This window comes from Macrobrachium rosenbergii, chromosome 16 (assembly GCF_040412425.1).
Source record: "Macrobrachium rosenbergii isolate ZJJX-2024 chromosome 16, ASM4041242v1, whole genome shotgun sequence".
Lineage (NCBI taxonomy): Eukaryota > Metazoa > Arthropoda > Malacostraca > Decapoda > Palaemonidae > Macrobrachium > Macrobrachium rosenbergii.
In genome coordinates this window covers 30,702,662-30,765,517 of record NC_089756.1, presented here as the reverse complement: position 1 = coordinate 30,765,517, position 62,856 = coordinate 30,702,662, and the positions used below count along the sequence as shown (strand labels likewise).

The 62,856-nt window shown below is 38.7% G+C and overlaps 2 protein-coding genes across 2 annotated transcripts in view; one reads left to right on the top strand and one right to left on the bottom strand.

Annotated features, from left to right (window-relative positions):
• LOC136847262 (uncharacterized) overlaps positions 1-455 on the bottom strand; it is a 227,874-nt gene extending 227,419 nt beyond the window's left edge. The window contains exon 1 of the mRNA XM_067118780.1: positions 1-455. This exon is cut by the window's left edge and continues 1,844 nt beyond it. The gene's annotated coding sequence lies outside the window, so the exon portion shown is untranslated.
• Positions 456-5,140: 4,685 nt separating this feature from the next.
• Positions 5,141-24,369, top strand: LOC136847260 (UPF0764 protein C16orf89 homolog). Its single transcript, XM_067118779.1, has 8 exons — positions 5,141-5,584; positions 10,345-10,446; positions 14,513-14,689; positions 16,201-16,355; positions 18,352-18,523; positions 20,286-20,432; positions 21,422-21,656; positions 23,133-24,369. The coding sequence occupies exons 1-8, from the start codon at positions 5,269-5,271 to the stop codon at positions 23,467-23,469; spliced, it is 1,641 nt and encodes a 546-aa protein (XP_066974880.1). The 5' UTR covers positions 5,141-5,268; the 3' UTR covers positions 23,470-24,369.
• Positions 24,370-62,856: the final 38,487 nt, after the last annotated feature.

Sequence of the window (62,856 nt, the reverse complement as noted above, 5' to 3'; positions counted from 1 at the left end):
GTAAGACGCGCTAGGAAAGTGAGGACCAGGACTCGATCGTATGTTGTAGGCAAAATAGACCTCCGAGGGGAAGAAGAGCAGCCGCCGCGGTTATTTTTCTCCCTGACGGAGGGGAGGGGAGACAGACAGCGTGGCAGCGGCGACGGCTCCGGAAGCGAGCTGTTGCACTGGCGACGGCGGGCAACGCTGTGATGTCCGCGGTGAGGTGCGCTCCTGCCTCTACCTCTCTCTCTCTCTCTCTCTCTCTCTCTCTCTCTCTCTCTCTCACCTGGACGACACCCCCAGCGAGCTTCCCTCCCTTACCACCAACCCCCCCACTCCCGCCCCCACTCCTCATTCTCTCCCGTCAAAGACCCTTTCGCCTCTCCGTCCTCCCTCGACAGAAAGCTGGACCTCCTTATCCCCATCCTTTAAGCGTCCTTCCTTCCTCCTCCTCCTCCTCCCTGTTGCTCGCCCTCCAATCTCCTGAGTGATCTCCAATCTTCAGAGTGGTCATCCATCTTAACAAGTTTCCAATCGTCAGCAAACAGCGACGGTCATTAGTACAAAATATTTTTTGCCGGTAGCTCCTCCAGACCCATGCCCCACCCCTCCCCACCCCACCCCTTCCCTCCTGTTTGCTCTTATTTGCTCTTATCTCTCTCTCTCTCTCTCTCTCTCTCTCTCTCTCTCTCTCTCTCTCTCTCTCTCTCTCTCTCTACAAATGCTTCTACTAAAGGTACTGTCATAATTGCTATTGTAGTACTCATAACCTACTCTTAATTACTTGACGTCAAAAGGCGAATATGATGAGTACTATGATATAAAAAAAAAGGAAAACAAAATAAATGATCCAGAATGTTACCTAAGCGACTATGAAGAATGTTTATGCATGGAGAGAGAGAGAGAGAGAGAGAGAGAGAGGTATTGAGATATTATTCAGTAAATCAATATGAAGTGGACAGAGTATAGAATGTGATCTGAAGGTAATAAAACAGCCTTAGCTCGATCAATATGTGATCAGTCAATTAATGTTACATCTGACTCACTCGCTGCACTGCCTTTTGTACCAAGCAGTTCAATTTTAGGCATTAAGATCAAGGTATTGCAATGCTCTACTGCAAGAAAATCTAGGGTTTTCACTTTCTTTTCCTCTCTGTTGTGGTCGAAGTTTTCTGCCTCTCCTTGCTAGTGTTTTATCGCACTTTTCCGTACCAAAACTAAAGAATATTTCATGCCGCCAGGCGTTGACCTTTCGGTTTGGTAGCTATAACTTTGCATACCACGTTGGATTACAGACCTATCCATTTCATTTTGGATACATTCTGTTCTTAGAGTTTTAGGCGATTGATGATTATGCTGCACTTCTGACCAAAGTCGAAATCAAAAACCTTGTCGCCGGCTCCTCCAAGCCTTGAGGCTTATCAGTCATCCCCCCGATTGACCGAAGTCTAATGAGGCTGAAGTGATTTCTAAATATGGTTTTTGTTTGTAAATATCACCAATCTGAATAACACTCAAAAACCTTCCTGCTACACAACATCCCTCCTTATCTCGTTCGTATCTCACCGCGTTCAGGATATGAATTGTTAACACTGTCTGTCAAGATTTATGAATGTGAGGGCGAAAGGAAGAGATGCTTCTCTACTCCCACAATCAGATTGCCTGTGATAGGCTAAAAACTGTCTCAGTTCGACAGAAGTGATTTCATTTCCACTAGATCCCCAAAGCCTCGCTGGAAATCCAGCGACATGGAAAAGGTTTCATTAACGATAGGCAGATATGACTTCATAATTGAGTTTAAGTTCTGATCGCCTAGTGTAACGGAGCGTCATTTCAAATTATGAATGGCTTAGAGACATTATCGATGACAACGTGGTTATACGCGTAGCAGGACATTAAGAAATATATATAATATAATAGTAGGCACTAATGTAATTATTACGACAAATTACCATCCTAAAATCATTCAGGTGAAATGGATTCTTTATATGGACAGCCTATGACATCATCACAAACTTCCGTTGCATGACTCTGTCAGCACCAGTTGTCCATGGAGAAACAGAGAAACATTACAATCAAAATGGAATTTTTTTTTTTACAACAAAATAAAAAGAACGAAATATCTGTTGACAGATAGACTATGAATAGCTGAGCAATAATAGAGTGATATAACGGACTAAACATGTGACCCGTTTTGTTTGCTTTGCACGGGCTCTCCCGATCTCTGTCATGCCCCAAGTGCGCCTGCGCATTGTTCTTTACCGAGCGCTGAAGATCATTTTCCCTCGAGCTACCTTCCAAAGGTTTTGGCTCTTTCCTGAAAGTTATGAGTTATTTCTTCTGTACTTTGTGGATTATTCTCGCTAATCTTCTAGCCTGTCTCGTCAGCAGGGAAGAAAGAGTAACTTAAGCTTCTACATGGTGCGGTCAGCATCTCTCTTCTGTAGAAACTCCTTAACCTTTTCATGGATGCGTTTCATATAGACAAGTCTTGATTTTATTTCTTTACTGCTGTTCCTCCTGTAAGCTTCCTTAGGAAAGTTTCTTGCTTTTATTTCTTTACTGCTGTTCCTCCTGTAAGCGTCCTTAGGAAAGTTTCTTTATTCTTTAAACATGACCCTAATGGCGGGAAACATGAGCCTATTCTATTTACGCCACACTGAGTGGCTCCGTTCCACAGTCCAATCTCACTGAATGGAGCAAATTTCGCGTGATCCTTTGCGTGTTCATTATCCTAATCACTATACATCTAACATTCTTGAACTTGGCTTAACTTCAGCCTTTCCAGGTACTTCAGTCAAATTTCTTCCCTTCTTGGTTCCCAGGATCGCCTGTCTTAGTCTTAGTCTTAGTCTTATTCCTGTTACGGAGGCAAATTCCTGAGAAGTATGCTAGAATTGCACCAGCCCGGTTTTTTTTTTTTTTTTTTTTTTTTTTTTTGCCATACCCCTTGGTTAGGTTAGGATAGATTAGATTAGTAATTGACTGGTAATGTGGGTACGGGAAACGTAGTGAGATTATGTTAAAAAAAATCCTATGGTAGGTTTTTAAGATATGGCGTCCCGCTTTTTTCAGGAAAGGTTTCCGTACTCGGTTAGATCTCGTAGGGTTAACGTATGACCCTTACCTTTCGATTTTTTTTTTTTTATGGCCTGACCTCGTGAACGTTAATTCCTCAGTTACCAGGGTCTGAGGCATGAGGTCGAGAGAGATGGCATATACAAAATTCAAAGCTTCTTTTTCTGCTGTTGCCCTTATGCTCTTACTAGAAATCCCAGCGCCATTGCCCTTCGATGGAAGGCGTTTCCTCGCGCCCGAGGAAATCTGCCGTCCCGATCTCATTCAGATTTCTGGTGATTTTCCAATAGATTTCTTAATGAGGTTTGTAAGTCAAACTCTCTTTATTTCTGTGCTGATGTATATATAGTTTGTTCTCTTATTGAAAAAATAAAATCCTTCACCTCGAGGGCTGTACTTTACTTATTGCATGTGGTGGTATATGTAAAATGTAAGGGTCTTTTCTTTGTTCCTTTTACGCAGGATCCTTCATATGCACGACTCTTTCTTCCTAGTTTTGCATTCGGCATGTCTGATATTAAAAGATCCTTCTTGTATAGGGCCGATTCCCGCTATTTTTGCATGTTCCACATATGATAAAGAAAGGTGCCTTCACTGATATTATTGGATGATGACTCAGGATTCTTTCCTTCTAGTTTGGCAGGAGCCATAGGGGTGGGAGGGTTAGTGCCGTTGGTGCACCCTACGTGGTGCACTGTAGGCATTACTTATGGGTACGTGTAGCGTGCCTTCGGTCCCTAGCTGCATTCACTTCTTAGCCTTTTGCCTGACCACCATTCCTGCTTTCTTCCTTTAGTCTTGCTGTCCAACCTCTCTATGACTTCGTGGTGCAACTGTGAGTTCTCTCCAGTTCCACCTTGACATCCTTGTTTTTCACTTCATTTATTTTCTGGATCTTTTTATCTTGCTGTCCCATACCCTAACTCAATCTTTTCACTGTCTTGGGCGCTGAATGGCCGAAAGCGCCCCAGTGCTTGGTTTGACAGCCTAAATTTCAGAAATCAAATCAATCATAGTTTGGCATGAGTCATGAATGACACAGGGGGGGCCCCTTTATTTATTTTCATTAGCAGAATTCTTCATGATTAAACCTTTACAATTAATTTTGTTCGTGGTACTCGTGATACTGATGAGTCCCCTAGTTTGATTTCTTCGTTAATAGCTTGGAAGTAATTAGAAATGAAGTCGAAACTGGTCTGAACCTACACCCAGCCTTATTTTTTCACCTGTGTTGATGTGTGACAAACAAATTACATGTAAATGTGATGATAATCATATATCTATCTATCTGTCTATCTATCTATCTATCTGTCTATCTATTTATCTATATAATATATATGGTGTGGTGTGCATAGGCATTGGCCAATTTCTGGAAAAATATACAGGATTTTCTGAAACCTCAATGATATATTGTTACATGTATTTTCCATTTTATGTTCATTGTTGTTTCCTATATGATAATCAATATTGATTCATCTTAAAATTTATCGAGCACTTCTCCAGAACCTTGCAATTAGGCCTTAGTACACATCAACCATGGCTATAATAGGTGTCCGCCCCCTCCCTCCCACCTAGAGAGAATTTCTGACAAGCCCTTGCCCTTTACCATTCCTTTGCATGGCATCAGTCTTGTATCATGCACCACAAAGGTATGGTAGCATTAATATTGAATCTTTACTATAATTTGTAGATTTCAGGTCATTTATTAAAGCAAAGTAATTAGAAGCATAATCAGTTACTCTAGAAGTAACTTTTACTCTTCAGAACGGTAGCCCCAATTCCCAGGTCCGCCCTTATCTCGAAAGACCGGTGTTGCAACAATGTACAAGAGAAACTTCTGACCTATAAAGAGATAGTAACCGTGGTGCTTCTTGGTACCGTTTCTTGTGACAGTGAAAAAATTGTGATGCGAACGCTGGTACATCTGCGCTCTGTGACTGAAAAATAGACATAAATAGTATATATTTTATGAATTATTTTAAATTTTTAATCCTTTTAATAATTAATAATACGATCATCTTTCAATTTTACCGTAACATTTCCCTTTTTTGTTCCGCTAAACGAGCCCGCGATGAGAAAGAAAAACCATTTTAAAACTTTGTAAACAAATAGAGTCGTAGTACATGTATTAATAGGCGTCTTAGTTTTAAGTTTGTCGGCAGTTTTAATCTTCACAGACCTTAGTGGTTAGAGGAAGCAACGTATATTATGTGTGTTAACAAGTGTATATTATATTATGTTATATTCTGGCGACTCACCTGGAATGAAATGTACTGTTTACAAAATTCGCAAATTCATCACGAAGTCCGGAAGAGAGAAGGAGGCGACAATCTGCGACGGAAAAAGGTAGTGACAGGAGATGAAAGCAACGTGCTGGAGGAGAGTTTGAGGCTTTACCACCAGTCCGCAGATCCCCAGTTAATTCTGAGAGTGATCGGCGCCATAGACAAGACGATCGGGTATTACGAGAGGAATTATGCCCTGTTAAACTTCGACGGCATATTTGGTGCCAAAGTTGTGGAAGGTTCGTTGGGGACTCGTCTCTTGTCAACTCATAAACAGTATTTCCCGTAGGAGGCTAGTGCCGTCAGTGCACCTCACGGGGTACACTGTAGGCATTATTTAAGGTTCTTTGCAGCGACCCCTTGCATTCCTTTTGCTGTACCTCCATTCATATTCTCTTTCTCCCATCTTGCTATCCACCCTCTCCTGACAATTGTTTCGTAGTGCAACTGCGAGGTTTTCCTCCTGTTGCACCTTTCAAACCTTTCTAGCCTACTCTCAATTCTCCTTTCAGCAATGAATTACCTCATAGGTCCCAGCGCTTGGCCTTTGGCTTAAATTTTATCATCTTTAATAGTCTTATCCCATAAACAATATTCTCAAGTGTTATTTTTTTTTAATCATAGACATTCCTGCTTGGTGTGATAGGCAAACCTATTGGTTCCATTTCCAGTGGATTGCTAACCCCCTAATTGTCATAAAGTCGCTTCAGATTTAGGGAGGGGGTAGTCTTGGTCTGCTATAGGCTATTTAGGCTAGCCTGCTGTAGCCCGAGCTTAGTCTAGTTTATTGTTTTCTTGAATAGCATAATTGCATTTAGGTTGCAACTTTTTTTAGTAGACATCTTTTTATTTTTTTGAAAGTTATTCCACCTATTAAGTTCTTGGGGTAGTTATCAGAACGACAGGAGCAGGCTCTAATATTCAGCATTACTTTGCCCTCCTAGCCAGGTCTAGGCTTGGTGCCCTAAGTCAGGTTAGGAAGGTAAGGTCTGTTTAGGTCAGGACACGACATTCTAGTAAAGATTAGATTTTTTTGTTGACAGAACTGTGTCCGTCGGTCTCAACTGGCTCCTCCAGGAGCTCTGTGGTTTGAAGTAATTTTCCCAAAATCATTGCTATAGCCTATCTTTTCTCCTTTAATTAGTCCTGTTTAGTATCCATTTTTTTATAAGTTGTTATCCTGCACTTGTAAATATTTCAGTTGCATAGCCATTTTTATATTCTGGTGTAGGGTAGGTAGAAATATTTTATACAGCATTTGGTTTGTGCTTTAGTGGGTAGCTGGTGAAACTGAATTACCCTACAATGGGTGAGAAATTGTCACACAGAGATTGGCGCTATGGTCTTGTAACTACTTCAGCCAACGCACTAATATTCAGTTGCTATTGCCTGATCCTGCAAGTAGTACATACTGTAGGTATGAACTCAGGTGTTTGATGTACAGAATCATGTTTAAATATTTCTGTAAGGAAGCTTTATTTCTTGAATAGCAATCTCCAATTTTTGCTTGATGCATTTAGGTTAGTTTCAGATCTGTTTTAATGTTCTTAAGTCTTGCGCTGTTTTTATTGCTTATACTTCTGTATCACGGCTTTGGTTTCTAACTTTTATGGTCTTTTTTTAACCCTATCAGTTTTGCTTATGCTTTCTGTTTTGTCTTCTGTTAGTTTGTCAGCTTTTCTATCTATCCAACTTTACATCCTTCATTATTTTGAAAATGGTATCTTCTACATTGTCTAATACTGTACCAAGTAGAACTTGTCATTTGTTCTTACTCAAATACAAACTTTCATTCTTTGCATAGGATTTAGCCTACAAGTGTGAGCTGGAACAGCTGTTTAACTTTCAGCCAAGGTTGTTAACTACCAGTGAGAAGGGGGGGTCGCTGGGGATGTCCCACCCATTCATTGTACAGCATTCCACTTTGCTCCCAGCCACCATTGAATGAAGACATCTCTAATGCTCTGCCCGACTTGCTGTTTGCTTTCTTACATGCTTTTTTTTTCTTGTTTTGAAATATAGGCTATGCTTGATTGTTTGTTTGGATATGCAATCCCCTCGATCATATGAGCTTTCTATATCCAAGAAGAAGCTGCAGGTAGGCTACTTAGGCACTGTCCAGGGGAGGAGAGGCCTTGTAAACGGTTCCTCTCCTCAGTTAAGGTAGACCCTCAAACATTATGTGCATCACGCTGTGCCAGCCGCACATAGAGAGGTATCACTAGTCTGTGAGAGGTCTGTCACTTTACGCCTGGACACTGTCCAGCATCTCTTGCAAGCGAGAGGCTTTTCTTGCCGCACAGCTGCAGAGGTGTCAGGATACCTTTGTAAATCCTCTGCGGCTGTGTACCAGGGGAAATGGGCCATCTTCTGTTGCTGGTGTCATCGACGGGGTATCTCTCCAGTCGGAGCTGCTCTTCAGAAGGTAGCGGGCTCCCTCATCTTTTTTTGTTGAGAGAAGCTTCTCTCCATGTCAGCTATTAGGGGCTACAGAGCTGCCCTTGGTCAAGTCGTATGCTTGAAGGGTATCGATCTCTCTTCTTCATGGGAGATCTCCATGCTGTTGGGAAGCTTTGAACAGTCTTGCCCTCTCAGGGAACGCAGGCCCCCTGAGTGGGACGTGACTCTCGTCTTATGGAGCCCGACTCGTGCACCCTATGAGCCTTTGCGAGAGTCGTCAGACAGGGATCTGCCCTTCAAGACTGAGTTCTTGCTTCCCTGGCTTCAGTGAAGAGATTTGGCAAGCTACATGGCCTTTCCTTTGATGTTAAACACTCGAGGGGATGGGTATCTGTCACTCTCTGGTTTGTTAGTACTGGCTTGACCAAGAAAGATGTGTCCAAGAACATGATTTCTTTCTGGCTTTGTGAGACAATCAAGCAAGTGTACTGTACATCTGATGAGGTAGATGGGAGTACGTTCCAAGTAAGCTCATAAGGTTAGGGGCATTGGTCCATCCCTTGCATTCCGGGAGAACCTGTCAGTTCTATAGATATTAAGGGCGGGAGTTTGGTCCCGACTAACCACATTCACAGCCTTCTACCTTCAGGACCTTGCCCATAGGTCTTGGACACTTTTTCCTTGGGTCCTGTGGCGGCTAGTAAGTGGTGTAGCTCACCCGGCTCCCCTAGAGGGACAGGTAGCATCTTGCCTAAGGTGTACGATAGTGAAAGAGAATGTGTGAGTGACTAGCCTTCTCCCTCTTCTCTTTTACGTTTCCTCTCTCGTAGGGCAGAGAGGCAGGTGGCGAGCCGTTGCATACTGGACTGGCGTGTCATGCAGGTGAGTACAGATAACTGAGTACCCTGTTTACAATCTAGAATAGTAGATTGTTAGATGCAAGTCCCCACCTCTCTCTAGCAAGGGAAGAGGTGGGTTGACAGTAAAACAAGCCTATTGGTTTTATTAGCTTTTTATTGTCTCTGGCACTATGGGTTCATCCAAGCCTTTTTCCTTGGAATAATGACACAAACTAATTAATTCAAAGCCCAGAAATCTGGCACAAACTAATTCATTCAAAGCCCAGAAGTCTGGCAGTTGAACATCCCATATGTTCAACGGGCCAGAGGCACGGAACTCCTTCCCCAGGTCTGCGAGACCAGGAAGAGTGTTCCCAGGTGGGTAGAACTTCCAGTTGATTCAGAGATTTACCCAGAATCCACCCTCCAAAGGGTAAATCTCCTGTGTAAAGACCAAAGGTTTGTATTTGTGTAGGAACAAATTGCAAATTTTAAAAGTAATTTGTATTTTTCCTAACATACAAACCTGCAGATCTTTACATTCACGGCCCACCTCAACCACCCCTCATTCTGGTACCTGGGTGCAAGGCAAAGTGGATTGCAGACCGACGAGTGGGCTGGGTTTCCCCCCTGCCATCAGTAGTTAACGACATTGTTTGAAAGTTAATGGCTGTTCCAGCTAGCGTTCGCAAGCAAAATCCCTGTGTAAAGGCCTTCAGTTTGTATGTTAGGAAATATACAAATTACACTAAGATTAGCAATTTTTAAATACTTACCACTCTTTTATGAAATTACTCTCCCAACCTCCCCACTGAGATGAACAGAAAAAACTGAAAACAATAGACGCTTGAACCAGTGGGTGGATGTACAGACAGTATAAAATGAGTGATCCTGTTAATTGATTAAGCGTTTATTCTGCTTCACACTCTGTCATCCTCCCACTGACACAGGAATTCAGGTATCATAGTGGAGTTAAGTATTAAAAAAATATATTTTATTTTTGAAATATACTGTATATTATTTGATAATTTTATCTTTATTGTTTCCTTCTTTGTATTTTACTGTACTTATCTCTGCTGTTTTTCTTTTTTACTTTATATTGACTTTTTATTCATTTTGGAAATACACTTAACAAGTTAGAAGCTTTTATGAATTTTTCCATTGAAGAGTGAGCTCATGTTGAATTATATCAGAAAAATTAGTGTGGTATAGTTTCTTTCCCCCATCTTTGTGAACTTGGGCATGATAGTTGGTTGACCACTCTCCTCTAGTCAATTCAGTTTCATCTCATTTCCTTCACCTCTCATCATTTTATTCACCAGAGAATACTCTGCATCACACTCTTTGGACTTCTCAGCGGACTGTCCTGACCTTGATACTTGCCCTCTTTCTCCTTAAAAAGCTAGACAAGTTTGAGAATAAAGTTTTAAACTAAATAGATGTGGGTGTCTTATTCCACTCAGAGAGAGATGTTTTCCTTAAGGAGTACAAGAATTTCTTTCTTCTTGGTAAATGTTTAACGTGTCATCCCCATTCATACCAAAAGCGACAAGCTCTGATTAGCCAGTGATCTGAACATTGTATTCAAAGAATAGAATTTGGTTGAAAGGATTATTTTTTTAGGATTAGTAAATTTTTTGCCTCTGACATCACAGTGTGTGTTGCTCCCATTTTTAATTTTTCTTAAATAACATTCGTGTCATTTGAATTCTTTTTAGTTTCATAATATGAATATGTGCTCATGATTTTTGTTATTGCAGGCCAGTTGAACTTGGTTGTTGCTGAATATAGCAAAGGATTTCTTAGTGATATAATGGATGACAGTATGAAGAATGATGTAGTTAAAATTGCAGCAAGAGCAGGTAATAAAATTTTTATGTACAGTAATTTACTGTGTTTACATTAAAATACATGTCCTTATTTTATAAGAGCCTCAGCTCCTGTTCAGGGAGATGGACAATTATCTAAGATTGGAAGTATTTAACATTGAAAGCCAAGGGGTAAGTCCCTCTCACTTGTATGGCAGCATTAGATTCATCTTCCCAACAGTATGGAGTTGGAATAACGTCTTGGCTATTGTTTTATTTCAGTTGAATTCCTTTCATGTATTTGGTGTTCCAGGAGCTTGGTTAATACATTGGATATTACTTCCAAATGATTATTATTTCAGTTGAACTTACTTGAGCTACTCTCCCACTTGCAGGTAGCTCAAGTGAGTTTCCAGTCCTCCAGCTATTCTTTACTTTGCCATCTGTGGTGAGAGGTTCCCTTCTCAGAGCAGTAATGGTTAAATGAATTTCACACTGAGGATTTGTGGTCTCTTTCTGAATTGTTGCTGATGGTCATGAGGCGGTTATCTGTAGAGTTCCATTACGATTTGTGGAACAGAGGATTGCTCAAATAGATTGGCTAAGTTGAAGTATGATGGCCACACCCACTGCAAGGACTTGTGACTTAGAAAATAAATACAAGGAGTGTAAAGGTTGGTTTGTGGTGAAAATTAATATTGTGCTTAAGCTTGGGAAGAGACTCAAGTTCTTTATTTAATAGCACAGTCAAAATGCCGGTATTAGTGTTACATACGACTGCAGATAAATAGTAAACCCTCAAAGATACTAGGGATACATAACTCTGAAAAGGTGGGCTGGGCTACGTCTGACTCCTATCCTATGCTAGTCTACCCCAAAATTTAGCCTAACCTTCCAGTATAGCACTGTAGTATACAGTCCATTAGACACATGCTTTTTTACTTGAAATACACTCATAAATACTGCACCCCAACAAGCAAAATGTCTCAGTCAGGACCAAAGTCATGATACCGTATTACTGAGCTGGTCCGTTATAATCAATTATTGTGAATATACTTGTTTACCATTTGACCTATGAGAATGAGAGATTAACATTATGGAAGGTATGATTGTTAAATAGAAAAGGAAATGAGCAAATAAAAAGGATAATTTGTGTACACATTCCACATTCAGTTATGTGTAAGGCTTTGGAAATAGTATTTGTACTAATTTCTACTTTTAAAGATAAGATTCAAAATTGTTCAGAAAATTTACATTTCTCCACTAGTTTTGCATTTCCTTATAATGTTTTCATGGCACTAGATGATTCAATACATGACTCAGCAAAAAAATCATGCCTGCATTCTTGGTAACCTTTAAACCTATTTGAAACTTCTAGAATTCTTTGGTTGTGTAGCAGGTACGCATACAAATTCAGGGTGGCCTATAATTTTCAGCTTTAGGCTGGGCAAAGTCAGCTACAGTAACTTGTTTAATATTGCTGAATTAGGGATCATATTCCTTAGAAATAAGTAAGTAGGTCAAGAAATTGGGTTTGGATATATAGTATACAGTATTTTGTATCTTGTCAGTATTAGTATAATTGTTTATCAGTGGAAGAGAGATCTTCTAAGCTATCCAGTTTTCTAATAGTAGCTCTGACCTTTAGACTATCCTCAGTCTTTCTTTGCTTACTTTCTGTTCTTTTGATCCAAATGAATGTTTTGCTGTTTTGTTTCATGAGACCTGTTTATTGATGGAATAAGGGATTATACCCCATACTTAATGTTCAAAATTCTGTTCTTGCCACTTTTCATTGGACTCTCCAGCAGCTCCTGAGAGATTGAGTTTTCTCACAGGATAGCAAGGGATTTGTTTGTGTATCTCAGGTTTTTCAGCAGACATGCATCAAGTGGGGGGTGGAGGGGAACATCTGTGATTGGTATCATAGAAGGGGAAATCTCTGCTGGGGGCTTATACTCGGCAGGTTGCAGACTTTCCCTTTTACTTTGGCCTAATCAGGGCCCTTTCAGTGTGTGACATAAAGGCTAAGGTTTGCCTCTGCAGTCTTTATCAAACTGGGTAACCCTCTCCTCTTCAGTGGAGTTGTCTATTGTGAACAGCCTATGCGTCTCAGGAACTTCAGTCATACGTTCTTAGTGCTTTAAATACCGCAAACTACATTATTTTTCAGACTTTTGGCGTGCCGCATTGCCTTCAGCTTTCAGTAAGGCAGAGATCGCTCCACAGTAGGAACAGTAGCTCGTCTCATCTCTTGCTGAGAGATCAAGTTTCCTCGATTCTTTCCTCCAAATCTGAGGTGGAGATCCGGATGAGATAGAGCTTTGCCACTCTGCACTTTTCAGTATTATTTGAAGTTATCCACTCCCAGGGTTTGCTTTATTTTCTTCTTTCATTAGTACTGATCAGTGTCTAGGTACCTGGACAACCTAGAGTTGTCTAGGTACCTTTTTTTTTCAACACTCATTCTCCTTCATCCCAGAATTCACGACCAAGTCACAAATATCTTGGTTCCAGACCCAAGGTTAAAGTTTTTTAATTCCTCTCTTCAATAATTCATTGATTGAGAGCCAGACAAGATTTTGCTAAACCCAGTTCACACCCTAAATGTTATGTGAGAAGGACAAAAAACCTCAGGCCAGTGTCAATGCCTTTTTGTGAGTACAGAACGTAACCTGCAGGAGGTATCTAAACTACATCTCCATGGTGTATTAAGTAATGTCAAAAGTCTAGGAACCCCCCTGTTGGAGGACCCTCCGACACACCCACAAGCTCATGACATTAGGTAACAAGGACAGTAATCTGGTTCCACCAGACTACCTTCACCTCATTCGTTTTAGGGATGCCCTCCGTAAGTCACTCAACACCTTTTCTTTGGGGCCTTTGGTGGCAGCTCAACAAGTAGTGTTACCACCCAGAACCACCTAGGTATCCTACATCTAATTTGAGGGCTTTGGTATCCTACAGCTAATTTGAGGGCTTAGGCTAGAATGTGCAACTCTTGAGGGAAGGGTGGTGTGTGCACTAACCTGTTCTCACTGCCATGACCCATATCCATGAACATTCGTGCCAGGTACAAGCTAGACCCAAGTGATTCCAGTCAAGTAACACTACGAGCTCCTGTTCTACTGATCTAGAATTGAAGCCCTCATCTCGCCTTCTGTAACAAAGGGAGAGGCAAGGTAGGGCCTTTTGCCCATCTCAAAGGCTGCCAGTCGACAGTTTCCCGCCTCTGCGATGGGAGACCGAGTTCTTCGGGATTAGCCAGATGTGATTCTGGTCTATAATATGCATCTCAGGGATTGAGGGAAGCAACACCCCACCCTCCAGACCAGTGACAGTAGAGCATTACTGCCCCACTCTCCAAACCAGTGCCAACAGAGCGGTGCTGGTGCCTTTTTTCTGCATGATGACACTGCTCCACCAGCAAAGGTGCTCAGCCCTACGTGTGGGTACTACCTCCCTCCTAAGCAGTTGAGCCTCCATATATGAAAGATTTAGTGTTTGTATCCCCTTAAGAACAAAAGCCAAGTTTCTTAAGCACCTAAGCATGTAAACAATAACCTTTCATATTGGAGGTAACCCACCTTGTTCGGCCTGCTTTGTTTTTCCTGTCAGTTTTCCATTCTGAATAAGGGCTAAAAGGACAATGGATAATGTCATTTGGGCAGGAAAGGGCATCTCCTCTTCCTCATCTCCACCTGGGTACCACCTTTGTTTAGTCATTACAGTTCACAGCCAGTCCAGCACATGTGCAGAAGGATACTCCATATATGAAAGGCTAAGGTTTGCTTACCTAGGAAGAACACAAATTACTTTAAATATTTAGCATTTTAAAACCTAAGTGACAGAAAATTATAATTAATATGTATCAAATTTGTTTTGGGTCTTTTTAAGTAAGTTGTATACGTGTATTTGTAATGATCCCATTATCCTTAAGATGGTTAATTTGCAATAGCTGATTAGATATGAATTAAAAAAAACTTGTGATGTATTTGCTATACTGTAAAATATTACTGCATTTTTTGTTCACATGCATAATAGTCATCAGTATTTAATCCATGTCATTTTATAAAATGACCAGTAACCAAATTTAGTTTCTTCTCTTTATCCTTAACAGGTCACATTGTGAAGCAAGCTATGCCACATCTTTATGTAAAATATCCAGGACAAATGAGGCAAATGAGAAGACTCTTTTATTTGTCGTGGGACATTGGACATTCACACCGTCTGGTTGACCTAGGTTTGACATGGTCAGATGATCTACATCTCCAGGCTCAAGCACTCACATTTAATGGTATTTGTTAATAATTAGTTTGGTATATTACTTGATTTATAGTTTGCTTTATCATGCTTTGCAGGCCTGATGTCAGGCTGTAGGACAAATTTTTAAAATAAACCTTGCCTCTCCGTTACAGACGCTCTTCCACTTACGAACAAGTTAAGTTCTGAATGGCTGTTTGTATCTCGAATTTGTTCATAAGTTCAACTTGGTATACGCAAAGTCAATACATACAGTACTATTTATGTTTTTTCATACAAAAATGCAATACTATTACTGTAATTATTTTATAGAGTATTTTGTTAATACGAACGATGTATAAAACCTAACATTGAGAATTATGATAATACAGTTTTTCTTACCTGTGAAACTGGTGTTGTACGCTTGACGTGATGGAGGATGGGAAAACCAGAGGCAGTGTGGAATTACAAGGGTGGCAGGTCATCAATGTCTTCTTCAGGAATGACTTCTTCTGCATGGCTTTTTTTGGGAAGGATTGCTTCGGCAAAGATTTCTCTATCATTTTCTTCTTCATTTGGGGAGGAAGCAGTCAGTGGAGGTGGGGAGGCTCTTAAGGTTGAAGGCACTGGTTTGAAGAATTTGTCTAAGGAAGTTTGCATTGTTTTTCTTTTCCTTTCATTGTATATAATACCTTAACACTGGATGGCATCATTGATTATTGTTGCTATTTTTGAGAATCTCTCAGCATTGGGGTCCTGTTTCTCAAAAATAGTCAATGCTTTTTCTATAAGAGGAAACCCTCGGCCATCGATTTTGTTTCAAATTTCTTTATGGGAATAAGTTCACGTTCTTCTGTTCTTTGCGTTTCTTCTAGTTCCATTAAATCATCTGAATGACTCTCAAACAGCTGTTCAGAGTCCTCTTCCCCTAAGTCAAGCTGTAACTGTTCACTTATGTCAGTGAGACTGTAAAGGATTCCCCTTGCCTTCGCTTCTTGATTAAACCCTCTGAAGTCATTTACAAACTGTGGGCATAAGGCCTCCCATGCTCCTAAATAATTCTGTCATCAATATTTTCATTTAAATCTCTTCAATTTTACCTTTTTTAACATTGACCTTTAGAATGTCTATTATAAACTCATAATTTATATCCTTTCCATTTTCATTCATTCTCATCATAGCGCTGAATGACCCTATAGGTCCCAGTGCTTGGCTTCATGCCCAAATCACATATTCCTATTCCATTCTTTTGTAGAAAAAGCAATGCTCATTGTATTTCTGTAGCCTTGAAGGCAGAGTAACAGTGATTTATTTGGTGACTGACAGAGAGAGTACAATCTGCCAACAATAACTTCACTTGTTCATGCTAAACTTGGATTTACGTGAGATCTCCAGTTTCACCCAGTTAAATATGAATCTGTAAGAAAATTACCCATTGTAAATGTATTTATTTATTATACAAAGGAATGTATCAGGTACTTTTAAAAATATTAGTTATGTGATTATGTTGATTTAATCGTCAAGTCAAAACTTTACAGTGAAAGTATAGTAACTGGAATATTTCAGAGGAGGAAAGTAATCAGTGTTTAGCTGAGCTTCTTGAGCCAGTGGATGGAATGATGTGCAGAATGAGCGAGTACTGCCAGCGTGTGATGACAAAGCCTGGAATGGAAAAGTACATTCTTTGTCACCAGATTCTTTACTCAGTTGTTGCAGAAATGGTAAGTTATAAATGAGTTTGATGTACATGTACTGTACTGTATAGTTTTGTTGCTATCATACATTTTAATGGAGGTATTCCTTAACAATCCAGGAAAAGTATTGCTCATTAACCCTTACTGGACAGGCTTGATCATATGAGGACCTATAACAGGTTTTGAGTGAACACCAGGCTAACTCTTATTAGGATTAACATTGAGTGCCGTACAGTTTGAATGAGATTAGCGAAAAAAATGTTCATAGCACTTCAGTGGGCCATATGTGACTTATGGCAACTGTATTAGCTCAGTACAGGAGAGAGGTAGATCAGTCAGCCTTGAGATTTCATGGGGGCATGGACTGCCTCTCCATATCTCCAGGACGTCTTTATTTTTATTTGCTCATAAATTTACCAAGATATTTTTATTTGCTCATAAATTTACCCAGGGATTGCTGTTGGTTTTAGTTCTTAGCTTTTATGATAGTAGCTTAGATATAATTGTAACTTTCAAAGTAAAGTGCAAAGAAATATTAGAAAAAACATGTATATCTGTTATGATGTGTGAGCTGTAATTATAATTTTACAAAATAAAATAAAATAAATTATTAGAAAAAACATGTATAACTATGTAAAATTATCGTATTTTTACGCAGGGTTGTAAATAGTTACTTTCAGCTTCCTGTGTACGTTACAGAAAAACTTTTGGAATTTTTTTCTTGCACTGTGTGCATTTGCATAATCTTCCTCTTGCCATTTATGTGTTTTTTTTTTTTCTTAAATTGGCCACCCTCAAAGTTTGACCGGTCTGGTGGTGTGCTTAATATATATTTAGCCCATCCCTTAAGAGTTAATCTGTCTAATGGCAGTACTGTACATATATTCCTCAACATTACTCCTCCTTTTCTGTAAAACTTTCAAGTTCACTCATTATTCCATTACCATTTCTTTTGGAGTGAGTGAAAAATAGTTTTGTTATACAAGAATATGAACCCTTATCTTTTATATGGATATACCTGTGGCAAAAGCTGGTCTGGTGGTAGTGTGTCAGCTAGCAACAGGTGAGTGAACCACCCTCTCACTTGGTAATCAACATTCCCTTTATCTTCATCCACTTTCCTGTACATAGATCTGTAGGACACTCATGTTTAACATATCTGTTGTTGAAGCTGACTTTATCAATATTTTGTGGTTTAAATGGTTGCTGACTTTGGTGTGGATGTCTGCTTCTGCCAGAGATTTATCTCTTTTAGATTGAGTGGTTCAAGGTGGTAGGTTTCTGTTTTGTATCACCTGCAGTTGTGACTTGGACCATCAACAGATGGTCTCATGTTTGTCAATACTGTATTTCATAGGTTGTATTTTGGGTATTCAATAAAAGGAAGCATCCAGGGAACTTGGAGTAACCCTTTCAATCCAGAAAATGTTTCTTATGTAAAGTAATGTGACAGTAAGACCCAAATGAAGATATTTTTGAGTGCTTTTTAACCATAGAAACAATATTGCTTTTGGTTTTCAGACACTGAATGGTTAGAGTAAGAGTTGAAATTGTATTATTCAACAGAACATGAAAATTTGTGTTAGGGACACTTAGCCTGGTTTCAACACGATGCCTCATTTAATCTTTTCTCTCCTCTTTTCCTTGTTTGGTTTTGAATTTCAAATCTGTTTTCCCTTGTTCTCATTATCTGATATGACAGTTCTTTATTTTATGTACTGTAGCTTGTAACACTTACTGTTCTTGCATTGTTTGTCAGTTTCTCTGTAAATCATCATGTTTTTATATTGCATGATTTTGGTTCTTTAAACCATAAATCCAGGGGCAACTTAGCATAATCATAGGAAAAGTACAGTTTTCTGTCTTTATATATCTTTTGATTGTACTGTATAATGATACAATTTCTTAAACCAGAAAACAGTTGATTTTACCTGTAGCTTCTTGATAAGCAGGTAATAATTGGTAAGATCCAATTATTATGAACTTTTGAATAATAGTGGTGATAGTCAATCTTTTCCATTAGAGTGGATGTGGAAGTCGATTGGAGAAATGGTTAGTGAAACACAAAAGAAGTGGAAGCTTGGAGCAGCTTCAAGAAGAGATGTGCTCAAATCTTTACTCCGAAGCCCTTGCCTTAGCTGCAACTACATTCAGTGATGATGTGCCTACATTTAGAGATTTAACCGTAGAGATGGGTAAGTAAGTTATATTTTTTATGGAAAGTCAAGAATTTGTCAGAACAGCATGCTAGTGGAGTAACTAAAAAACAGTAATCTGTTTGAGTAGAGTAAAAGGATGATTTTGCTTCTGTGTCAAGGGAGGGGTACCTGTCAAGTAATTTCACAGGACTTGTATATATCATTGGGCTCTTGACTAGGATTTACCAAAATGAAACCAAGCAGGCATCCTGCTTTCCAAGTCACTGAGAAACCAGATGTAGCTCCTCTGCTTCACTGTGCAGTCACATTATCATTCATTTATTGGACAGCACAGCTAATTCATCATCATCATCTTCAGTGAAAACTGATCACTGGTGAGTACCCATATGATATACATAATCTTAATATTAAATATTTTTATGTAATTTGCATATGTGTTTTGCTCTCTCTCTCTCTCTCTCTCTCTCTCTCTCTCTTCTCTCTCTCTCTCTCTCTCTCTCTCTCTCTCTCTCTCACACGACTGACTTGGTCAGAACTCACAAAATTCATTTCTAGTCCAAATACTACACACTTACCTTTGTTTTTCTTTCATGCTGATCTTAGTAATAACCTCCCATATATTGCTTATTTTATGAAAGTAAGATGAAATCATGTGGAAAGAATAAAGTAAGTTAGACCCTCAGTGCACTGGCCAGAGAGGTAATGCTACAGTAGCCCTCTTAAAAATTTGGCAGGAGAAAATTAGAGAACCCTGTTGACAAATGCAGACTATATTTTATGGAAACCATGTGTACTAGTATGTCAACTTATAAAATATTGCAACAATTTTTTATAAAATAAAAAATGATGTATTATCAGTGCACTTATCCTATGTGAGCCTAATGAAGCTAAGCATATCCTATGTGAGCCTAATGAAGCTAAGCATTCAGAATGCAGTCTCTTGATAGCAGGTATCCTAGTATTGCTAAAAGGAGCATGCCATTTCTGACGGTTTTGGAAACACGTTTCTGCCTTGCATCACATTCAGCAATATATTGAAAACAAACTCGGGAAAACCGCATAACCATCATCGAACTGCGACGTCTAGCATCAGGCAATCATTTTGCTGACTTTGATAAGATATGATTGGGCAAGGCTGGTATTGGGCAAAATCAACATAGGCCTACTTAAAAGAATACATTCTGTCTTCTTTGTTGATAAGTACAGCAGAAGCTTATTATTTAAAAGCATTTGATAATCCAAATAAGGGAAACTTAAAAAACTTTTGTTGGGGGTGGATTTAGAGATATAACCCTATGTTTTTTCTACGTGTGCCAGTTTTACCTCAAACCAGGTGACAATAATGAAGAATAAAAAGTAAAGAGGAAAAGCTCAGCCTAAGTGAAATGTTCACTTTTCAATGAACATTAACATATGAAAGGGTAGGGCATGTTTTTTAATGTTAAAATTGTTAAATGAAAATACTGCATTTCGTCAGGTAATAGAATCCCACAGTGTTCTCATGACCAACTGCCAGGGAATGTTAGTTTTTCATTGACAGATGAATTGAAACAGAGCATAGGTGGAGAGAGATCAAAGGGAACAGAGAATTGACTCTTGTTAACCACATGAAAGAAGTAGCATTAAGGATAAAGATAGAGAAGTCAAACAACTAGGTGGTGAGCCATCAGAGGGAACAGGTGATTGACTCTGATTACCCAAGGGAAAAAGAATTAAGGCTGCATAAGTCAGTGGTTTGTTTGAGTACAAACTTATGTATGTTTTATTGAAGCTAAAAGGTGTTTTTTTTTTTTTCCAGAATTTGTTTGTGGCATGTTGGGGTATGTGGAGTTTTTACGAAGAGACTGGTTACTTGGTATTTTCAAGTGGCAAAGTGATAGTGGATGTTTCCCATCTTCTAAACAGCCAATAGGTCGCAAACTCCTCATGGAAGAAAGATTACCTGGTATGTTATTGAAAGGAGTGTCTCTTTTCTGATTGAAAATTTAGGGGCTATGTCAAGGTCTGGATAAGGTGGTGTTTGTTTTTATAACTGTAAGAGTCTTAAGTTTGGCACATTTTTTTTATGCTGGTGAAAATGAAATTAATATTTATTAAGAGAAATCCATACATTATTTGTGTGAATGTTGTTACATGGGCTATGTGATATATTAATGTCATTCCTGTAGAGGAATTAGCAGAGGGGAAATAAGTATTTGAAAATTTTTAAAGGGTCACAATGGAATATATTGGCCAAAATAATATATAGCATGTCCTTTATTCCTGGTATAGATACTATAGCCATATTTCAGTAGAATATTTTCATCCCAAACCAGGCCAGCCACCTTAACTACTAAATTCATCCTGTTGTTGTAAGCCATAAAGAAAATGAAAAAAGATTAATTAGCATAATGCTTTGTGCTTTTCCACTAAATCAGAATCTTCGTGGATCCTTACTCTTCTAGGTCTTTGACATACATAGGTTGAATTTACTATTTTTACCTTTGAACTCAGACTCATCCAGAAATGCTACATATTGGGAGACCTGAATTGCCATAATGTACCCCTTAGAGAAACAGTGCAACAAAAGGTGGCATTTACCCACGAAAAATTATGTGGCGGCAAAATCGGCAGAATCTGCAACATAATATTAACTATTTGGTTATGGTGATAATGAATCAGTGTAGTAATGAATCTCTTTCAGGAAAAGAAACCCCACAACCTGTGATCTCAAAAGGTTGTGGGCTTTGCCATGAGTCTTTAGGTAGGCCCTGGACAGGTAGCCCCTTGCTCTGAGAGATTCTTTACTACAATGACTCATGACCTAAAGCAATTGGTCAACATTGTATGTATTTAGGTACAATATATGAAAAAATACTTGTTTCAGAAAAAATTTTATATTTTTTATTTATGTTAATATTATATCATTTACTTGTTTTTTTCTTTTTATCACAGATGGATGCCTCTCTCATCTGACAACAGTTGCTGTTTCAGCTCTAGCAGTTCACTTACATTATTTGCTTAATCCCAGTAGAATAAACATGGTAAAAAAGAAAGTGCCACCTCCAGTGGTTGATCCTGCCCGTGTTTTGCAGCCACCACCTCCTGAAGTCAATTTATTATATTCCCCTACAGGAGAATTATTTAACCATCCGTTATTCAGAGAGGATTTCCAAGATGGTGCCTTCAAGTAAGTTGCAAATTATTCCCTAGCCATGTAACCCATCAGTCTTTATGTGTATTTGTGAGAAGTATTGTTTGAAAGAAAAATACTTGTACATTTTTAATTCAGAGTCAATAAAGGGGTATTTCAGAATACAAGCATAAGTCATGGGAAGGAAAAGAACAAGAGTAAAGCAGCATTACAGTAGAGTAACTAAATTTCTCACAGAAGGTACGTAACAAGACAAGGTAAACTAGTAAAAAATACAGGTTTTTTTTAACAACATTAATTTTTAGATACAAATCTATCACTTTATAGTTGCCAATAGGTGTTATAATTGCCTGTAGGTGCATCAGTTCCTTTCCAGACATGCTCAAGAAAACCATAGAAGTATGTTGGATCCCTGTCCTTGTAGGGATCAAAGAAAATGGAGAGGTTGGTAAAGCAGGCAAAGAAGCAACCCGTATGACAAGATCAAATGTAGATATCCCTATTGATGATTATACAACACATAGGTAGGCAGGTTCCCTCTCCAGTAGCTATGAGCAGTGGGATGCCTGTCATGTCAGTGGGCAATGTGGTAGTTACTTGAACCAGAGCCTTGGGTAGTCTTAGTCCTTCATGACCAGTACAAACTATCTTTTAAACACCCTTACCCCCACAGCTCTACTACTGATTTACAGGCTCCTTCCTTTGGTACAAACCCATGAATTTATGAGGTAATTTTTCCTTTCGGCCACACAGGTTGAAAACTGGCCAGACAACACTTAATATGACCATTTTCTTTTTAAGCATGTCTGGAGGCGGGGTGACACATCTAAAGGCAGGTGTAAATGGACTAGTTTGTAAAATACTGTATCATGTATGTTTTTGGTTATTAATGACCATGATAGTTGCCAGTTTGGAATGCCATCTCAGAGTAATCGTTTAGTTGTTATTTATTTGTAAGGTATATTATTCCCATAGAGAGTTACAGCAATTCACTTCACCCACCCAAAATGAGTTAGTAATCTCTGAAATAAAACAATCAGTGGAGCCTTCATTGTCAGATTTCAGCTATAAAGAATTATTACTGTAACTATTTTTTCCAGGGAAAGGCTTATTGCCACCATTTGTAGATTAGATCACAAGAGAAATTTAGTGTGTTGAATACCATGGTGGACCAAGATTATTGTTCTGGCAAAATTCCCAATGTTTAGCTCATATGCTGCATGAGGAAAAGCACATTTTCATGAGAAAAGAATATTTTAGTTGGTCAGTAGAACCTTCAGAAGAAAGTAATATCATGAATCCTTTCATTTAGTTCCTCCTATTTATCTAAAAATACCGCAACAGTAACTGTTCTTGTAAATAAAAAAGATGAGAATCTTCATTGGACCCCCAGCACTATAGGTCACATATGGCAAACTTATGCCAATCATAATCTCTCCATGGTTTAATGTATCTTTTATCACTAAACTGAACTGCAAATATTAACCAAAATACTGAACTCTGTCTTTACAGGGCGGTGGTTCCTGACAAATCTCTAGAAGATAAAGCAGATATTGTGATGAGGCTACTCAGTGAGAGAACTTCAGCTTCCAAAGTGATAAGAAAAAATTCAAGTGTATCCGATGAGTTTGGAACCTCTAAAATAAACCATATGCCTCCTAACCAGTCCAGTCCTTTTGCTCAATATTTAGTATCAACGAAAATGGTAGGAACACCAAAAGAATACTCAGCATCTACTTTTTATTTTATTATTGCTAGCATCATTTTGGTAATAATAGGAATTATTAGGTATAACCATAATAAAAGGAGAAACCCTTTAGTATTTAGAGGGAAGCTTAGATTTTTATAATTCCCTGTAATGACTAAACAGAAGGAGAGGTGAAGAATGTGATATTTAGCATGAATTAATGCTTCCTAGGCTGGTAGCCTCTAAATACCTGTAGATTAAAATACTTTATCATGTGCACTCAGGCTTGGGTGTAGATGTGTAGATATATATAAGTATTCATAGAATACTTTTTGATATTTTATTGGTAGTAGTTGCAGTAGTAGTGTGGATTACTTGGAAAAAATATTGTGGTAACAGATTGCTTTTAGTGATTACCTTGATGTAGTATTCCTATTAGATTGGTCCTTGTTCAAAGTTTTGTATGATCTTCAGTGATACCTATTAACATATTCCTTTTTGTTTTCTTATAGCTGTAAGTTATACCAACTTTTAGAATCTTTTCTTCATTAGTACTGCCTCTGACAGTGCAGTCCTCTACCAACATTTACGATCTTTTCTTCATAGGTACTTGACAATTCAGTCCTTTTTCCACTTTCAAGATTGTTTTTAGGAAAATTTCCAGATCTTCACATACTAAATTTCCCCAGATCATCTAATTTTCTCGTTTGTATAAAGGAGTTTTTTTTAAAATGATTGCCAAATGTATATCATTCTTCAGCGGCATCTACAGTTTTGTGAATCAAGACTATCTTGTACCAAGAACTTTAAATCAGTCTTATTAAAAGCAAGTAAGGCACAACTGTTCATAGAATGACCCTTATTCACACATATAAAGATTATTTTACTGTTTCAAGTATGTAATTTGCTATAGTTATTAGACATCCATGTTGAGGAGAATGTGATCTTCAAAATAAATTCCCATATTACTCATAAAACGTGCCATTGCTGTGATTGCAAGCTGGAATCTATGAAATCTTGAAATTGACATATACCAAAAAGAAGGGTTTACTGAACCAAAAATATTTTATTATTATTATTAGGGAGGAGACCTTCTCTGAGGGCAGTAGCTTTGAAAATTATGGCTGTTTTTATGGCATTTAATTTGTATCTGTCTTCTCTGTTTGTCGTGAGCACTTATACCATCAGCATGTAGTTGGTATATCGTTTTTAAGACAAATAAATATTTGTTGTCTTTGGTTTATTTCTCTACGTAAGTCGAGACACTGGCGGTCATCTAGGAGAGTACAACAGCTAATGAATTGAGATACATGATGTACAGGTATGTATAGCAGGTGGGGTGTTTACAATTGGTGAGTTTTTAGTAGGCCGAATTTTGATTAGTTACCAACCTATGACTTATCAAACTTCGGCCTACTAACCAACCCACCAATTGTAAACACCCTGCCTGCTATAAATAAATACCTGTACATCGTGTATCTCAATTCATTCGCTTTTGTACTCTTATAGATGACCACCAGTGCACTGTTGACACATTGGAGGAACTAAACCTAAGACAACGGAAATCTTTAAATGTCCTTAGGAAACTTGACATACCAGTTACATGCTGATGAAAAGAAGATTGTAAGATGAATAGAGAAGACTCTGTAGAAATTAAATGCCCTGGAAACAGCTATTATTATTATTATTATTACATGTATTATAATAGAGAAACTCTCACCAAATATTACTACTAAATATAACTATTACCTATGTATTTTTAAGACAAAGACTGATGATGTCAGTTATGCAAAGAGAGACTGCTGTTGATTGTCACTGTACTGTTGGCCACTTGACTAACTTACGTTCACAGCTATTTTTACGTATCGACCATACCCCAAAAGAAAAAGTTTGTTATCTATATATATATTTTAGTTGGTCATCTCTTTAACTACTGAGGTGATAAGCTCATGTACAGCAAACAGTTTTTTATCAGTGAAACATATTTTATTTTGTTTTGTAATCATTACCAGCCCCCAGACTGCAAGCGCTAGCATTGCTTACAGTCTTGGGGATGGTAATGATTATAAAACAAAATATATTTTACTGATATAAAACTGCTTGCTGTATATGAGTTTATCACTTCAGTGTTTAAGGAGATGACAAACTAAATATATACAAAGATAACAGACATTTTCTTTTGGGGTATGATCAATAGGTAAAAATAGTTGTGAACGAAAGTTAGTCAAGTGGCCAACTCACACAGAAAAATACAGTTGCTAGGTTTATACTGTGAGTCAGTTCTATTTTGTTAAGATATTTTGAGAGCCCAGGGCCCCAATAACCTTGTAGAAGGCTCTGATGTGTTGTCAGCCAACTCAAGGATGAAGGAATGCTCAAAAGTTCAGATCATGGTTTATTTATTGCTAGTTGGAAATGTGGTATGCCATAGTAGGTAATAGTTCAGCCACATAGTTGACCAGTAATTAATTATAGTAAGGTCAACCACATAGTTGAACAGTAATTAATCAGGGCACAAAGGGAGTTATGAAGGAGATGGACTGGAGCCCCCAACACACTTTAGTGACCCACTGACTGAAAATTTGTTCATGGGAAAGGTGGAAATTGCCTCGTTTACTGTACTGAAAAATAAAACGATGGTCCTTCTCATAGGTAGAAGCGTCTTAATGAGATTACTTTAGTAAGTTAAAGGAAAATACTCGTAGAATAAACCAGTGCACATTTTTATGATCTGTGATGAAGGAAACTAAATGATGCAAAAGTTTGCTGAGAAGTGTGCAGAAGTTTGCTGAGAAGTGATAGCATCAGAATTTCAGAAGCTAATCACTGAAAGAAATTGGCTGTTTGTGTTCGATTGTATTTCAGTTATGTAATATATTTTAACACTTTAAGGATGTAAAGACAGCGATGCAGGAGTGCATTTATTAAATATTACTTTTATTAATGACACTTGTATTTATAATGTTAAGGTATGGATAAACAGTCTTTCGTTTGTCTTCCTGGAACCTGTCATCCTGGGCCATTTTTCAAAGTTACTTTCATTGAGTAGATATTAAAAGGATCTTTGGTAATGAAAACACTCTAAGGAGAATATCTAGATGTGTTTTCCAATGTTTTTTTAAATGTGTATTCTTCCAAACTAAAAATATATTATCATTTTTGGTAAATAGTATTTCCCAGGTAAGTTGAAATTATGTAATGCAGTGTCTGTTCCAAAGCATTGTGAAAGTGTTGATTGCAACTATTATAGGCCATAGTATGCTTCAGGGTTACTGAAAAGTAGATCTTCAACCCCCCTATATCTAAGCACCTGATTTCTGACAGTCAGTAGCCCTACGTGAAATGATTTATTACTTGTAATGTCCTGTGAGATCTAAATAGATACATCTGTGACAGTCTTGACTGTATATTGAGTCCAGATTTTGTCAGTTTGGCTTTATTGCTGCCTTAAACTTTAACACCGATAAGGTTTTTATATAAAAACATGTAACTCAGGTATTGTATGTTATATAACATATTTAATCTCATGTACAGTTTATAAGTGACTGACTGCAGTTGTGGTTGATGGTGTTTTTAGTTATCCAAGACTTACTTGCCTGCATTTGTGCTGGATAGTGTTCCAGAACTTGTTTTTACTAATATGATTCAAGGTCTAGAAAATAAGATCAGGCAGTATGCAGAAGATGTTCTATATTCAGGTATTTGCTTCCCCCAAGTGTGAAAAAGTCATTTCTAGCCTTAACAAGGCTCTGGATTGAATCAGTAGGTGGGATATGGTGATAATAAATTTTCTTAATTTTGCTGAAGATCTTCAGCAGAATTAAGAATATTTATTAGCTAATTTGGCAATGTGCTCCCATCCCTTGATATGCTTTGCCTTGGGAACGCAGTTGTTAATGATTCTGAATATTCAATGAGACTACTGTATTACTTTTCACTTCAAGCTTTGTTTCTCGCATATCAGCTAAGGCACCCAGGAAGCTTGCTGTGATTGACTATTATTGGGATTTTTTTCTCCTACCTGCACATTAGCAGCATCTTGAGATCTTCATCTTTTAGACAACAGTGGTATTTATGATTTAGACCATTGTAGGGAGATGCCCTGTTTTACCATCTTGAAGCCCTATTTCAACAGGGAACTTCCACTATTGCGTCTAGAGCGTGTACCCTTAGGGTTGGTGAGATTTCTTGCCAGGTGACACATTATCTCAGTGACCAGTACCAGAGATCTTTCATTCCTTTTAATTAAAGATTTGGAATGTTCTTCCTGGCTGTCTGTTTGTTCCTTCACAAATATAAACCTTCACTCTTTACGTTGGATTTAACTTGTGAACGTGAGCTGGAACAACCATTCAAACTCATTGACAAGGCATTTTAAATCTACTGACAGGCGGAGGAACTGCCCGATCTGCTAGTCTGCACTCCAAAGTTTGCCTCGCCGCTTGTCGAGTCCAGATATTTTTCATGACTCTGGCCAGCTTTTGCCGTTCAAACTTTTGTTGATTAAACTTGAGTGTTCCCTTTCCTTTTTTTGGTTGTTGACTATGTATTTGTATTGCAATTTTGAAACCCATCGGTCAAATAAGCCTTCTTGCAAGGAATTAAGTTTGTTTTTTCCTTGCCACAATGAATACTGTTTTCATCATTGCATAAAAGCTTCTAGTAGTTATGGAATAGCTGTATTATTCACTGATACACTTACCTTTCAGATATGGTAGATTTAGCCATTTGGAAATGCTGACTAAGTATAGCCCTAAACCTTTCTCATTGTCATATAAGATGGTTTATGACATAAACCAATTTCTCTAGCACACTCAAATCAACACAACAGAAAGTGGATCTGGGAACCCAGGAATATACCAAAGACCAACAAGCTCAAGCAGTAGAAGGTTGTACAGTACTTCTTAAGTTCAAGGGTTGTCTCGTCACTGTTCCAAATGTGATTTTTGACAAAGGCTGTTGTTCATGATCTGTTAACCATGAAGCACTTAATTTTTTCATCTGCTTCAAGATAAAAGTAGTTCGATAGGTTCGATGCTCTTTCAAAAGTCTGTTTAATTTCTGGATCTCCAGAAATTCAACAAACAGATGTGGAAGCATTTGTGGTTTTGTGTGTGGCATCAGGGGTGGGGTACAGGTTCAGTTGATTTCTCTAACCTTAACATTGGTAGCGTAGTTTTCACCAAGCTCACGAAGGTAAATTTTAGCAAAACTGAGATTAGAGGGGCTAATTAGAATGCCTACCCTTGTGGGTGGGAACTGAAGTAGATTGTGTTGGTGAGAGATTTGTCACTGTTCTTTTTGAAATACTGGGAGTTTTTTTTATATAAATTTAAAGAAGCCAAGACTTTCCTAATTTGAAAGTTCATTTGGAGTTGCCTAGTAGGGAGAGAAAAAGAGCCACTCTCTTTGCTAATTGTCAAGAGAGTAGGTGTAAGAAAGGACTTTTGAAATTGTTGATACAGTACTGTCTCAGAAAGCCAGTGGTACCAATAATTAAAATAAATAGGTTTTTCCATCACCAGATGCATAGCTAAACAGTGCTCACACACTCAAGCAGGTAATTTGGTGAAATCACTTTTTGGACTCTCATTACAAATATAAAAGAATTAATTTAAATACCTAGACACCATACTATAAACAGTGAGACCATTAAGACTTGCAACAGTTTAGTTAGCAGTAAAATAGATATCCATAAACCAAGCTTTTACCTTATTAGCTGAACTCTCTCTCTCTCTCTCTCTCTCTCTCTCTCTCTCTCTCTCTCTCTCTCTCAGTCAATTGATTGACAGGTTGACAGGTTTTTGTTGTACATAATAGGTAAGGGTTGAATAGATAAACATAAGTCATGAAATCATGAATGCATAACTTATCTGCTGACACAATGATAAATACAAAAGGAATAAGTAAAGTTATGAAAATCCAAGTAGATTAGTATAGATTAGTATTGATTGCCTCATAAATCATATGGTGCCTGATTTATATGTTGCTTTATTTCCTTTATTACTCTTCCTATACATGTCTTCCAAGATTTACTAAAACGTGTGTGTAGATATATTTGAGTCATTGCAAGAAAGCAAAGAAATATATTGTTTATATTGATATAAGCAAAGAACAGTTGGTAGAAGAGACAGTCTGAAAGTATCATTACGTTGCCATTGCGTTGAGAAAGTATTTCCCTGATATTTAATCTGTAAACATTTAACATGAAAAATGAGCACCATACTGCCAACCATTGTAATCTCTGTTCTAAATTCATCTTAGATGATGACATTGCATGGTTGGAGGAAATATTCAGGGAAGTCAGTGTAAGTCGTTTAGGTGCACAAAGAAATACTCGGTAAATATGAGTGTGTTAAACTGTATGCTTGGGATATGTATATCTATGTATGTTTGTAAAAAATAAAGGTTTTACTCTAATATATATAGAGATTTTATTTTCCTTTGTATATTCTCAGTTCTAATGTTAGTAGCTATCACTGTTCAAGGGGAAGAATGTAATGAAAATGTAGCTTATTAATGTGAATCATGTGTTGTTTGTATAATCCTGGAGATATTTTCTAATTCTTATATTATGTTTGGACCACCTTTGCTATCTCCTTTGTAACTTTAATTAGAGTTAGAACACCCAAAAATGTTTCTCAGCAATTGCTGAGCTTTTGGTTGAGAAGAGAGGAAAGAAAGTACTGTATTTTGTGTTTCCCTTAACCTTTTTGCCTTTGATATTTTCGAACAAAATGCTTGTGTATGCATAGTACCCTATTCAATTTTATGTACTTACCAAGTAGCACACATCAACCATTTTCTTTGTAAAGTGGTTGGTTAGATAGTTATAAAAGATAGTTTTCCAGTAACTTTCCACTGCCTGAAGATGTATCTGAACCCACTGGATGAGGACAAGAGTCCTACTATGTCAACATGGAGGTGGTCAAATTGTCGCCTAGATTGTGGAAATTCACCAATCCTGGACTGTGTGACTGGTTATTTTACTTTTATGGCACTTTAGGTACCATTTGACTCATGTCAAATGAATTTCTGTTAATAATTTGGTGGTTGTCATTCCAGATGGATGGGAGAATCTGTAGATAAAATTGAATATACTATTTTTCCTGTAGTGATCTTGGCACAACGGGACAGGGACAGTTTATGCTGGTGTTGCAGAGAATGGTTTGTCCCATTTTGCCAAAGGAGACACCTTCCCATCTTACGTTTATTATGGAGGTGCAGTAGTCTCTCGTTTCAGTGCATCACCGACCTCAACATAATTCATCCATAGTTGGACTCCAGTTATTTCTAGCCTGGATAGTTTATCAGCTACAGGGTTTTTCTTGCAAGGTAAATGTTGTTTAGTGCACCTGAATATTGCAATGGCTGAAAGTTGACAGTTAGCATGCAGAGTATGCATTCTGGTTTTTGATTAGGGCATGAGTGACTGGTTGATGACCTGTCAGGATGGTGACTGGTGCACCTTTGAGCAGGTGACTGAAGTGTCTGGAATTCGTAATCTATGGCAAGAAGTTCTCTGTCGAAGTGGTTAAATTCCTTTTCAACTGGGATGAGTTTTCTGCTGAAGAAATGTAGAAGTCTAGTTGTTGGGTAGACTGACTGTTTTATAACGGCACCCACAGTGACATTGCGTTCATCCATTGTGAGCATGAGTCTGGCCGTGGGGCTGAGGAATGCGACTGGTGCCATCTGCCAAGGTATCTTTGGTGGCTTTGAAGGCATCGCATTGAGAATTGAGCTCCTGCTGAGGACATCATCGAAAGGACCATGATTTGTGTGGTGTTTGGTAAGAATTGATGGTGGTAAGTTACCATTCCCGTGATTTCTTGTAGTCCTTTTATGATGGTTGGAGCATGGTATTTCCTAATGGCTGATAATGTGGACCCAAGACCAGTGAGCGTTCTATTCCTAAAAATAGTAGTATTGAAATTACCATTATCTTTGAAAATTAAAATACAGTATATAAAAAGGCCAGTTTAAAATTCTGTTCCTTCTCCAAGGTAAAAATGATGCCATTGTGACAGATATTGACAAACTCAAGAAATCAGTCGGAAACTGTTTCTTGTTTAAAAAGAAACAAACTGATCATCTACGTATCGAGAATAAAAAGAGGGTGATAGGCCAATGACATTTTACGATGTGCTCCTTATGGGAGCACACAAAAATGGTTGCAAAGGTTGGTCCTAAAATTTCCCATGCCCATGTCTTGTTGTTTAAAAAGTTTCATTAAATACAAAGGCTGTATCCATCACAGCTAGTTCTAAAAACCATTTAAAAAAAGGAACAATTAAAAGTACAGTAAACATAATCAGGATTAGGAAAAGAGCTTTTCAAGAATAACAGTAATAGTTTCTCTTAACGGGAACATTTGTAAATAGCGATTGCGTCGTAGAGATTGGTCATAAGTAAATCAGAGTCTTGATGCAAGATATGGTCTTCTGAATTGTTCCGAATTTTTGGGTATATTGCTGGTGGTCAAGTGTCTGAGCAGGGCACACAGCACATGAAATTTTGCTAGCTTATAGTTTGGAGTATTGTTTAGCAAGGCTAGGCGAAGGGACCATTGGTTTTGTGAATTTTGCGAAGTTTTAGTCACTTTAAAATTGTTTGGTAATTTGGCAACCTATCCTTGAAATTTATTGCTATCAGTAAGAGTCATATTCATTTTGTTAATGTATTCCGATTTGTCTAGGGTTACAGTTCCCTTCCCCTTATCAGGTTTGGTAATAATCATATCGTCTCGTTTGGCTAAGGCGTTGAGGGTTTCGGCAATCATTCTTCCTAAAAAGAAAATGGGGGAGCGAGCGCAGGGTTTTGAGTTTGGAAAAGGCACCATGAGATGACAACATCGACTTGTTTTGAAGTCTGAGGAGGTGGAAGCAAGTTAAGATTTTTAGTCTATGGAACAGAAATTGAGGGGCAAAACTCTGGCTTATAATCGGGTAAACAAAAGTCCAAGCGAAAGGACAAACAGAACTTTTCCCGTTTTGGCAATACATATTTAGAAAAGTTAAACAGTACTGTCTTGTGATAGCCGTCAAATTTAGGTGCACAATTCTGGTGGCCGGTAATAAAGTCACGGAAAAAAAGTCACAATTTTGGCTAGGAAAAAAATCACATTAATTTATGGCGTTTTGGTTACGTTTTTACGGTCATCCCCAGCAGGCTTGTACTAAACACCTAAACACGCAGCAAAGACGGATGCATACCGGGTTAAAACCCATGGGGGTCACTATCTAGGAAATATTAATGTGACTTTTTTTCTTGTGACCTTTTAACTGTGACTTTTTTTTTTTACCTGGCTTCACAATTAAAGGTTAGAAAGCTTTTAGTTATGTCGCCCTGTAGTATCAATAAAATGTTGAATGCCGCATTGAATAGTTTGGCAAAATAATCTTGTCAACAATGGAAAAGACTCAAGTGACCTCATCGCAAAAGGTATTAAACCTTGTTTTTAAAGTTCAGTGGATTTTTGTTTACAACTTTATTTTTCATATGAAATAAATACTTCTTTATGTTGTACACCTTGAATTTAATGAAATTAGGAATGATGTTATTCATTCGATAAATGACAGTATTAGAAATCTTAGATCTAGCTTACTTTTTCTTTTGAAACAATTTTTTCCAGCTTGCGACATTTGTGAAGAAGGGCTGGTCGTAACGTGTACTCACAGATAAGAATTTGTTGTAAACTTGAGATACTTGAGTCTTTAATCAAACCACGGGTTCCCCTGTTAAACACCCAAACCGCCTCTGTTCCATTGTTTGTCATAACCCCTACTATTTGTACTTGTGATGTTTTATGTCCTTTGAATCTTGACTGTTAGTGGTACTGTGGTTGTGTCGTTTTGCATTGTAAGGTAAGCGTCCTCTGCTTTTTGTATAAGATATTGTTGTTTTAGTTGAAGACATCAATTTGGTTGATGTCATTTGTCTGGAGTGTGTGACTTATAATATTTTTAATGTGTCCTGTTTACGTAACCATGTGTGTCCGTATGCGACGTGATTTTATGCTTTGTGTGTATGTATTTAAGTGTGCTTCAGTGTGTGTAATTTTGAACTGAGACTTTGAGATTTAATGTTAATATTTCAACGTAATTCAGTTTTTAGCCGTTCAGACTTTTGCTACTTATTCTCTGTTTTCTGTAGAATTCTGTGATGATGTGGATTGGTGAATCTGAAACGCATGGAGGAATAAAGAAAGTGAATCTCCAGAGTATTCCCGCCCTTGACTACAATTTATGAATGTGCACCGAATCTGCCCATGTGTTATACATAATACAAAAACACGACAGAGCGCTCTGTTGAGGCAACCATGTTACTGATGGCTCCAAAATACCAGATTATCAGAAATAGAAACTGCTCTAAAGAGAGCTTTCAAGATTTAGTCCACAGCTTGATGAAAATATCTTGGCTAAATTCCAGACCAAACGGAATTTTTTTTCTCCCAAAGAGGGTCAGTTGTTCATAATAGAGTAGGTTTCCACTGACAGTCAACAATTGAAAAGGAACATTCAAATGATTTCCATATCGTGGAATTCCAGTGACACTGTAAATTTCCATGTCTGTAACATAACTTCATGTGTAGGCTATTCTTAGACACATGAAATAGCTTTCTTCTCTTTGTTATAATATAGACTCGTTACGACCAACTTTTATGGTGACTCCAGACTTGTTTTGCTGGCGTGACTTCACACTTCCTGGCATGATTGAAGAATCTACTCCTAAGCCTCTCAGTGGTTTAAGAAGACCTTCCTCATTGTCAGATATGGTTTCAGTTAATAGAAGTCTTCCTTTGTAGGGCATATTTCTCTTTTTTTTTCGTCTGTTCGTCTGTATGACGTGTATAATACGTATTCGGCTATTTTTGAGACAGGCCAAACTTTTGTGGCTGGAAATTTGGTAACTTCCTGTGTCTTTGGAATATCGATAACTTTATCCAACGAAAAAGAGTGTTTTGGGGCCACCTTCAATAAGCCACGGACCAAGATTAAGGGCGTTGGTAAAATATGATCACCACCAGGCTCAAAACTAATAGATCAAGGACACTCCTTTCAATGAGGAAACAGAATTAATTAGTTGAAGGGGTGTGGACACTTTTGATGCATTTCTTTCAAAATGTCTGTACAACAATCGTTCATCATCAATTATTCGTCTGAAAATATTAATTTTGCCAAAAAGCAGTTATTCACTTGCTAAATTGGCAACGAAATGCTACAAGTACCAATAATGTAAAATGACGTCTGCCTGTTAGACTGTATAAGGGCATTTAAAAATGAAATCTGATGATAATGATGGTGATGTCATCCTCGGCATATTCAATGAGCAAGAGTCTGTGCTGGCCCTGAACCAGTGTTCGATTTGAGGGGGCGCTTTTCTTTGTCGTAGGATCTACCAAGTATTTTATACACATGTTATCCAAAAGAACCAAAGAACGTTCAGTTTTCAACTAGGTGTCTCATTTGCCTGAAAATATAAGACTACATTCTTAGGCACAAATACGCAATATGAACCTTGAATCGATTAGATGATATAGCAACGCATTTATGTATTGAACAACTGCATTTGCAGTATCGCCTGGCTTTGGAAATCAAAGGATCATCCGTACTCGAGATATTGCGAAGGATTGCAGTTAATATAGACAATACAGAAAATTCGTTCTAAAGAGAGCATGCACTTGCAAGAAGAAAATTATTGGTGTGAGAATAGTTAAAATGGGAATGTGTGGCAATGTTGGCAGCCTTCGTTCGAAAGTCACGTGACCAAATAGTCCGTCTCTTCGACAGTGTTGCCAATTTAGCGCTTTTCGCGCTAGATTTGGCGTGTTTTCAAAGATTTCGGCACCCAAAAATTTTCGTTCGGCGCTAGCGCCTTTTTTTTAGCGCTTTTTAAGGAAAGAGGATTTCTACATTAAATAGTATTCTTGTCATTAAATAAGGATTGAAGAGGCGCGGGCAATGTTGCTATCAATGTGAGCTTCCAAGTGATGTCAAGAAAATTGTAAGTCTCTATATGAAAATGAAGATGCAGATGAGCACTTTATTGGAATATTAGAAGACTTATAGATTTAGCAGAACCACGTATATAATCTTTAATGATGATCAGTACACGTAAGTACAGCATAAGCTTTATCAATTACAGTTTGTTTTTTATTTGGCGCTTTTTTTTACTGCATTCATTAGAAAGTCTAGTGCCTTTGCGATCCACTTCTAGCGCTTTACTGTCAAATGCTGTTGGCAACACTGCGTCACCGTATACACAGAGACTCAGTTCAAAATGGTCAAGTGAGGAAAACCCATCACGTAGATTTCGCTCCTCGCAAACGATCGCATTTCAGGTGTCGCGAAGCAGCCCCAACCTCGACAAATGATCTCGTCACTCCTCTCAAGAGTTGTCATGTGAGTAAGACGCAAATCTTTCCCGTCTGTACGAAAGCAACGAAGATATTTGGTCGATAAATGTATATATTTGGATGCTGGACTTGTAATAAGTCATACCACCACTGGGCCGATCAGCTGACGCGATGTTGTTGACTTTTGTCTTCCTTTTAATTCAACGAAATTTGCTGCTGGGGGATTTTATTCATATGTATATACGGAGATTGGTCCTTTAAATACTTAAATTCATTATGCTCATGTCTCGAGGCACTTGTCCGTAGGCGTAGGAGGCCTTATTTGATCGAGGGAATGTTTTATTTCAAATGTGGCGGTTTAAGAGGTTTATGTGGAACGTTGTTTTGAACGTTATCCTTATCAGCTTCTTTTTTTTTTGCTGATGCGTTATTATCAAGCTTCTTCGCTTGTGGACGCTTATCTTGACTTTTGAATTTAAAAGGTTAAAATAAAAATTTCACCATTGTCTAAGGCGCTGTTTACAGCTTAGCTCCTCATTGAAAGGTTGCTCGATCCTTGCAAGGCTAGACTATAACAGCCCAGTAGTTAGCCTGTAACTTTATTATATACTGTATGCCGAGACTGCCTAAGTCCAGAGACATTTTGTCCAATTAGGCTTAATTAGCAATCAGTGAGGCTGTATTTAAAAAAAAAAACTGGGTAGGCCATTATTAAGCAACAGCTCAGCACGGACTATTGCCTTGGAAATTGATTTTTCCTCTACTATTAGTGTTTCTGATGAAGGAGATGGTAATGTTGATTGTCTGTCGATTATTATTAACCTCATATCAACCCAGCATGGTTGTGGACCCTTTGGGTTGGGGGAAAACATTGGGAGAAAGACCAACTGCCATGTTTTTGTTATGGAACAGCTCCGTGCATGTGCAAGTCATTAGGGAGCCATATGCTTAAGAAGGGACTGGGTAACTAAACCTATAATAAATGGAACTAGACTGTCCTAACATACCCTAACCTAACCTAGCAGGCTGTGTTGCCAGGCGGGTGTGGAAACCCAATTTTACCAAAGCTCCCCTATAACACTGTGTGCGCAATAGCATTCCAGGATGGCCAGCATACAAATTCTGAGGTTAATTAAAAGTTAATTACAGTCGACCAACAGAAAATAATGGTAAATTCTTGATAAGCAACCAAAATGCTATAGGAAAAATCAGTTTCCAAAGGAATACCCCATGCGTAGCTATTGCTTAGTTCTACTCAGATAGGGTACATCTTGTCCTATTGGCCTAAATGGCAATCAGTGAGGCAATATAAAAGAAGATAAGTTCGTGGTATTTCGGACCGCGCAGTCGTGTCGCTAGGCTATCCCTTGTTGCACCCCAAGCTTTGGCTATGAAAAACTCCTACGGGCACAGGAGCCCGTGGACTTAGCGATGACCGTGCCACAACAAGAACAGGAATATATGCTGTGCCATGAATGTTCTCTTACCATAGGCAGCTAGTGTAGCCTGATTATTGATTTTTGGAACCGAGTTTGAATATTTGATTCTGGGAGAAAATGTCGTTTTGAGCTCCTGAAAAGAGTTTCCTAAAACTTAGGCTAAATTCTGTTTAGGTTAGATTTTGATATTAGAATGGAACATTGCTAGGTACATCTCATGAAATTATTGAGAAGGGGAACAGAACTGCTCCTTACTGCACATCATATTTGCAAAAACTAATTCTTTGCAAGGAAAACCATGAATCACTGATGCAACATTTGAATTGGTCATTCTGCTTTTTACCCACCCATTTTTTTTATTTATGCAGGGATTGACATATAAAAAGACTCGTAACTTAGTTTATTAGTAGTGATGTATAAAAAGACTTGTAACACAGTTTATTAATTTGTGTAATATAATTATACTGTATAGATAACACTATAAACTATGGAAGAACAAAATGGACATTATGCTGTTCAGTAGATTTTATGAACTAACATTCTTTTCAGTAATCTTCCATGTCCTTTCATTTTTTTCTCCCTTGTGATAAAACACCTTCATGAAACTTTTTAACCCACTAAGTGCTGCGCATAATTAGAATCGACGCTTTTATGTTGCGCTAGGACGATGACAATATTATTGACACTATTTCCCCCTCAGTTTTGTTTGAGTGATGTCAACAGTATCACTCTTGAACATAAAAGATGCCAGATTTCTCTGAATCATAGGTATAAAAATAGCAAAACTGTAAATATTCCTTCACCCCGGAGGGCAGAACCAGGGCAGCTTTTGTTTCCTGAAGTTGGATATCGGTCAAAGATTTTCATAAATCTGTTTATTTTGTAAGTTTTGGAGAGAATGGCTTTTGCTGTTGATGCTTATTAATTTATATCAATAGTGATTTCGAGATAATTACAATGACAGTGATGTCAGTAATATTGGTTTTTAAGTTAAGTGTGCATATGATGGTTAAAATATACATACGTATACACCCATTCAACCAGTTAATAGTTTTGTATATTTTTATACTTTTTCAGGTGTTTCTTGAATAGCAAAGGAGTAATATTGTCTTGAAAAAATTCGACATTGTCTCAGAAAATACTGTACGAAGCATTCTAAAACTAAAAAGTGGTTTTCAAAAAATTTGTCTTAACAAAAAGTATTCTTTGTAAATAGAAATTTTTAAAAATATCTTATATCTTATTTTTCATTATTAATCAGTGACAAAAGGCAATTACAACCATTACATAGGTGGTAAGTTAAAAATTGAGCAAAGAAATATTGGTTTATTACTGAAGTTGCAGATGCATAATGGGTTAATTAACTATTTTTAAAGGATTTTATAACTTATTCTATTTCATATCATTATTAACCACCGAAATGCTAGGGCGATGTCACTCGGGCAACGGCAATGTTATGCATATGCAACTTCAGTAATAGAACCAATATTTTCTTGCTCATTCTTTAACTTATCACCTAATGTTATACATGGTTGTAATCACCTTTTGTCGCAGATTAATATTAAAAATTATTTAAAAAAATAGTGTTCTGTAAAAGAAAACTATTGTGCCAGCTTTGTCTGCCCTGAGATCTTAGAAACTACTGAGGCTAGAGGGCAGCAAATTGGTATGTTGATCACCCACCCTCCAATCATCAAGTATACCAAATTGCATTCCTCTAGCCTCAGTAGTTTTATTTGATTCAAGGTTAAAGTTAGCCATAATCGTGCATCTGGCAATGATATAGGACAGGCCACCACCGGGCAGTGGTTAAAGATTCTTGGGCCGCAGCTCATACAGCATTATACCGAAACCACCGAAAGATTGATCTGTTTCCGGTGGCCTTGATTATACGCTGTACAGAAAACTCGATTGTGCTGGAGAAAGTTTGGCGCATTTTGTAGCTGTTTAGTTTTGGAGTACGTCATAAAGTATTTACTGAGTCAATTTCAATTTTTTCATACAATATTACTTCTTAACTATTCAAGAAACACCTGAAAAAGTACAAACAAATATACCAATTATTAATTGGTTGAATGGACGTACAGTATAATACCATCATAGCCTATGCACGCTATTGATTTGTTGTATGAGTAAGAAAAATAAACCCTTTTGGAAAAATTTATGAAAAGTACTATAGGTTTTTAGCAAGTGAACTTCACTTTACTTTGAAACAGTAACATGGTGGGCTTTCTCAGCAGTCGTACCTGATATGACTTGCTTTTGCTCGATGCAGGAATATGCCAAAATATAAAAAAGAATGATAGCCTACGCCAGAAGATTAATGGCATTGCCTTTTCTGTTTTCTTCCTATTGGCTATCACCTTGCTACCACCAAACCTTGTTCTATTTTCAACCAGATCCAGCTAGCACTTGGAGATTTTCCCCTAGCCTTAGGTTTGCAGTTGTGGAAAATACAAATTGATTAAAAATTTGTCATTTTTCTAGTGCTTGCAATATGAATAGGATGGAGCTGCACTAGCCAAACTCTGCATGTACTGTACATAGACAAAATTTTTATATTACATGCAAGCCGCCAACCAGAATTGTTTGCTGTTATTTTGGATTAAGCAGGCAGAGCAAATTGTATTAACAGTAGACATCCTTGTTTAAATAAACATGAATGCAAAGGCCTCTATATTGTTTATTGCATTGTAGACAGAGTTGGTTTTTATTTTCATTGAAATATAAAGCGGGAAGTTTTTTATATGTAAGCTACATGAGATAGCCTATATGCAAATATGTTGAGAGGTTATCTTTGTTACACTCACGACTTTAAAGTTATTTATTCATGCAGTTTGTAAATTGTATGCCATACTATAGTTTATCATGGAATTGTCTAAAAAAGTGCTTGTATATTTTTTCGTCAGAATTGTGGGAGTGAAATAAATACAGTATAGCCTACACAACTTACTTTGTAAATAAAACTAATTATATGCATGTCAGTTTATTTATTAAGGCCATGTACAATGTTTCAGGAAACCTGGAGGCTAATGCCTGCCTAGGCCTATATATCTGAAAGTGAATATTTTGCATGTTAAATATTCCACATGGTAGGAGATATCATGGTACATGGCTGCTGAGAGATTGATGATAGTTTGTAGTATTTGTGCTGGGTTTAATCTGGATAAGTAATTGTAGTGGAAAGTCTTGAGACCAGTTGTGTATGTTAAACTAAGAGAAAACAAGTATTGAAAATGGCATAGCTTATTGGTGATATTGAGCAGGGAGGGCTGTTGTCCTTCCAGTTGCACAGGTTGGTGGTGCAGGTGCACTAGTGGGTGGCAGCACACTCAGTAGAGCTGTCAGCCTGGTGCATCCGGGTTCTCGGAATGTAGTGGCGGACAAGCTCAGCTGCTGGAGTCAAATGATAGGGACAGAGCTGTCCCTACACCAAGATATTGCAGAGAGGCTCTTCGAGCTATGGGGAGTTCTGCACGTAGATCTTTTCATGACCCAGTACAACAGGAAATTACTGGTGTTCTGCTCAACCATACCAGACCCATGGTCTGCAATGGAGGACACCTTCCAGCACCCATTGAACTACTGTACCTGGAAGTGTATGCTTTTCCTCTGTTCTGTCTAATACGCTGTGTACCAGGGGAAATGGGCTTTCTTCTTTAGTTGGTGTCGTTGACAGCATATCTCTCTGGTCAGAGCTTCTCTTCAGCAGGGAGCAGACTTTCTCGTCTTTCTTTGCTGAGAGAAGCTTCTCTCTGTTTCATCCACTAAGGGCTATAGAGCTGCCCCTCTTCAGTAGGTAGCGGACTTTCTCGTTTTTTTTGCTGAGAGAAGATTCTCTCTGTTTCAGCCATTAAGGGCTTTAAAGCTGCCCTTGGCCAGGTCCTTTGGTTGAAGGGAGTGGATCTCTTGTCCTCGTGAGAGATCTCTGTGCCTTTGAGGAGCTTCCAGCAGTCTTGCCTACCCAGGGAACTCAAGCCCCCTAGTGGGACGTGGCTTTTGTATTGAAGAGCCTAACTCGTACTCTGTATGATCTATTGAGAGAGTTATCAGAGAGGGACATGACCTTGAAGTCTGTTTTTCTACTAGCCCCGGCTTTGGCAGAGGGTAGGAAAGCTTCATGGCATTTCCTTTGATGTTAAAAATTTGAGAGGACGGGATCTATTATGCTCAAGTTTGTCCCAGAATTCATAGGGAAGACTCAGAATCCATTGGACCGTGATGCCAGATTCGAGTCCTTTTCAATCCCCACCCTAGAGGACTTCGTCAATAGTGGTAGGATGAGAGGCTACTTTGTCCAGTTGGGGTGCAGCGGTACTATCTTGAGAGAACTTGACATCTCAGGCCTGAGTGTCAACACCTCTTCATTAGTAATGGCACAGCCAAGAAAGAAGTGTTGAAGAAGACGATGTCTTTCTGGCTTCATGAAACTATCAGATGGGCATACTCTTCGTCGAGCGAGGAAGACAGGAATATGGTCTGGGTGAGGACGAGGCTAGAGGCATCTCCCTGTCCCTGGCATTCCGGAAGAACCTGTCAGTTCTACAGGTTTTATGTGCAGGGGTGTGGTCATGTCAGAACACATTCACCTCATTCTACCTACGGGACATGCTTTCCTTGGGTCTTGTGGTGGCTGCCCAACAAATTGTGTAGCTCATCTGGATCCCCCAAGGGGCAAGTAGTATCTCGTCTAGTGTTCGGTAAGTAAGAGTGAGTCTGTGTGTGTGAGGTCTCCCCCTCTTTCTCTTCCACCTTTCTCGTAGGGCAGAGTCAGGCAGCGAGCTGTTACATGCTGACAGACGAGTTTTGCAGGCGAGTACATGGCCAGGGTATCCTGTCCTTTTTTCTTGTAAATTAGAATGCATGCCCCCTCTAGACAAGGGGAGAAGGATACACAATGAAACAAACCCATTGGTTTTTAATAGCAAGTTTTATTGTCCCGACACATATGGTTCTTTCTCAGGCCTTCATCAAGGTAATGATAGCAAACTCATTACTTCACGCCAGAAGTCTAGTAGTTGTAACATTCCATATGTTCAACTAGCTAGAGGTGTGGGATTCTTCCTCAGCACTTTCAGACCAGGAAGGTGTTCCCAGGTGGTGTTCTCAACCAGTCTGTTCAGAGATCTGCCCAGACTCCTCCAATGGGTAAGTCTCATGTAAGAGCAAGGTTTGTATTTGTAGAACAAATAGCGAATTTTTAAATTAATTTGTATTTTTCCTAACATACAAACCTGAAGTTCTTTACATTCACGTCCCATCTCTGCCACCCCTCATTCTGGCACCTGTGCTGGAAGGCAAAGTGGAGGGCAGTCCAGCGAGTGGGATGGACTTTCCCCTTATTCGTCGATAGCTAACAACCTTGTCTGAAAGAGTACCGTCCGGTTCAGCTCACGCAAGCCCCAAATCCTTGGCGAAAAGAACCGGGTTTGTTAGGAAAATGCAAATTACTTAAACATTTTGCTATTGTAGCATTGCACAGGTTTAATTAGACTTCTCATGAATAGGTACTGGTATTTGGAACCTGTTTCAGTTAAATGGGCCACATTATTAAAAGTGTCATATATTTTAGATAAATGTTATACGTTTTTATCAGGAAGAGACACTGTGCAGATCACCAAAGACACTAATGTCACTAAAACTCACAAATCTGAAGATTACACTACAGTTCTTGAATCTCTTTGTCTGTGAAGGGAGAGTTATCAGTTACAGACAACAAGCATGAACTTTAATTTATGATCAGTAAACCAAGAAATGTATATCCAACACCATATGCCAAGTGACTGGCTTACACCTGCAATTATGTGACTACTTTAGTATGATTGAATACCCTCAGTGTGATGTCGGATATTAAACAGAATGCACATAGACAGTGCAGTGAACTGAATAAAGCAAATGGAAAAATAGCTACCAAAATATTGGAATACAGTTTTCAGAATATACTCTACTCACTGTAATAGGCATCAGAACCATGCAGTCTTCTATAATTCCTCCCACGAGTTTCATTATTGAGTACAAAGTGTTAGGATGTACAGGTGAGGAGGCAGTGAATGAAGGACTGGCAGAAGGAAGTGCTTGAAGAATGAGATCATTGTCTGTTGGGGATCTTTAATAGATCCATTGAACCTGATAGATAGAGGACACTAATGCACCCCTCAAAGTGTTAAGGTCAGCTTCCTTCATATGCATTAATTGATGGCATCACTGAAGTGTTCTGGGATGTTTCAGGCAGTTAATGTCTGATAAATTGAATTTCTGATACTCTTGGGTTTCTGCATTCTCTTCCAACAAACTTTGCTGTTCCACTGTGTTCTTTTATTGAAGTATACTATTTACTATATACTAAGCATTATCTATTGATGGGTCCAAGTGTCACTCTGGTTAGGGATGTAGTCTTAGCCTTTAGTAAAATCAGTTGGTTCTCTTAATTAGCTGTTATGAAAATGTTTGCTCAGCATAACAATCTGCTATTGCAACAGTTGTTACCTTGCCAGTACCTTAAGAAAAAAGTTACTGACTTAAATATTCCGTAAAGCATATACTGTAGATTCCCAACATCATTTTTTTTTTATATAGTTACAGGTGTTCTTGAAAATTACTGCTTTAAATATTCCATATAGCATATGTAATTCCCATAATAATGTTTTTATCAGACTTTCCCATTATGGAAAATGCTGCTATCTGCCCCTTTTTTTTTTTTTTGAATTTCTAAACCTCTCTATTTGATTTTTGGTCTGTTACCTCATCTCTGATGGTACCACAGTGCTACTTCTATTTCCCAATGTTCCTCAGCCCTTCTCATTGCATGTCAAAGCCATCTCTTTGAAATATCAGTCTGTTTTCCAGCCACGGCACCACATCTCTCAGCAACTACTACTTGTAAACCTCAGCCATAAGTGTTTGCAACTCATTAAAATCTACTCAGTTTTGTGTGTCATTCCTTGTCTCCTGTGTAGAGGGTAGAGATGTTTTGCTCTTACTAATGGGACAATCTTATGTACCTGGCTTCGGAGTTCAACCTTTCCACCACAGTAGGGTGTTCCTTTTCTTCTTCTTCCCCATGTACTTGTTTACACGTTGTAGGTATCAAATTTTGCAGTTCTGACCATCTCGTTACAAAATTTGTTACATCCAATTCATAGTACACATCCACACCTTTTGCCCAGCTGACTATTAACAGCATGAATTATGAAATATATTGGGGCATCCATACCGTAAAAAATGTTGGTGGTGTAAGAGTCGAAAAAAAGTTTCAACCCTAGGGATATTACATACTGGTAAAAAGCTCAGACCAAGGTACTGTGCTTTCACTCCACACCTGTATGTGTGGGTCTGGTGAGGGTGATTAATCTCAAGTTGAAGGGCAATTATAATCGTGGAGTTTAATCAGCCACCAGTAGAATGTCTTTGTTACAGACAATGAAAAATGAATGTTACAGAAAATGAAAAATGTATTCATATACTGCATTTTACAATGTAAAGTTAGTGTATAAATCATGACACATTGGAACCCTGTTCATGTGGACATTAAATGAAATGAGAACGGTGACAAAGAAGCCAAAGCTACGTCTACGATGACCAAGTCAAATGTAGCCAGATCTGTTAAGGGTTATTTATTGTCACCTGAACCTATTACCTATATGTAAGAAATGAGAGCAGTATTCCGTAAAAATGGTAGTTCTTTAAGGAGTACTATATTGAATTCCATAACAGCAAACTAAAGCCTTGAGCTCATTGAGTTATGGCATTCTTCATGTCACAAGGAAGCCGGAATTGAAACAGTTTTGCAAAGTCATTTAAAATGACTTGTGTTGCCCCTGGATAATTTTGGTGAATATTCCATGTGACCTAATCTGCCAGTGCTAAGAATGTAATTTAATTCTAACAGTAGGGCAAGTTGTAAGTATCCTAATTTCTCCCTATATTCAGTATCAAATTTGTCGGAAATCTCTGTGATATTTTTATAGAATCTTGAAAGTTTTCTGTTCTGAATTTTTAAGAGTTTTACAGAGAAAGGAGACAAAGAAAGATTACCTGTAGGAAGAGGTTTGAAGATTGCACTGATATCTTCATTTGTAAGGATGTCACGTCATATAGCGTATGGGCCACATATGTTGTTTTTATCACTTTTATAGGTGCTATGATCAGCTTCCTCCATCAAATTAATGGCACCCTCAAACTTTGTGAGTATACCACAGAAACTCATAATGTCTAATACTCTAAACCAAAGTGCAGTCCTCTCCTATGCAGCACAAGCCTTGGGCATCTTCCAGAAATGGCCTGTCTGTCCATTTTCAAGACTATTTGGCACTGTATCCATTATCACAAATCCTGTGCTTCAAGACAGTTTCTTGAGTCATCAGGCAGCTAGAATTGGTACACTTGTAGAAAACCTTTTTAACTCCTATGACTTGCAGCAGATGCCCCATTGTAATCTGGAATTCCAACACAGGCTTTGAGATCAGCAAACAAAGGCAAGGTCCTCATCCTTGTGGTGCAGGAGGATAAGCTGGTCCGTCTCCTAAACCCAGATGAAAAAGCGACTTCTTCTCCATGACAGGTTCATGTGTTCTAGTGGTCTTGGCAGCCAAGGATACTTTCAGACCCACAGAAACAGTGGTGCCCTTCTGAAGGATGGTTGATGCTCTTATCAGGCAAGCAGGGGCACAGTTACCGTGCTGTTAGTACCTTGTCCTTTGTTGCTATAATGCACAGCTTAACTTTGAAAGTGAAGCTCTTGTGCACTCTCTTAGGCTTCAAAGTTTTGCCACACGTGCTTGCATTTTATGAAGGTGCGGGAGATGTATACGACACTTGAATATGATCAGGCAGTTCAGTGGACTTACTCACTTAGTGACAATTTCTGATTTCAGTTGAAGATTCTCAGATTAACAATTTACTCAGCCATCCAAAAGTTGTTCATTATCATAGCAAAAGAGATTGGAATATAGTATTGTGAAATATGCCATTCAGATTGATGCCTAGCAATAATATGCTGAATGGTTTAATCATCTGGTGGGCAGGTGGTTTTCAAAAATTGCAAACTCGGATTCTTCCAGTAAATTTAAATTTTATAGCATTTAGTTTATAATAGTTTTTCATCTGAAGTGAATACTGTATAGTTATAGTTACATCCATATACAGTAGCTGGGCCAGTCATAATTTATCGGGCTCTGGTAGCCAAACTTCCCTCTTCTGATTTCAGTCCTTCCTCCTGCATGCTTATTTGCTGCTTTTTCATCAAGTCAGACTCAAAAGTTGATGATCCAAACATCAGTAAGATAGGAAAGGTCACCAGTAGATCTAGTCTGACAGAAGCCACACTAATAGTCTGAAAGAAGAGTTGGATTTGAGGTGTTTACAAAAGTGAGAATTGAGTCGATTTTAAGACCTGAAAGATAGCAGAAGTTGAGGCAGTGGGACAGTAAGTGGAGTGATTAGATTACTCAGCCGTCTTGTGGGTTGGTTGGACCAGAGCATATTTCCAAAAGTAAGGATGAGTCCAGAATGTAACAGTTTGGTGAAACAAACAGCAAAGCACAGAAGCCACTTTGCTTGCAGACTCTTTGAGGACTCTTGAAGGCTGATATTGGATAGATGCCTTGCTAATCTTTAAAGATGCAAGAACCTTAAGAGCAGAGAATTTTTGGGGCACATAGGCTATACAGGGATAGAGTCAGAGGTTAATAAGCATTGGAATTTCCGGGAGAAGAGTCAGCTGAAAAATGAGATCCAAAGCATTTGCTCTTTTTGCTACGTATCCATTAGGGTGGAAGAGAAGAGGAAAGATGTGTAGAATTTCTCAAAAACACTGATGGCAAAGGACCAGGTATTATATTGAGTTGAAGATGAGATCAGAAAATACTGTAGTATGAGAAAATTTCTTGATTTGTACAGTGCTACAGTGATTCCTAGTAATTATAAAAGAAGCCTAAGTTACAGCAGAAGGGAATTTATAGAGAGAGATTTAAAGAATCAAGATGAGCATCACAAGACACTGCTGCATAGAAGACTGCATTATCTGCAAAAATACAAAACTGAGAAAAATGGTAGATTCTGCAGTTTTCCCTCGCCTTACTACTGATTTTGCAGATACTGCAAATGGGACCCTCTAAATAAAGCATTGAAAAATCATTCTGAAACTGCAGTAACTAGTATATTAGTGTTTCACAAGCCCAGTAGGTGGCATATCTCAATTTTGCAGATACTGCAATTTTCCAATTTAGAGCGGTATGGGATTATGGAGAGATGAAGCATGCCAACACATCCGCATGGTGTAATTTACCCAGAACCGTGTTTTGTAGGTAGCAAATTTGTATAATGTACTAAACCAGTTTATTGATAGTTCCCAAGTTAGGACGTTAACTCGCTTTCTTGGTTAATCAAGTGTATAATAGTTATGATATCAGGCGCTAGTCATTGTAGTACAGTGTATGAGCCGAGAAGGGAATCCATTTTAATTCGCCCTGGAGAAAATTTGCGAAAAAAGTAATGAGGGAAGTGGCATTTAAACTACAACACTTGCAGCCAAAGAGGGATATTACTTTTACTGTACCTCCTTTCATATTCTTTTTCTCCCATCTTACTTTCCACCCTCTCCTAACAACTGATTCATAGTGCAACTGCGAGGTTTTCCCCCTGTTAAACATTTCAGACTTTTTCTGTCAATTTCCCTTTCAGCGTTGAATGACCTCATATATCCCAGTGCTTGGCCTTTGGCCTAAATTCTCTATTCAGTTCAATTCAGAGAGGGATATTAAAGTTGTATTTACTGTTAGGTTGCACTGGCAGTTTAGTTCATTTTTCGTAACATGGTGGTATGAAGTGGAATTCTCGTAGAAATGAACAATGAAACAATATCTTTCAAGGAAATTTCTCAAGAATTTGACTTAGGATTTTGTAATAATTGAAGTTATGGGATTTCTTCTTTTATCAACTTCACTTAATCAGATAAGAGTAAAAAAAAATTCTTTAAAGTCGAACCATCCCTCTGAAATTATCATTGTATAAGCCTGGAAACCCGAGCAAAGAGAACGACAAAGAAATCAGGTTTGAAGTGCATCGTGCCTTGATGAATATGCGCGTGTGCTTGCCCACGTTTTTGTCAGTGCAGACGACATACTAATAGTGCTTATATTCTCTCTTGTGTATAGCCTATAGGTATCTTCACTCAAAACCGCGCTGTTCTTACCGGTTTTGTATGATGCACTTCGATATTGTATGTGATTGACATTTGATTTTCCGGTAATATTGACATTCTGTTAGGCCTATCTGTTCACCTGAATGTGCTAGAGTCTTACGTATTTCACATGTACGCGTTATATTTCCTAAGTGCATCTTTTAATGGCAGTGGTTATTGTACTCCATGTTCAAGAAATATAGCCCTCCGCTTTAATGATGTTCTCTGACTTATGCGTATGTCACCTTTTGAATGTCATTTTTATGTGTGCCGTAGCTATTAAACCGCACTGTGGTTTCCATTTTAAATGCTTGTTATGGTTTTATAATAGATTGCTGACCTCTTTTATGACAATATTTCCCGGTCATTTGGGGTTGCTTCTGCTCAGTAGGCACCTAGTGCTAATGATGCAGTTTGTCGGCTTTGATATCGTGTAACTAATTGTGAAAACGTCCATGGAATTACCGAGAAAGATCAATTGCCAGTGTTGCAATTAGACACAGTTCTTTAAACAGGTGTACCATTCAAGTACGGAAGATTATTATTTATTTTTTTTAGTATTACAGTACATAGCTGGAGTTGGTTATTGTCATTTGTTAATTTATACAGGCGCCTTGTTGGCCTGGGGAAGAGGGGGGTTATTGCTTTGTGTAGGGGGGGACCTCTGTGGTAAGAGTTGGATGTGGGAGTGGTTGCCTGGAGACCGGGATGTGGTGGGGAGGGGGGAGGTTATCCTGGAGGTCGTCCCTATCCTCGGTGGCTCCACCTCTTTCTCCACCACCACCACCACCACTGCTTTCCCCATCTACTCCTATGTGGGACTGGTAATTTCTGGAGGGTATCAGTCGTGCAGTGCGGCGCGCAACGCGATCGTCTGGTCGTCCCAGAGCCTGTATTCACCATTTGTGATTATACAATTCATGCAGTGATTATCGTGGTACAGGAACTAAGCCAGTGTTCGAGAAGTACGACAGGGGGGTTGAACGGAACATGACGTAATGCGAGTTTGTTTATTCCTGGAATTGAGTTATGGAAAGTATTGACCCAGAGAGGCAGTCGGTGTGTCCTCTTGCGTCAAAGGGAAGAAGAGGTGGCGGAGAGAGATTTACTAACGTGCGCTTTTCTTGATAAAATGGAATTCATGATTGCCGTGAATATTTTTTTTTTATTATTTGTGAAAGGGTTCGTATGTCCTTGAAGCGATATTGTGAGAACTTCGTTGCAGGATTTTTGGGAGGGGGTCTGTTGATCATGGCGAGAACTTTTGCCTTTAGATATCAGTCTAGAGTTGTTTTCTTTGTTGCATTATTTTCTTTACAACGAAAGCGTCAGGCATTTTCAGTTCACAATGCAGCCAAAGTATTCCTTATTATCGAGCTTTTAAAAAGAACACTGTATTCTTACCGTTGTTTTGGTCATGCATTTTTCACGATTGATGATAGTGCTACTAGTTGGTGCAAATTGATGCGTGATGTCGGAGAACTCCTGTGATCACGTTTTTGATCGTATGCTAGATTTTGTGGTAGTGTGTACATTCTTTCGTTAATAACAGGTGTTTCAAAATCAGTCCCTCCCCTTTTGTTTTATTTAGGTGTTATTCTCCCGGTTCTGTTACAGTAAATACTTATAAGTGAAGGAAGAATTCGTTATATATTTCCCAGATATTTCGCTCTCAGCCTTCATGAGATTAATTGACCAGTTCTTAATTATTAACTCCGATCTCTTATCGAGCTTCTGATTAGCGGATAATAAATTAGGTTTAGGTTCGTTATTAGAAAATCAGAACGCGCATAAATATTGCCGATTTTTTCCTTGAGAAGTCTCTCCTAGCGCTTAAATTTATTGCTTCCATGTTTGTTTTTCTTTGATGTTGGAATTTGTTGCCCAGTTCTCTTCAGTGAAGCGATTCACAGGAGCGACAACACACCTTTCGGCGCATAAAACTGTTTTTTGGGAACAAATAAAAACCTTGACGACATTTTTCGTGGTAGACTAAAAATATGCGGGGTGTCCATGTGTCATCGGGACGCATCGTTGTCAGGATTTTTTTTTTTTTCTTTTATGTGGTTGACAAAGAAATCAGGTTTAAAGTACATCGTTCCTTGATGAATATGACGGCTCCCAGAGTATTCCATGAGTTTTACGTCGTGGTTGATTTTGTATCAATCACGACTGATAGCTTTCGGTCGGGATCATGTGTTTTAGGCCATTGTGAACGGAGTGTAGAAAGCCATGGGACGTTGACACACTGTTCCACTTGACGTGTAGGAATGACAAGGACACTCATTACCCGTTTGCACGTGTTGTGCGTGCTCTGTGGCGCGCATTCTCGCCCATGGCCTTTGTTATTGTTGGTACCTAGCCTTTAAGCGAGGTAATAGAAATTCTCTGTCGTCCCTTTGTTAGACAATCCTCTTTTTCAACAGATGCATTGAACTCGTGGTCTTTTCATGTGCCTTTCCGTAGTTTAACTTATTTCTCGGCTATTTATTCGTTTTAACTGTATTGCTCTTCGCCGTTTTTCAGACTACAACACGATTAATTATTGAGGTGTCATTGTGTTTTTAGTGTGTTAACGTCGTGGTTTGGGATATTCCGGCGAAAATCTCTTGGCAGGTAATTTTATGCATCGACTGGCTTGTGTAGTATGCGGAAACTCGAAGCCCCTGTGGGACGTAAGAAGGTGCTTATGTTGTGTTATTTGCTAGGAATGGTAAAATTCCTGGTACATCTGGTTCGTTCTCGTTGTTTTGACACTTCGTCCTCAGGAGTGAACGGGTATTTAGCGATTTCGGATAACCGAACTTTCTTTAAAAGGTAGAATTTTTTTTTCTTTTTCATTTCGGAGACAAGGAAGTGGCTTTCATGCTTGAGTCTTAGTAATGCTTATATGTCATTTTTTTTCCTCATAATTTCTTGAAACGAATAAAGTGATTTTAATATTCTGCACCGTAATGATTTGATTAATCTGAGCGATGAACGTTTTATTTTTTGCCCGTAGAAGGTTAATGATTGTGGAATGTAGAAAGTGAGTAAAGAAAGACACTTGGAACCTTCTGACTTGGAATGTGCGAATAACGCTGTAAAGGGAATATTAATAATTTTGTCAGAAGGCGGGGAAAAAGAAAAAAATAAGGAAGATGATGCCTTTGGGGTGAAGAAACCCTTCGATTTTGATGCCTTCAATGCTCTTAGAGATATTTCAGTAGCAGTGAAACTGAGACAAACCTTAGTGTACAGTGAAAGATTTATATACTAGTCAGCCTGTCTGCGGCACGCGTGATTGGCCTTGGAAAAGTGCCTCCTGCCGTGCTGCTGTAGTGATATCGTCAGTTCTATGTTGTGATACAAAGTTTCTCCAAGGGCGTCGAAACAGCTTCAGCAGCCATGTTTCCCAGGATTCATCTGATTGATCTGACGGCAGTCGCTCCACTGCTTATACCCTTCGTGTACATTGCTGGGGGAAGCTTTTACCAGGTCTTCAGGTAAGTGTGTCGTATGGTTGAGTCCAAGCTAAAATCCCCCATTCGTTAAAACTGGTCAGATGGGTATGCTGAACGGTGGAGTTGTCGTCCAGAGCAGTGACGAAAATGTGAATAGCCTAATTCTTCTATTTTTCTCCGACAATGGTCGACTATTCTCATTAATTGCATTCCCGTAGGGGGGTAGCGCTCTCAGTGCACTTCACGGGATGCACTGTAGGCATTACTAAAGGTTCTTTGCAGCGTCCCTTCGGCCCCTAGCTGCAACCCCTGTCGTTCCTTTTACTGCACCTCCGTTCATATAATCTTTTTTCCTTCTTGCTATCCACCCTCTCCTAACAATTATTTCATAGTGCAACTGCTTTGAGGTTTTCTTCTGTTACACCTTTCAAACCTATCTACTCTCAATTTCCTTTCCAGCACCGAATGACCTCATAGGTCCCAGTGCTTGGCCTTTGGCCTAAACGCTATATTCCATTCCATTCCATTAATCACATCATTGATTTATATATTTCATCTTCATCGCTGTGCTGAATAATCCTGATGGGTTTCGGCGCTTGGTCTTCAAGACCTAAATTTCATGATCAGTCATAATCAATCATTAATGGCATAAGTGCATTTTACGGTTGTATTTTCTTTTTAATTTACTGATGCTCGAAGTTGGGTGCCAGTTGCTGCTGTTTATAGTCGAGGTAAACGCAGCCAGTATTGGCATAGTATCTCACGACAAACCCAGATTGAACTCAGTGCGACTTGCCGGACGAGGGAAATGAAATCACATTCATGTGCCATAGTGGTAAATCACTTGTTTAGGGATAGTCAGATGATCCTTACAAATCAGCTTACCCTTTTCTTTTGTCATTCGTAATAAGATTTTTTTTCTCTAGAATTTTCCATCTCTTCAGTGTTGTTAGTATTCTTTCGTTTTAAATCCTATTTTATTAATTCAGCTGTGGTGAACGTGTTTTATTCATTCAGCTCGCATAAAGAGTCCTGTTTTCGTGGCGTTGATGTGAAATTGCATTTGGAAGATTTTCTTCAAGTTGTGTCTTTATTCAGGTAGAGTTTTATTTATGCGGTATGTGTTTTGTTAGCGAGTCAGTACCACTCGGAAAATATCCAACTTGTGAGCAAGTCAGTACCGCAAGGAAAATATCCAACTTATTAGCGAGTCAGTATCACTCGGAAATATCCAACTTCGGATTGAGTCAGTACCACCCAGAAAATAACCAACTTCGGATTCAGTCAGTACCACCCAGAAAATAACCAACTTGGGAGCAAGTCAGTACCGCTCAGAAAATATCCACTTGGGAGCAAGTCAGTGCAATTCAGAAAATATCCAGCTTGATAGTGAGTCAGTAACACTTGGAGAATATCCAACTTGAGAGCGAGTCAGTACCACTAGGAAAATATCCAACTTGGGAGCGAGTCAATACCTCCCGGAAAATATCCAACTTGGAAGTGAGTCCGTACCACTCAGAAAATATCCAGCTTAGGAGCAAGTCAGGACCACTTGGAAAATATCCCACTTGGGAGCGAGTCAGTACCATTCAGAAAATATCCAACTGAGAGCGAGTCCGTACCACTAGGAAAACATCCAACTTTAGAGCAAGTCAGTACCACTAGGAAAATATCCAACTTGGGAGTGAGTCAGTACCTCTTGGAAAATATCCAACTTGGGGGCAAGTCAGTACCTCGGAAAATATCCAACTTGGGAGCAAGTCAGTACCGCGAGGAAAATATCCAACTTGGGAGCATGTCAGTACCGCAAGGAAAATATCCAACTTGGGAGCGAGTCATTACCATTCGGAAAAAAGACGGCTTAGGCAGAGGTCCATTACCACTTGATATCATGTGGAAGCCTGACAAATTTGCCTTGGAAAATATCAACTTGGGAGCGGTCGGTACCTCAGAAATATCCAGCTTGGGAGCTTCATTTATCAGTAAATATCCAACTTGCGAGTGAGTCAGTACCACTTGGAAAATATCCAACTTGGGAGTGAGTCGGTACCTCTCAGAAAATATCCAACTTGGGAACGAGTCAGTACCACTCGGAAAATATCCAACTTGGGAACGAGTCAGTACCATTCGGAAAATATCCAGCTTGAGAGCAAGGCGATACCTCTCAGAAAATATCCAACTTGGGAGCAAGTCAGTACCATTCGGAAAATATCCAGCTTGTGTGCAAGTCTGGGCCACTTGAAAAATATCCCAGGGGAGCGAGTCAGTACCTCTCAGGTAATATCCAAATGAGAGAGAGCTGTCACGTAGCCATTGGAAAATATCAACTTGGGAGCGATCATTTCACCCGGAAAATATCAACTTGGGAGCAGTCTGTACCTCTCGAAATCCAACCCAACTGATCAATGCCCACTCGGAGAATATCCAGTTTGGGACAATCATTTTCACTCGGAAAAAATATCCAACTTGGGAGCGAGTCTGTACCTCTCGGAAAATATCCAACTTGGGAACGAGTCAGTACCACTCGGAAAATATCCAGCTTAGGAGTGAGTCAGTACCTCTCGGAAAATATCCAACTTGGGAACGAGTCAGTACCACTCGGAAAATATTCAACTTGGGGACGAGTCAGTACCACTGGGAAAATATCCAACTTAGGAGTGAGTCAGTACCTCTCGGAAAATATCCAACTTGGGAACGAGTCAGCACCACTCGGAAAATATCCAACTAGGGGGTGAGTTAGTACCTCTGGCCTAAAATATCCCAACATTTTGACAAGTGTTCACTTGGAAATATACTTGGTGAGTCAATGCATTTTTACTCAGAAAATAACCAACTTGGGAGCAAGGCAGTACCACTTGGAAAATATACTTGAAGGCGAGTCTATACCACTCAGAAAATAACTAACCTGAAGTCCGTATCACTGGAAACATACTTAGAGTGATTCATCTACACTCGAAGTATCCAACTGGGGCAGTCATTGCTATTCACGATTTAAAAAGGGTTTTTCAGCCCGGATTTTGGAATATTTGTGTTTTTGTAATGATGGGGAATTTGTATTATTGTTGTCAGAGACTGTAGATTATTAAGTAAAGAATAAATGAAAACTTGCTCAAGTATAGTTGATCTAGAAAATAATGCCACTTGCAACAGTTTCGAGTAAAACGTTTCATTTCGTAATTGGTTGTTGACAGCAGAATCGCCTTTTTGAATTACAAATGAACGTATTATCAAAATCCATAGTAGGAACACCCGAAGCGCGCTAAGCCCGAGTACTCTATAGGAAAGCGTAGGTTCGTTTGTTAGGAAAGATACAAATTACTTTAGAATTTGGTCTTTTAACGCGATCAATAGGTTTTGGAGAAAGTTTGTTTCTTCATTATATTTCAGCTTTCTCTTAGATCATCAGGTACTCTCTCTCTCTCTCTCTCTCTCTCTCTCTCTCTCTCTCTCTCTCTCTCTCTCTCTCTCTCTCTCTCTCTCTCTCTCATCACGCTTCACGGCCCATGTTCGCTAATATAGGGCGATACTTCTATCTTTATTTCATTATGTTTAGTCTTTGAGACGATTGTTGTTCCCTACGAAACTTCTGGAGAATCTGTTCCCTAACTTCTAACTCTCTAGAAGCCTCTTGTAGGCCTCGTGCGAAGTCATGCCCTTCCTGCCAATGATTTATTACCGAGACACTCGAGTGAATGATTTTCGTGACATCTTCAATGCCAGCAAAGCCTCTGAACCTTGACTCTGTGTGTACGTCGGTAGAGAATATCTTCTGTGGTCTTCTGGTCATGACCTGCAATATGAATGAATACTGCCGGAATGAAAGTTGCTGTTGCTTTTTAGCAACTGTAGGAAAGCATCTAGTCGGATCTAAACTGATGGATGAGCATTAAACTTGGGGCGAGACTTTAGGTTGGGAAAGTTTAAGTTTAGAGAAAATTGCAGTGTACTGTAGCCCTAAAGATAGGTGAAACCTCGCAGCACAGCGCAAAATAAGCTGGAAAAAAATTCTCGCCTCACGCTCAAATTTTGTCAAATTATCTCATTCTCTAAGGGAGGAAGTTATTTCCTGTCATTTTGTATTTTTTAAACAGTTGTTTCTCCGATGGCTTGCCTTCCTTGTTTCTTAGCTCGGGGCTCACTCAACACCAATATGGCTTAAGCTGCTTATGTTGTTTGAAGGCTCTGACTTTGGGTACATTATCATATGCTCTGTTTTGTTTTGCATACGTTAAACACACGCACACACACACACACACACACACACACACACATATATATATATATATATATATATATATATATATATATATATATATATATATATATATAAATGAGTGCGTCAGAAGCAATTGCTTTATTGGCATCAACGAGTTTCTTGTGGGAATCTTCATAACGTCAGGGTTTTTTCCGATTCTCGCGCTCCAGTTTCTGGTAAAAATCACAAAAGACTTCCGTCTTTCATTTATTGGATTTTGTCACGATAGCTGTTTCACCACTGGCATTTCCAAGTGACTAACTACTGGCTTACAGTCTGGATTTACAATCATTTTGTCTCTCCAAGCAGGGGGAAACAGTAGACCCAAAGGGTTTTCGGTCCAGGGACTAAAAGGATGAATCACTATTCCGGGTCGAAAGCTGTATAAGTATAACTTACAGGTTGGAATTACGAATGTCTAATTACAGAACACCATGTTTAGAATCTACGTAAAAGTTGTGTATAAAATTCATAGATGCATGTTTGAGAGAACTCGCAAAAGAAATGTTTGGCAAAGGTTATATATTTATAATATTAAGAGTGCGTATGATGGTTTATAAAATACAAATATCTAGTCATGTATAATGAATGGTATGATTGTATAGCCTATGTATTTACAAAATTACGGGTGTATTTATACAAAAGCGTATTTGCGATACTCCCCTCCGATTTAGAAAAGAGGAATACGCGAGCGAACGCAGACCAAACAGCTCGCCCCCGAGGCAATTTCCCCAGGTGTAACCGAGTACCGGGACCTTTCCCTGAGAAAACCGGGACGCCATGTCTTAAAAACTAACCATAGAATTTTCTTGAAAATAATCTCATTATGTTTCCCTCACCCAAATTATTCGTGGGGTATTATCCTCATCTAATCTAGCCCAACCAAACCTAACCCAACCTAGGGGCATGGCAAAAAAAAACAGGGTTGTGCAATGCAGCTAGCATACATCTCAGAATTTGAGTCCCCTGAACTCTGGAAGACCAAGTACAGTCAGAGGAACATGAGAGCACCTGCCTCGTCAGATACGAACTAAAAACGGTAACTACAGTATTGGTTGATACCTGCAAAACATGCTTTTGTATAAATCCACGCAATTTTGTAAATATGATACATAGACTCATACCATTCATTATGCATAATTAGCCTAGATATTTGTATTTTATACACCTTCAAACGCACTCTTAATAATATAAATATAACAGTTGTCATATAATTTTTTGTGAGTTCGCTCAAACACGCACCTATAAATTTTATGCACAACTTTTAGGTAGATTCTAAACATATTGTTTTGTAATTAGAATATTCATTCACAATCTTAATCTGTAAGTTATGCCTAAAGCTTTCGAACCCCAAAAGTGGCTCATCCTTTTAACCCCTGGACCAGTTACCGTTTAGGTCTACTTGACCCTCCGTATGTAGAGACGAAATTATAGTAAGTCCAGATTGTAAGCCAGTAGTCACTTACTACCTGTATTATGAACTACTCCAGTTGAAATGCCAGGTAATGAATTCCTGGTGCAGCATGAAACAGCAAATATATCAGGGTAAAAGAGAATGATACGTACAGTGATTGTTTCACTACACAATGTGTAGTGTCATTAATGCAATCATTTTCAAAAGAAGGTTAACAAAATGAAACCTTCAGTGACTGGTTACTTATCAGTGACATGTATTGTATCTTAACGTTATCGATTTCTCAGCGCACTACAATGAATAATTATGCGTAACGTACCTCATTCCGCATCGTAGGCTACATTGTAGTTTGTACTTGGGTTAGGACACATCTGATTGTGTTTGTTGGTGGACAAAACAGTTTTCGCAGGCATAAACTTTTTGAATATTTTTCATATTTACCAAGGGGAACACGCCACACACTTTCCAAAAGAAAAAAAAAACAAATATTTCCAAAATACATTTTGACTCGTACCCAGGAACGGAGTTCCAGTGGTTGAAGAGCACTTTAGCTGGTCATATTGAGGCTTACGTCTTTTAGAGAGAGAGGAATGATCTTTTAGTAAATTAGGAGAGTCGGACCCATTACACACCAAGATTTAGCACGTTCAGGTGAAAGCTGTTTTTTGTACCATGAAGAGTAGATGCAGAGTCTACTTGGGAAACAGTGGCCCAAGGACGCGGGTAATTCCCACCTACGGCCACAATAGCGGAGCCAGGGTTCTGTCAAAAATCAATCTTTCAAGAAGCAACGGGACCGACGCTACGCAAGCCCAGGGTTTTTCATCGTAGCGGAAGTGGGTAGCTTTACTGCATCCTCCCGAATCATGTGTCATTTTTGTCCAGGACATCGATGTCCCTGATAAGTTAGGTAGGCCTACAATACAATGATTTTCAAAGGCGCAGGTCAAGTCTCAGGTATCAGCTCAAGAACGGTCGCTTATTATACAGTGTTTGTTCTTAGGTTTGCTTTGAGGTCGAGAAGGACATGTTTTGAAGATTGATTCTACCTGAGCATGAGTGGCGGTTGTCTGAAAAAGTAGATTTTATCCGGAGTTGATCTGTGAGGATCATGATTTGGTTTATAGTAGAGTTGAAAATCACCAAAGTATATATATATATATATATATATATATATATATATATATATATATATATATATATATATATATATATGTATATATTAACAGGACCACATTGAAACTGGATACTTGACAATGAGGACTATTAGCCCTGGAAAGCATGTAATTTTTGAATAAATAACCCGCTAGATACCATCCAGTTTCAATGAGGAGTCCTGTTAGTACTGTATTAACGCACACAGAACAATATGTAAATGATAAGTTAATTTTATACAGTATATATATATATATATATATATATATATATATATATATATATATATATATATATATATATATTATATACATATATCAGTTATGGTCTTAGTAGGTCAGTTGTCTTGTGGTGCTAAAAGGTGGTAAGAGCGTAGTTGTGTGTGATATCCACCTTTAAACAGCTCCATATTGATTGCACAACTTTAACGGACTTCCCTCATATTTCTGTATTATTGTCTTTTTCTTGTTTTATTTTTTCCATTAGTCGTCAACTGATGTTTTTTGGGGGGTTTTATGCTTGTGACGTTATGCTGGCTAGACGGTGCTTCTTTGACTTGTTATCTACAAGGAAAAAATATCTACAATATACAAATTTTAAACCACTGTATGGTAAATGGTTAGACGGCCGCACGAAGATATCGTTATTAATATAATTTGTCGACCACACAATATAGAAATGGGTGTATATAATACTTTGATCCCCGAGGGGCTAGTACTAAACACGAATCTCAAGAGCCTTCCATCTTTAGTATAGCTCCTCGGAGTTAGGTGACGCGTAGATGATAAGCCAAAGTAGCACCGGCTAGACTTAGTAGTATTCTTGATGGCAATTGCACAGCCGTGCCGTTAGGTCGAGTGTGTTGTCATCGTGTTTACTGATGCGACATATTCATTTTCGTTGATGTTAGTGGTTGGTCACATGAATAATGTAAAATATTTCCATTTTTGTTGGATGTTTTACGGTGCAGCGATTCCTGTTGTTAAGAGATGCTTGCTGTACACGTGTTTTTATAGGCTAAGTGACAAACAGATCTGAGTTTCTCAGGGATAGAACAGGTTCAACTTACAACTGAAATCTGGAAGGAAAAGATGTAAATTTCCTTGGTGCAGTGCATTATAACGGCTTGTATAGGTAGTAGGAGGAGGCGAATGATTATCCGGGAGTCGTTAACCACAAAGATATTCGTCGTTTTATCAGTTAAATTGGTAACGTTCGGCTTGGAAGAGCTACGCACCATTATTCACATACTTCACCGCTCACAAAAAAAGTGGTTTTGTCTGGTTTAGATTTTGGCACTTTTCCTTTTATATTGTAATGCTGTTGTGTATGACCTTGTGTCAGTGTTACTGATTTTTTAGTTGATTTTTATAATGGGTGTTACGTTGATCTAGCATGCCCAGTACCATTTCGGGGTTCAGTCGTCTCGTTCGTTTTCTTTCGTCACCAATGTCTTGTCATCCTCTCTCCCTGATTTTGTCTCAGTATTATAGTATGGCATTTGACAGTGCCTACCTAAAGTTCATTTAGCCAGGCACCGGTTTACTCTATGGATTGACATCTGTAAAGTCACAAAATTTGTTCCCTTCCCAACATCCAGTGTAGCATTCCTCAAGGTTTACTTCTTCCCAGCTCATTGTTCCCTCTCTTGTTGATGACGCAATGTTTATTATTATTTCCAATTTCACTCCCAGACCCTAATCTGATGCTTGTACTGTCTCAAATTGCCCTTTCATCATCTCAAAACAATAATCGTTGGAGTTTACCAGAATGGGGAGACCATAACTTAATTAACTTTAGTGATCCTAGGACAACATTTGATGCTTGTAGTGTCTCAACTCAAAACAATAATCATTTGAGTTTACCAGAATGGGGAGCCCATATCATAATTAACTTTAGTGAGTCTAGGACAACAGTTATTTAGGTGCTGCAAGTTTTTCTCCTCATATTTGATGTCTCGCCTTTTCGTCCTTCCTCGCTAGGCTTAATTCACAGGGCCAGTGATTAATGACTGTGTCTTTACATATTTTCTTATATCAGACTACGTCTTGTGTAGAAAGCCGGTGAATGACCTTGTAGTCTTCTAGTACCGGCTTGGGAATATTTTCTGACTTTTAGACTTTCATGTTTTAAATGGTAGTTCTGTACCTTCGTATGTGGCCGAGCCTGAAATGCCTTATAACAGCTTCTACCAGGTACCAAAGTCTTCTACATTGAACATTGAGACTAAATTGGATCTTCCTATTTTAATAGGAGCACCTTCAGTATTAGTATCCTCGCTACACATCGCAGGTAATACGCAATGCAAACATATTTTGCCATTGGTGCGTAGAATGAACATCAATCAGTTAAACCTTTTCCAGTCACTAGGCTTATGCAAGTCCGGTCTGTCCCAGAGCCAGAGGTCTGGTAAGCTATGTTTTAGTTTTACTTTGCTCGCTATTTGTGATGTTAATAAATGCATCCAAAGTTACGTGTATATATAATTTATATATATAGCCTATATATATATATATATATATATATATATATATATATATATGTTATGTTCTAGAGAGAGAGAGGAGAGAGAGAGAGAGAGAGAGGAGAGAATGTCAGCAAGTAGACTCTTCCCGAAGGCAGGCCATTCGTTCGATGTTGTGTGATGGCCGAGCTGAGAATGCTCTTTAAAAACAATGTGTGACTTATTCCAGACTATATAATGATCAAATTATTCGTATGACTGAAGAAAGCAGAGTTTGGTGTTGACATCGGACAGAACGAATGTATGGATTCTTCTCTGTGAAAGAAATCGTACATAAGATTTGCCTCTGTCAAGAAAGGGAATTTTATATGCACCGATTTTGGGGCGGGGTTTGGCCTTTGTTAAGAATAAGGTAGGAGAAGCTTCAGCGTGTCACTTCACAAGTTTATTTGCTCAGGTTGCATTTCGGGAATTTACTTACCATGATCAGGGCTAAGACAGAGAAAATAGAATAGTTCATAAATCAAGTGTAAGACTGTAGCGTCTAAAATACAGGACATTTTGAATGTATTGAATGGACCTGAAAATGAAATGTCCATGTCAAAGACAAACTGATGATCAATGAGACAAGAGAGTAAAAGAGAACAATTATCAAACTGACGTGTGTGCGCGCGCGTGCGCGCCCGCTTATAATCACTCCTCCGCGTAATTTTATATATAGGACACCATCGGGAAAAAATGGAAAACCCAGAAAGAGAAAGATTATATTTTGTTAAGTAAAAGTTCTGTTTTCCGAGCCGTATATTTCATGTTCGGGATTCGGGAACTGGGATACCATCCCCTGGTCCTCATGCTATCCACCTCAGTAATCTACTTGCCAGATCCCAGTAATGTTGTCGTAATACACTGTGTTCTTGTTGAGTTGTTTTGTTTTGCATAATTTTTACGTGCACGTTTCACTTTTTTTTTCGGTTTTTGTCCCTATTATGTTATTTTGAGTTGAAAATAAACCGCCACACTAATCCCGCAATATAGTGGTAATAAACTCCCTTCAGAAACTAAAACGCAGTTCGCTTCTGAAAGCCAGAACGTCGTCTCGCTTCTGAAAGCTAAAACGTCGTGTCTCTTCTGAAAGCTAAATTGTCGTCTGGCTTCTGAAAGCTACGACGCAGTTTCCCTTCTGAAAGCGAAAACGTAGTCTCGCTTCTGAAAGCGAAAACGTTGTCTCGCTTCTGAAAGCTAAAACGAAGTCTCGCTTCTGAAAGCTAAAACGAAGTCTCGCTTCTGAAAGCTAAAACGTAGTCTCCCTTCTGAAAGCTAAAACGTAGTCTCCCCTCTGAAAGCTAAAACTTCAGCCTCGACGACCTCGGGCACAAGACTGAACGATATGACTGTTGCGCTAGTGATGAACGGCTTTGTTCTTGAAATGGTATCGGCGAAAAGTATTTGTTTTACCACGCAGACCTGGTGTAAATTGCGCGGTGCAGAAAGCTGCGGTTGATCGTCCATTTGTAGCCTTCTCTCCCGTCTCATTTCGTTATCTCTGTACGACAGTGATAAGCCATTATTATCGTTAGTATGGAAAATGACATCATCTGATCGCGCATGATCTTAAGATTTTTGCCGTGATGTAACTTATCTTTGCACGAGCACTTCCATCAATACGGCGTTGTGGTCTATGAACGTGTTGCAGAGTCAATTCTGGGTTGGCGAGAAAGGCGTGCAAAGTAATAATTGCGTGTAAACCAGCTGTCATCGGATGAACGTGGTCCATCCGCGAAAGTGTTTTATATTTTTGTCCAGGAGAGACGCATATTAAAGTGGTGTTGGTGGTGGGCTCTA

What these genes read in the sequence shown, in the direction of transcription:
- LOC136847260 (XM_067118779.1), top strand. Translation starts at nt 5,269, where the DNA reads ATGTGTGTTAACAAGTGTATATTATATTATGTTATATTCTGGCGACTC. An exon ending in CATGGAAGAAAGATTACCTG is followed by an intron (nt 20,433 to 21,421) that starts GTATGTTATTGA and finishes TTTTTATCACAG; the next exon opens with ATGGATGCCTCTCTCATCTG. An exon ending in TTCCAAGATGGTGCCTTCAA is followed by an intron (nt 21,657 to 23,132) that starts GTAAGTTGCAAA and finishes CTGTCTTTACAG; the next exon opens with GGCGGTGGTTCCTGACAAAT.